This window comes from Hibiscus syriacus, unplaced genomic scaffold, assembly GCF_006381635.1.
Source record: "Hibiscus syriacus cultivar Baekdansim isolate YM2019G1 unplaced genomic scaffold, ASM638163v2 tig00117048_pilon, whole genome shotgun sequence".
NCBI lineage: Eukaryota > Viridiplantae > Streptophyta > Magnoliopsida > Malvales > Malvaceae > Hibiscus > Hibiscus syriacus.
This window is the reverse complement of record NW_024063538.1, coordinates 4243678-4304625: the sequence shown is the minus strand read 5'-3', so window position 1 is coordinate 4304625 and position 60948 is coordinate 4243678. Positions and strand designations below refer to the sequence as shown.

Genomic DNA, 60948 nt, shown 5'->3' with positions numbered 1-60948 from the left:
TTCAAAGGCAAAGCTCATGTAAACTGTGGGAGTAAGTCTCTGTTTATTTTAACTTTCCTTTTGGGTGCAAAAATAGAAACGATGAATTTTGCTCGTTGTGGGTATTTACAAATTTTTGAGACATCAGTTTTTGCATTTAGAGTTAAAACAATTGTCTGAATGTGGATGTTTGATATGGCTTGAAAATTCGAAAACTTGAACTTTTAAGCTTGATTTAAAATCGACTCGAGTTTATAGAACTTCGAACTCAAAATAATTTCAAATTTAACTTGATAAAGAAGCTTGAATTTGAACTCGAGTATGAACCTCAAGTACATGAAGATATTATCTTATATTTAAAAAACAACATATAAATGCTAATATTATTAATAATATTATTAAAAATGTAAAAGTTTAACATATTATTTTTTGAATTGCAAAATTGAGATTTTTTAGAATGAACTTATTTTTGACTAACAAACCCCTTATTTTGACAGTGAGGCTCGAACGGCTAGGAGGCAAAGCGGGATGAACTACAACTAAGGTAAACGTTTAAGCTATCTCCTTAATGCCTTTGACTTGGTTTAGATTCAAAACGTTTAAGCGAACCATCTTCTTGTTGCCGCACCATGTAAATGTTACAACTCTTTTACTTGATAAATTGGCTGAAGCTGCAATGATTGTTTTGTTGACAGGTTGTACTAGACAAATTGGTTAAACCATCAAACCCCATCACTGATTATAACACAAGGTAAATGTTATTTTAACTGTTGAAGTTGGGTCTTAATATATTTTGTTCTTGAATTGCAGACTTGATGAGAAGCTTTAATTGGATACTGATGAAGGCATTTTAATTTGCACATTTTATTTTTCCAGATGCATGAAGATTATGTTTCTTTTATCTACAATCTCTTAGTGCCATGTTATTGGTATAAATATTAGTTGGTCAAGAGTATGCTGGTTATTTTTTGTGTAAAATTTTCTCATGTTTCAAATTATGCCCGAATTTGGATCAGAAGATTTGATATCTTCTGTCCCAACTCGGAGATCTTTCTCCCTCTCTCTCTACACACACACCCTTTTTATTATCTCCTTTCGATAGGCCTCTTCATAATTTTCTATATTGGTCACGCAGGTTTAGTGGAATAACATATGAGATGTTGAGTGGAGTTACTTCGACTCTTCATTCATTGTCCTTCATTGACCATCACTAATCAGTAATTTACTGCAATAGTGTAATATCATGTTTCATTAAAAGTTATTTCATATATAAATTATTGATAGTTGCTTCTCATCTTCAGACCGGACATGATAGCATCGAAGATGCAAGAGCTGCTATGGATTTGTCTCTGTTAAAGATTAGAAATGGCAAGTAATTATTTTCTATGCATTCACACATTTCAACATCTCGAGATAAAATTTGATATTTTACGGGAGTCAAGGTATTTAGCATCTAGGAATATGTACACTATGTTCTTTTACATCAAGAACTCAAATATAACTTATAGCGGAAGGTTCATCATATGGTTATTTTTTTGTCTTGATGTATAAACTTGCATATAATTTCTTGTAATGTCTTTGCTTCTTGTGTTAGGACCTGATTTTGGTTCGCCACCATTCTTTATGCGCAGAAAGCTCCTTACTCTTTTGGGTGAGTGTGGCAAGACCTCCTCTTTCATTGATGATATTTCCATAGTCAAGCGATATGCTTCCGAGTCATCCCATGCAATCCCGGTTTGCTCTGATGATGAAGCACTTTTAAAGGCTAGAAAAGAGGTAAGGCTTATTGCTTTTCTGGTATACCTTTATCTATCCCGTCTGGCTTATCAGCTTATATTATGTGTTCTGCTAGGTCAAGAACGATCGTGTACACTTTGTCTGGACACAGTTTTCCGAACTGAACTCCTATTTCAGAAAGCAAGTCGAGGATGATTTTAGAAAACTTCAAATCTTATATTAATTATCCTAAATTTCTTGTAATTGTATTTTTATTTTTTTAGATTTTTTATAGTTCATACATTCATATTATAATATATTGGTGATGGTTGATTAAAGGAAAAATTATTTATATAATTTAAATGTTATATAAAAATTTTGTAGGTTAAAATTCGAGTTTGAGTCCGAGCTTAAATCGAGCTCAAAATCGAGCTTGAATAGAGCTCAAAATCGAGCTCGAGTCTCGAGCTCGAGCTCGAATCGAGCTCCTGAAATTTTTTTGAGTTTGAGTCTTTTCGAATTCGAGTCGAGTTTCAATATTATATTTCGAGTTCAAGTTGAGCTTGATAATTTTTAACTCGCGAGTTTTCGAGTCGAGTCGAGCCTGCCTATAAAGTTTTTGAGTTCGAGTCGAGCTCAACAATACTCAAACTCGACTCGACTCGACTCGACTCGTTTACAACCCTACACAACACATTGTGTCATTTTAAGTAGAAGAAAAGAATCAGTTAACGTCCGTCGTCGCCCAGAAAAGCAAAACGGCTCATTTTATCAACAAATTCTTCTCTAGCTCGAACTGAAAATACCAAAAGACTGAACTATCCTTGTTTAATATCATTTATTACGCCATTTTCTTTGTTCCTGATATTGATGACTATAATATGGAGGAGAAGTATAACGTGGTTATCGAGGGAAGCTGAAGCTGAAGCTGTATTTTGGTTTTGTGAGATTTTGTGGTGCTTTTGATGGGTTTGTTCTAATACTCACTCTTCTTCTTTTTCAAGATTTTCTATTGAATTTTTTTAGACAATAAAAGTTGGAACTTTCCGTCTGGGTTCCTTCACCAATTTCATTTCTACTGTGGGTTTCATTTTTATTTGAATCTTCTTCAATTTTCGATTCCAATTCCTTAGATTTCTTATTCAAAGAAGGGGTTTCGATTTGGTCATTGGGGTAAGGTTTAATGGTTGAAGTTTACTAGATTCTTTATGGACTTCGGTTCCAGGAAGTGTTTTTTTTTAGTTCTTTAAATGGTTTTTTTTTTTTCATTTTTGGGGGATTAATCTTGTGAGAAGGATTAAAAATGTCTGGTGGGACACCAGTTGCTGGTGGATATATGAGGCAAAGGCATAGTCAAGGATATGGATCAGGCAATGAGGACCTTGAAGATGATGCATGTTCTAGGTTACAGCCTCTGTCACCGGAAACTCTGAGAAATAGAACTTGGACTGAGATTCTGGAGAATGTGCTCTGGATTGCTTCAGCAATCTTCATAATCTACTTTGGTGAAAGACACTCCAATTTGATATATCTGTTGTGGCACGATGAGCGAATCAGAAGGTAACTGAGTGGATCCAATTTTGACTTGGTGTGGCTTAGAGCAGTCATATATTGTATTTGTAGTGTGATTTGTAAGAGATATTGGTGTCAGTTAAGTGCTCGTGATGCTTGAATGTTGTTATTTGGCTGTTGGATAAATGCTAATTTCCTGTTCTATGACTTCTGAAAACTTACAATGCCCTTTCACAAGGGTCATTGTTATTTTTGTTTTGGTTGCTTCAATGTCAAAGTTCCTGGAGCTATTTAAAACTAGAATTAAATTCAGTTAAATTAGTTAAATATAAAACAACAATTAAGGGTTCCTCTGATTGTCGCTTCAGTTGGTTCAAAAGTTTAAGTTCTCTGGATTCATTTGATATTTTAGCTGAAATGGGAGAACTGATTGAATCACTAAATCGGTGGACTTAAAAGTAGAACTAAATTTGCTGTTGCAGAGCTCAAGTATCCATCTTAATTGATGCTTTGCACTTTGTTCCTATGTCTAATCCGGCTAACATGATGTCAGGGCTATGTAAAGGTACATAAAATGCATGATTCAGAGTGATTTTATGTGTTAACGTTATTATATATTAACACTCTTAGCTATGTCTTCTGGATGATGATTTTTGTTTGACATTATATGATGAATTGTTGATATCGAAACACCATATGTTCATTGTGTGTGCTTGTTTTTCTGTTATTTGTTATAACCCATGTGCTTTTCTTTGATGTGGTAAGGCACTTCTAACCAGGGACTTCATAATGGATATGATACCAGACACTTGTGGCAAATATGTTTTATTTAGCTAGTTTTCATGTTCTGCTCAGTTGAATTTTATTAGCATCACTTTGTAAGTTGTGCTGCTTGTATCATACTGCACAATCTTTTATGATGCAGGATCGGAATATAGATTATGATATAAATAGCTTTTTAACTGTTGAGATTAGATATCCAAATGTAAGTTCATTGAAATCACTAGGAATCATGCATTTTGTGTACCTTTACATAGCATTGACATCATGTTAGCCGGATTATGGACATGTTGAACAATTGTTACTTGCTAGAAAAGTGAAGTTCATCCTTTAAAGTAACCAACAGTCTACCTGTGAGAACCTTTGCATTTAAAATGCAGTTGTCCTGAGTGGTGTCAATAGCCTTGTAAAAGTTACGGCTGAGTCCTCATTCAGTTGTACTATCAAGTAAGTGATACCGTGATACTGATCGTTTTCTTATGTAATGGTGTATTGGTGTTGATGGGCTTTGTTAGGAAATGGGATCTAAAAATATTGAACTTTTTGCAAGAAATGCAGTTTACTTTTCCGTATGATTTCTTGTATGATGTTATTGCCAGTGGAAAATTTACTGGTAGTATTTTTTCCCTGTTTGAATTAGAATAGTTTTCCATTTATTCTTTCTTTTTCCTGGAACTTTTATGTAAAATTGGAAAGTTTGTATATTGGTTGACTCTGGTATATATTTCATGTTATACTTTTGAATAACAAACCTTAAATTATCTATGTCTTGAGAATTTGTGTGATGACATTGTGGTTTCTCCCGAGGCCTGTTCCGTGCTCTTGATTTTTCCAGATATCTGCTGTGGCGGTGAATCAAACCTGACTGTTTTGAGGGTCCTTCCAATTTATCTAACGCGCATTGGATAAATTGCCTCTGTAATATATCAGTGAAACTTTTATTTTTTTCCTGTAAATTTTTTATAAAAATATTTTCATTATTCATTCACTAATTGATTAGTTTAACTTTTGAATAGCCCTAATACTGCTTTTAGTTATGAGGTGCAACATTTGCTTCATTTTCCGTTTTTCGTTGCTCCATATCGAGATACTGTTCATGGGTGTGATTCAGCTTATATAAAAGATAATCATGTCATTTAATTCCTGTGCAGAATGCCTTTGTACCTTGGCTTAATTGGAATTGGATTGGATGTTGCCCTCTTCTTTTATACAAGTATGTTATTGTGGAGTGTAAGAAGGTTCGACGAAAAGTGGGAATTCTTATGCATCATTGCTTTGCCATTTCTTACCTTGCTCGGACTTGTCTCGTTTTGCTTGCAAGGAAAACGGTCATGTTATTTCTTCATTGATTCATTGTTGCATCTATGAATTCATTCAAATTTTTCTAACCTTTTTTTCACACAGGCTTTGCTTTGCGTTGTGGCCTATTTGGGGTTTCTTGACCCTTCCTCTTATGGTACAGTTCATGGCATTTATTTTGTTGTTTTCACTTTACCGATGTAAGACCTTTGGAAACAGTTTAATGTTCCTTTCTTTTTCTCGTATAGTCCACACTCGTTATGGCTGGCCTAGTTCTATACCCTCATATCATGATCGAGACATTGAGGCCACAAAACGATTCTTTCCGTGTAGACTAAGCATTCCGGTACAAAAACACAGTACTGACATACATGAAGATAGAATCTAAACAGATAGTTGGAAGCATCAGGCATTGGCTGGGAAGTGTTTATTTTTTTAGGATTCTGCCTTAGCTTCTCTTGACAGTTTCTCCCCGTTGGTGTGCCGATGAACGATGTTGCATACGTGTATATAAATATGTACATGTATTGAAAAAACAGTGATGGGTTGACAGTTTATTTACCTGTTTCTTTTATACATTATCATTATTTATTATAATTATTGTTACTAATATCTTTTCTGTGTTTCATTTATTTTAAAAATGAGACGTCATATGTTTTAAATAAGTTGTCAATTATGTTAGAATTATGGGAGTGTTTTAACCTTTTTTCAAGCATAGAATCTTGAATCCAATTTCGACTCTACTATTGTCTTTTTTAAAATAGATCTTCAAAAATCTTGAATCCAATTATAGACGATCCATCATATCTAGTTTAATATGAAGAATGTGGATTTCAGATTTTGAAAACGACTCAAGGAAATAAGCTTTTATATACGATTAATTCTTATATTAATATATTGTACGAGTTTTGTCTCCTTTAAGTGAGAATAAGCATTATACCTTCATGAGGTGAATTTTCGTAAAAGATTCGAGGCTATGTCATAGAGAGGTACAAGCATAGAAAAATGTCCTCTTGTATTGAACTTGTTCATATGAGCATGTGATGAGTGGGGATGGGACAATTTGAGTATATTTCTCATTAGAATCCAATCACATACAGCGAGTGAACTTCTGATTTTTGTTCATCTTTGCTTTTCTATTTTATGCCAAGCATGATTCCATATTGGGTTGTACATGTAAGATTTGTTTACACATTTCATTGTTGCTCTTCTTTCCTTTGCATATGCATTATTCCATTTCTTTTACGTAAAGGAAAAAAGTATAGATTTGGAGTCGGTCACTAGAAAAAATGGAAGTTCATGATCGGAAAGGATCTTATAATCCAAGGATGAGTGGAATTCAACAGCTGATGGGATCTTATGATGAAAAGCAACTTTAAGTCGAAGGATTTCTCTAATCCAACATTTTTGCAGTTCTACATTCGGACGTTCAACATTGCATTCTTATTACAGTATCATTCACTTTCAGGATCCGAGTCCTGGAAAACAAGTTCAGGATGGAGTGTGCCATTGAAATTGACGGGGTCGTTTATTTACGAAGTGGTATTAATGGTGTTTTCTGTTTCAATATGCAACGTGGAGTCGATTACCAGCTAACAAAACACCTTTGATCCAATCTGTTAACTGCGGTGAAATCCGAAGTGATCATGAAAGACGGAAGGATATATCTAGTATGGTCACCTGAAATTGCTCTATTCTTCCAATCTGTTAAACCTTACAAGTCACAGAGAGAATATATTATACAAGATCACTAGCACAGAAGGAATCGAAATGCTCGACATATAAAGCTATGACGTATAGAAGTCGACTACTCATGGGAAACGCTAAGAATCTTATGCTCTTCAGTGAGATTTTGCAAGGGAATCTCCTTCTGCTTCTTGTATTCATTGTACCGTGAGAAGAAATACTCGATATAATCGAAATCGATCGGAGACATCCTTGCCTATTATTAGAAGGGGGAAAAATGACTCAAGAAGAATGTCATGGTTTCTGGGGAATGAGAAGAACAGGCATAGTTGGGGAATGAAGATACCTGGATTATCGCCCATAATGGCCAAAATATATGTGAAGCTAACATGAATGTATTTGCCTCCACATAGAGAGCTTCAAGATCGTTTTCTGATACCTGTTGTTAATAGAAGGAGCTTTAGTGTATAGATTTTTCAAATTCGAAACATAAAATACAACAAGTTATAAAATCTAACTATATCCGTAAGTACGAAAGACTCTTTAAAGGAAAATACGTAAACAAGATCGATTTATAGCAATATTCAATTTGTGTTTCATAGTTTGAAGTCTTAAATCACAAACACGAAGTTATCTGCACGCTTTCTGATAACAAAGTTACTATGGTTCTAAGACCTTTCTAATATAATAAAGAATATTCTAACAGAACACGCACAACAAAGAAAACATGTAAAAATAACTAAGAGATAGTGAGATACCCTTATCTCGTATGGTTTTTCAGGTTGCAAGTAATGACTGAAAATTTGACATTGTTCATCTTTACTGGGATACCTGTGCATTGACGCCACATTCGATAATCAGTAGGTAAGCGCCAATCTATTCAAGAATTCATCATTGTTGCACAAGAAAACATGGAGAATCGCAGTGCACAAAATATAGAAGAAACATACAAGCTATAGTCACAGTCATAGCCTGCATATTCATTGAAGTAATTTCCGATGTCAAACCCTCTGTAGTTGTAAGACCCGTACTCAAAGTCTATGATGTAGGGCTTTTCTGCACATCAACAACACTAATAATTAAGTCAGCACACAAAAATTGAAACAATATTCTTAAGTTCCATCCAATAGTTAGGCACCAACTCAATACCACATTCTTCCGTCTTAGGTTACTGGTTTCGTGAGACGTCCTGTTCCTATTTGTTTATCATGGTGACAACCCAGTGTTTCTAACTTTCTGGTAAGCAATAACATTAATAATAAACTTCTTACGGGGATAAAGGTATGGTCAAATAGTACATCCTTGAATGTGTGCCATACCACACATTACTTTGCACTTGTTTTGAGGGTGTATTTCGTATTAGATAAAAATAGACTATTTCTTGGATGCTGACTAGTGCACAACTGATGCAGTTTCAAGTAATAAGATATGAAAATGCCCACCCATGGATGAATTTCTTTCTCTTCATTTTTTTTCTCCCCCTTCGATTCTTGCATGCTCTGAAGAATGTGGCAAACATATCCGAGGCATATTACACATACTTATGTTGATCCATAGGCCTTATCTTTAAGAAAAATCTGGTAAAACCTATTATTACATTTTTGCAGGATTTAGTGATTTACACATTGCTAACAGCCTAAATACCCACTAGATCTCGTACTGGCATTGGAATATTCTCAATTCTTCATGCATTGGTGTTTTGTTTTTTAAGAACTACTATGCAATAGTTTACAGATATTCTTATTCCTTCATATGTCTAACCAGCAGTGTTGGTTCAGTTTTCATTACATATATTCTCTCTAGAGTGACACAATCAAACCCAATATCAACAACTGGAAATTTCTTTGGATAAAGACATTGCACTGCACCCATATTGACATCCATGACAATGCCAACCAAGATTCCCGTTTACAACTTGACATTGTCATATCTACCACCCCATAATGTTCTATCTTTAAGAACCATTATGCTATAGTTTGTAGATATCGTTTATGTTATGCCTAACCAGCAGTGTTGGTTCACTTGTTGCTACTGATAATATGCTTATCTATTGATTGTACAAAGAGCAAAAACTAAACCCAATATTAACAATATGGAAATATGCTAGGATAAGGACACTGGACTCATCTTGAACTATGAGTGCAAAAGTGTGCATGTGCATGTGCATGTGCCACCAACATCAGCCTACGCATGTCATGAGATAGATAGGGGAGAGAGTTCAGCACATATAGAATGCAAATTGTGTCTACTGCAAATAGATACAACCTAAACATGAATATCACATATGGACCTTCTTTGAGTATGAACAGGACGAGAAGAAAGATGCCAGGCTGGAAGAGTGAACAAACTCAAAATTGTAAGCTCGGGCACACCTTGTTCATCATTTAGCATCAAATTCTGAGAAAGTAAATCATTGTGAGCAAACACCACTGGAGCATTGAGAAGGCCAGTCAATTCCTGGTCCATCATCAAGAGACACTCATAAACAGATAAACTTGTTGAGGTTGAATCAAAACATATAATCAGAGATAAATAGCACCTTCCCTTCGTCAGCAACAGATGAATCAACCAACCATAAAAAGAGATCTTACCTTAAGCTGTGTAGCTTCCCTATGCACTTCCTTGAACGAAATTGTCTCGTATATCTTCTGTTTATCAGTATCTTCAAACTGGAGAGAACATGCTGCAAAGGAAGGCTTCATGGGTTAGATATTCATATTCTTCGAATGCTGCTAGGTAATAATCTTAAGAGAAACTAAATGAGCCCAGCCCCAACGTTGCTAATGACAATTGGCAAAAGCAGACATAAGCAATCAAAACTCCAGACAAGATATGCTCTCCAAAAAGCCAAAAGTTGAAGATAAACAAAACAAAGAAGACAAATATCGGAGCCACTGCAACCAGAAGACTGTCCATTTTCATTTTTTTTATGGAAATATGTAAAAGAAGTCAGTTCTCAAACCTTTCTCAAAGAACTTAACGAGATCAACCCATAGTTGAGGTTCTTTAAAACCTGCAATTTCCACTTGATGGAATCTTCAAAGTTGCTTAGCAATTTCAGAAGCCAGCTTTGGCTTTGGCTTTCTCATGTCTGGCAAGGGGGAAAATAGGTAAAAAGTATATTAGTACACAGCTAGCAGGCCCAACAATAACACTGGCAGTTCAAGTACAACAACTGTCAGTATTAATGGAAGAAATTAGTTGCCACAGAAGTCACTGCCTCATAAACTAATTAATTGTGGCATCTAGGCCAAAGATTGATGATAGTCATGAAATAAATAGGACCATAAAAGGTTCAAGAGGCAGATAACTTTGTTACTGATGTTGCCAGCATAGAACATGAAACCAAGATGCTTACAGGCATAAACCCTCCCCAATAACCGATGTCTAAAGAACACAACTTCATGTGCAATGCCTACTCCCATAGTAGACCTCTCATGCTTACCTGATGGAGTTAAGGTACGTGCATTTATAAAAGATTGAACCATCCCATTTCCAAATATCCCAAGCAATTTGGCACCAAATTTAGAATGAAATGAAAAGGTCATCAAACAGAAAGGCATCGATGGCACCAAAAAAAAAAAGAGGCTGGATGAACCATCATAACTAGCAATAATTTAGTTCGAAGAACACCAAAAGACGTACAACCATCTTTTGAATTCCCATTGTACCTGAAATTGTTAGCATATCCCTGGTGGCCCACCCTACTAAATGCATGCAAGCAAGATATATCAAAAAAACTCACAAATAAACAATTCCTTTGCTAGAACAGACTACATATCCATGAAGTCATTGACACCTTAGTTCACCAAAACACTTCCAGAGAAGATTCAGAGTTTAGAGCTAGGAAACACAACACTGACAAGTTTCGCGTAAATTTTTAAGCAATGTTTTAGCACTTTATATTATACCTACCAAAATCCATGAACTAAAATTGCAATGCTCTAAAAGGAAAATTTTATACAAATAATAAGTAACAAAAAGCATCGGAAAATACTGTCAACTCACGTTCCCGGTTGATGACATAATCTGTGTTAGGTCCATATAATCAACTGTTACAGGCATATTTTCTTTATTTTCTTCCTTCACAGAACCTTTAGCTCTGCATTAAATTGTTCATGATTAGTGAATCATCAGCCACAAAATGGATCAAAAAACAGCAAACCGAACAAGAAACTATAAATGTAAAAAATAAACACAAAAGGCAACCAAACTCTGGTTTTGCAGATCGGAAAACGGACCATTCTTTTTTCCTTTTTTTCCAATTTAAAACGCAAGAACTGTAAATTAAGTATGAAAATCCGATCCAATAAATATGAGTACTACAAATCAACTTAGCTCGCTAATCCAGAGAGAGCAAAAGTTTCCATAAAACAATATAACAAACATCAAAAAGCAAAGTGCTCACGAAGATTCGTGATGCCGCCTGATACAGTTTCGAAGGAGAAGCAGGACTCGTTATAATTCGCCCATTTCGGAAACAGATCCTTACACAACGCGCTGCAAAGACGTATAAACCGAGAAAAATGTAAAAAAGAAAAAATGGAATTTCCGGGGCGTTTGAGCTGCTGGTAATTAACTTAAACATAACGAAGCAAATATCGAAGATCCGATGTTTTCAAATGAGAATCAAAGCCTATAACAAGCTAAGCGGTCGAAACGAGAGAGAAAAAAAAAAACAAGAAACAAAGAAGAGAAAAGAAAGACGAACATGACGCGAGGGACCATGAGGGGAAAAGAAAGAGCGGCATCAACCGAGAGATTAGAGTGAGGGATTCAATCGTCGATGGTTGAAACGCCGTTGACGCTTTGCTTGGCTCGGTTTGGTTCCATGGCGGTCCAGATGTTGTCGGTTGCTCCCATTGGCGTGCAATGCTTAGAGCATATATCAAACAAGTTTGGACAGAACTCGAAAGCGACGAGACTTTCGGGGAAGGATATTTTAATATAGGGTAAAGTGGGAATAATTTTTGAAATTTTGGAAAATGATGGAATTCAAGGGAAAAGACGAGTATGGTCCTCCTATAATTGTAATTGGCTTAATTTAATAATAGGTACTTAAAGTATTTAATTTTCCACCTAAGTACATAAATTATTATTTTATAAAAGTAAACACCTAACATTGTCATATTTTTCATCTAGATATATGAAGTCTTTTTTGTTAAAATAAGTAACTAAAATATATCATATTTTTCATCTAAATTCCTAAAAATTGACACGTGTTATTAATTAAAAATACTTTAGATATCCAGATAAAAAATATGATTTACTTTAGATACATATTTTAACAAAAATATTTATACATCTTCGAACCATGGAATTCACTATGTCCTTGGGTTGGAGTCTACGGAAAATCTTTTTCATTAGAGAGTTAGTTGGCTAGACTGATGTGGATATTAGATGAATCTCTGTATGTATGATTAGGGGTGTTTAAACTTCGGTTAAAATCGATTTAATTGATCAAATCAAAGTTTTTTTGTTTAATCAGTCGATTAATTTTAGAATCGTCGGTTAACAATTATTGATTGTTTTAAACTTCGATTATCAGTTAATTCGATTTGAAATTATTTGGTTAATCGAATTAATCAAAATTATTAAATATTAATATATATATATATATATATATATATATATATATATATTATTTATATATTACTTAGTCTTAAGAGTGTTTAAACTTCGATTTTAACCGAATTAATCAAAAATATAAAATGTTTAATATATAACATATATATATATATATATATATATTTATAAATTTTGGTTAATTCGAGTAACTGATTAATTAACTAAAATTTATTCTATTCGATTAATTATTTTTGAAAAAAGTTTGATTAGTTAACGTTATAGAGAAAAAAATCCGATTAATGAAATTTTAGAAAAAACTTGGATTTGATCGATGTGGGTTACTAAAGATAACCCCTTTTAGGGGTGTTATGGAAGAGATAGAGAACTTGTTTGTTGAAGTGAAAAGTTATTTTATGTTGAGTTCTAGTGCCTCATTAAATTCGAGTGTTTTGTCCCGAAACCTTCACACTTTTTAAATCCACGTCAAGGTAGATATTTGTTAGAGTTTAATTTGAATTAAAAGTAACACGAATTAATTAATATTTAATTTAAGAAAGTAATAATCATAGTTTGATGTAAAGTAGATAACTTTATTAAAGTATATTTCTACTTTATTTATTTTTCTTTTGTAATCAAGTATTTATTTAAATAAATAGATAATAAGAGTCAATGGTTAGATATCATGCTTTTCTTTCTCTAATATTCTCCTGTATTTTTTCTTCTTTTATATTAATGGAATTCTTCTCAATTGCTATTGATTTTTTCTTTTTGAGTTTTCCACATAAAATTTGATATTTTTTTATTTTTTGATCATGTTTATTTATCCGTCGATAATCATTTCGATATTAAAACACTTTGAATATATAAGATGCAATTTACCAAAAAAAAAAGTTTTACATTTGATCACCTCGATAGGACAAGCCCCCTCTAAAATCATCCAAATTTGAGCAATTCGATAGGGAAGCTGGACAGTTTTGGCAATTCACTAAAGTGAATCCATCGGCTATTGAAAGTTTGTGTAGGAAGCAGTCGCTTTAGTCATGTTGTCATCATCGATGAATCTCAAAAATCCAAAACCAAAGACAAGATAAGATTAATAAAATAATACGAATTTTACGTGTTTCTCCATTATATGATACTTACACGTGTTTTTTTCCCAAATTATAAAACTAATTATTCCCTCAAAAATAAAATAAAAGACTCTAAATGAAAATACATTTTTGTTTGGAACCCAGATTAAAAAAAAAAGTAAAAAGAAAAGAGGTCTTTATTGACAATATCCAACCATTAAAATCCTTGTCGCATGCCATGGGATCACACGTGTCCAGTTGTAACATGTGTTTGGGAACATATCTAACAAGGAAATCCCCGAAGGAGCTTTTGCCTTTTGTTACCTCAAAGGTATAATAGTAACTTCTTCCCTAAAATACGATAGTTAATAGGGTAAACTACACATATAACACTTAAATTATATTTTTTAATTTAGTTCTAGTACCTAAACTTCTTTTAACCATACTTAATGTTTAATTTTAATTTTAATTTAATATCTTGTAGTTAAAAAATTAACAAAATTACTGATATGATTTTTTTTAATGATGGTGTGACATAATCTTACAGTAACTAAGCCATCCCAAAAAGATGTGGAGGCCATGTATTATTTTTTAAAATGAGGTCTAAAATATTTCATAATAAAACGAAATTATAAAATATAAGAATTTATCATATTACTATTGTTTCTTATAAAATAAAAAAAATTAAACATGAAACTAAGATAATATCACAAAATAACTCTATAATCGTGATATTTTATTTAAAAAATAGCATCCTCCAAACACTCAAGCAAAATCGTCAACCAAATCTTCATAGTCAATTTTCTCCAAAATATTACTCTCAGTTGCTATCAATGCTAACCTATTAAGCCTTTCAATTTGGAAAAACTTCTTTTTGCAGATACAACTGTTATAGGAGAGAGAGGGGGAAAGTGGAGAATAAAGAAGAATGAGGAATTTGGGGGTGTTATGGGAGCTTAAATATAAGAATCAAAACTACGTCGTTTTGGCTCCCTTATTCTCGTGTTTTCAAGCCAAAGTGGGGTAATGTCAAGTTTAGTCATCCCCATCTTGTAATCTCACACGCGTGTCCCACATTTTTTGGAATAATTATGAGTTTGGTCCCCCTTATGTTTTATACATTTTATTTTGCCCCTGAAATTCTTTCTTTCTTCGATTTACAATGAAATTGACCCTCAAATTTGATTTTATTTCAATTTAGTCCCTTTTATTATTACTATATATTTTTATTTTTTATTTTTTAGCATTATTATTATTATTCATTTATCTTATTTATTTTATTTTATTTTATTTTATTTCATCGGTTTATTTTTATTTTTTTCTCTCTATTTTTCTATTTATTTTTTTGATTTAATGATTATTTTTTTATTATTATCTCTACATTTTTCTTTGATTTATTTAACATTTATTATTCATTGACTAACATTTTCGATCCCTTTTTAGAGAAATTCCCAACCAATCCAAGGTAAGTTAATTCGAATCGAATATTTTAAATTTAAATTTAAATTTAAATTTTCGCAATTAAAGACGACCGATAAATTAATTGGTACCGAAAGGGCAGTTCAAGGGTGCTAATCCTTCCTTGACTGTAACCGACTCTTGAACCCGACACATTTTCGGTAATACGTGGATAAGGTAAGATGGTGTCCGATCAGCCTAAATATTTTTTTAAAATGATCGGTGGCGACTCTTAAGGCATTTAATCCAAGTCGAAGCCCAATTCAGGGGCCCAACCGAAAGACGGTTCCGACAGACACCTTCAATAAAATAAACAACTAATATAAATAAATTCTTATTTTAAGATGGACACGTGTCTACCTTAGGATGTACATGCATCTGCAGTGTGAATGTTGAAAAATAAAGGATAAAATATACCTCAAACCATTTTATCATTAGTTTAATTATAAACAAAACATGGACATGTCAAATAATCTCGGAGGTTAAAAGAATTATTATTTTCTTTAAAAATCATGAGTTTAAGTTGTTGTATTTTAGATTGTGTATTGTCAATAATTAAAATAAATTTAAACAGATATTATCTTAATCATCATAGACTATTTCAAGTAATAATAATAATAATAATAATAATAATAAACGAGACATTTTCTAAAAATTAAAGGTTAATCAACAAATTAAAATATTGTTATATACGAATAATTAATTGTTAAATATTAGATTAAAATAATAATGTGATATGATATAATAATAATTTAATTTATAAAATTTATATATTTTCTCAACTTAATTCCAATTTAATAATTTTAATTCTTTATACTTAAAAATTTTATCTGTTTAATCTTTATTCTCTTAAATTGCGTGTTATTATTCTCAAGTTGTTAAATTACTTTCTTATTATTTTTCTAGTAGAAAAATATTTTACAATAATTTGTTGCTATATTTTAATAATAAAAACCGATTAAATGATAAAAAATTTAAATACAAATGATTAAATCTACTAAATTATTTTGAAATAGAACCAAAATAATATAATATATAAGTTTTAAGGATTAAAACAATTATTATACTAGATAAAATAGATGTTCATTCCAATTTTAACTATAAAATAATTCATTTATTATATTATTTTAATTAAATAATTAAATTGTAATGTTTAGGAAATAAAATCTATTTATAATCAAATTAATAATTGAGTAACCTAAACCCCCGAAGGGTATTTGATGCAAAAAAATAATATTAAAAGAACCTAAAATGTATTAACAACTAATTGGTCTAGTAGAATGAGGCAATATATACTTTAAGTAAGATTAGAAGTTCGAACTCTTTGCGAATAGAGTGAAATGGGTTGGGAGGGTTGCCATCGTCTTTGCAATACTCAATCTAAATTAGTTGATCAATAGATCAAATTCCTGTGATTAATTAAAAAAAAAAAACTAAAATGGAATGAAGTGAACTGGGTTAAGAAACTAATGCAACGCTAGAAGACGTTGGAAACCGAGCTCGGCGACAAGCTCTACTTCGGGGGCAATTATAGAAATAATTGCACAAGGTGCTAAAAATCTATAAGTACAGACCCCTTGCTCGAAGGAATCCGGCTTTTCGAGCATATCGATAATGGAGTTTCTTCGCTCTCCTCTGATAATATCCTCTTGCATGCCTCATAGCACATGAATGAAATCCCAGCTGCAGGGACCAATTTCATGCCAGCTTGGACCCAAGCCTCTATAAAGCCCTGTGATTCCCTCTTTCTTGACTATGCTCGTCAAAGCATCGATCATGTTGCGGCAATGCCTTCCGTTAATAGCGCCAGCCTGCATCTCTGCTTCCGAGCCGCCTCGAGCGGGAAAGTTGCGGTACTCGAGATCGCACCGGCTGCTGATCCTATTAAAAGTGTCATAACATTCCCAATCTCCTCTTTCTTAAAAGCTCTCTTGTAAGCGTTTCTTAATGTATCATAAGCGAAATAATTAGAGGCAGCATAAGGAACCACTCCGATCAGACTCGGAGTAAGGCCTCTGTAGAGTCCTCCAGGCCCTTCCGCTCGAACGGTTTTTACGATGGCGTCGAGTAGTTTGTTGTAATCTTCCTGAAATCAGAACAAAGCTTACATCACATGAAATTAAGCTCATTAGCGGGTTATCAAATAGCGTTCCGAAAATGTGATAGCGACCGTTCGAAACCGATTTTTATAGTGGGTCACGGATTCATATTAATTTCGGTCGATTGCACCTGCAATTTAATGAGAATTAGACGATTACGCTGATAACAGAATGCAACAACCGTTATTCAACCGTGACGTATTTTTTTTCAGACAATGATGGGGAAGGAGAAAGGGAGAGGCAGAAGGCCAGAACTATTTTTGTTTCAGACAATGATGGAGAAGGAGGAAGGAGGAGGAATGGGAGGAGGGGAGAGGGAAAAACTTACCTTTGACTACTTGCTCTTTGTTCAATCTGGAGAATCTCAAAAAATGAAAATTAAGCTTGGAAATAAAAAAAAAAACAAAACAGATCCAAAAAACTGAAGAAAAGAAAAGAAGAAGTGAACAGTGTCAATGATTTTTGTTTGCGTTAATGTTCGAAGCCGACAACAACCCTTGATAGAACTAGAAAAATCGGGGGAGAGGAGGGAGAAAGGTTGGGAAAAAGGAGATTTATTTATTTTTAATAATTTTTAAAATATAATTTTAAAGGATATTTTAATTTGAGATCCTCTCATTTTTTGAATTTATAATTTAATCCTTAGTTTAAATGTAAAATTTAATTTTTATTTAATTTAGTCTTAATTTCAGTAATTTAAATTTATACAATTTAAATTTTATAATTTTATTTTAATTATATTTAATTTAGTCATTTTAGGGTAAGTTGTACGATATTAAAAAAAATCATGACCGTGATATCCATAATGATCGTAATGATATCTGTTATATCCGCAATCGTGATAAAAACGATGCGACCGAAATATGACCGCAAACACTATTAAAACCCTGCTCATTAGCTCTTTCTTCACCCAAAGTTCATGCTTACATTGACGGTTAAACGAGTTTTGAGCATCTCCAGAGGGTATGTCAACAACATCGAGCTAACTCCGGCAGCCGCACCGGCGATGAACGACGCGGGAAGAGGGAGTTTGGGCTGTTCCCTGTGTTCAGGTGTCAACTTTTTTTTTTTACCGTCTCGTATTCGAACAACTGCGAAAACGATTCGATTCAAGCTAAGAGTTCATACAAAGACAACAGAAGCAATTCACTGCCATGGTGAACAATTTAACAGAGTCCTTAAGCATAAGAAATGAAAGTGGCTAAACCAAAGACCTCAATCGCCTTGCTCGGAGCCACACGAATGACATTGACAAAATTGCCTCTAAACTGGCCTTTCCAACCCTCTGCCATGGTGATCTTATCAAACACTTGGGCCATAGAATTCGCAGAATTCCCCACCATCAAATGAGTCTTTATGGTCTCCAATGGGGCCACTGCGGTCCTTGAAACCGCACCGGCAACAGCACCACTCAGTAGCCGCCTTAGTAACTCGTTCTCAATCTTAATCCTCAACTTAAACCCACCCTTCTTCTTCTTCTTCTTCCTCTCTCTCTCCTTCCTTTCTTCCACTAACCTCTCGGCAACTTCAAATTCATCATCCAACACCAGATGTGGAACGAATCGTGCATGGAAACTTGCATAGTGAAGCTTCGCAGTGCTCAATTGGAGGGCTTGGTGAGATAACAAACCCAATCCCAGCTTCATTCACACTTGCAAAACACCCTTGTGGTTTGAAAGAAACCATTTTATTTGGAAAACAACATTCGATCTTTATACCCGAACCGATAAAAACCACATCTTTTTTGCCAACAACCGGTGAACTTTGTTCAGACATTTTAGTGTTTAGCTTCAAAGTTCAAACAAAGCAACGGACTCTCTCGTTGAAAAACACTGATATCATGAACTTAAAGGAAGAGAATTCAGAGGAATAGAAGAAAGAAGAGGAGAATGAACAAAAGGGTAATTTGGATTCTCTCTTCTCTTCTTCTCTCTGTGTTCCTCCAATGGAAAAAATGGAGGAGAGGATAGGAGAAGACAGAGAGGTCTGTGGCTATGGAGATCTGGTGATGAATGAAGACTGAAGGGCCAGTGTCGACTTAACTGTGAAAAAGGATGTTCCTTTGCTGCAAAGCGGAAGGAACGGTTACAATTTCACGAGGGTTGGCAGTTGTTCAATCAGGGCGGTCCAATCAATTTTAATGTTATAGGCGAAATAATAATTTTATATTCTTATACTTGTACCGTATAATAGATAAAATATAAATCATTTTTTTAAACAAAAATGTAATAGAAATTATAATCAAACAATATCAATACTAATTTACCTTTCGACTTCAGTGACAAATTTAATTTACCCAAAAAATTATTATAAAACCTAAATATACTAAACCTAAATATAACAGTAAAAAAATGGAGACATGTAAATATGTACTAAATATAATGATTTTCATTTACACAAAAAGAGAAGAGATTGGGGAAGACAGCCTAAAAGCAACAAAATTGGTTTTGTATTAGACACTACTTGATAACATTTGCATGGATGATTGACGCATCTGTAACCAGAATCATCGGCCAAATAAGCCCCATAGCTTCCTACAGACGCTGCAACTAAATATACTAAACCTAAATTAAACTCGCCCCTCTCCCTTCTCTCCACTCACTTCGTCTTCCCCGATCGAACGCCTTAAGGGCTTCAACTCACGCCTTAAGGGCTTTAACTCACGCCAGCCTCTTGAAAGAAATCCAAAGCTTCGGTCTTGGACTCCAATGACTGAAATAACCTCGGTAAACATCTAACACTATTTTACTTTTTTATTTTGATTCGAAAACAATAAAAAACAGAAAATGGTTGCATGGTATTATTTAAGGAAAATCCATACCTTTGTAAATGATCTTTTATTTTTATTGTTTAAGGAAAATCCATACTTTTGTAAATGATCTTTTATTTTTATTGTTGAATTCTCGCAAATACAACTGCGTTTTTTATTGTTACCAAACGTTTTTCATTCGAAAAGAAGCCCCCTAATATTACAATTGTTTTCCTTTCAAAGAAAAAATAAACCCTCCCCTCTCTGTTACTAGTGTTTCGAATAGGATGAGGATTTTTAATCGAATGGTTGCCTTTGCTCACTCCCTTTTTGTGTATTTCGCTTGCTAATGGTCCGAATGGTTTTTTCAAATCCTCTTTCTTCCCCCTTTTTTGTGCTCGAAATGATTCCCCTTTTCTATTTTTTCCATCGAATCATGCTTGTCCTCTTGTTGATTTTTCTTCGTTATTTGGTGAATTGAAATCCCAAAAATTTAGGGATTTAGGTTGTATTTTCTTTCTTAACTTTGGGGATGCTTTGGTAGATATTGAATTTTGATGATTTGGGTTACTGCTTGCAAATTTAGTGATGACGACAGGCTTGGCTTGAGCTGGTGTGCGGCGCTGGCAACTTGCTTCACAGGGCTTTGGGCTAATTTTTTTTGGATCAAATATATATATACACTATAAGTGCTTATAAATTGATGCCCCTCAAACATGTTGCCCTGGGCTAGGGGTACACAAAAAATCCGAATATCCGATTTTGCGAAAAAAATATCCGAAACCGGATTTGGGAAAAACCGATTTTTTTTAACCGGATCGGATTTTTTTAAACCGGTTATTTTAACCGGTTTGGAGAAAAAAACCTCGACCGATTTTTTTACCGGATAAAAAACCGGTTTGAAAAAAATCGATTAAAAAACCGGTTTTTATCCGGAAAAAAAAAAACCGGTCTGAGTTTAAAAAACTAGCCGTTAATATAGCCGTTGGGGGGGATTTTGTGACCGTTTTTGACCGTTTTTTTCTTTAAAAAATTACCATTTTACCACCCTAAACATGTATAAATAGGTTGGGGATGTATTTGGTTGATTACAAATTTCTCAAATCTTATTACACAACACTTAAACATCTCTCAAATCTTATTTTGTAATTTTTTGTTCATCATGAGTAACACGGCTGAATCTTCCGTCGGGGGAAACCTTGAAGTCGTGAGAGTGATCGAACACACTCGAAACAAAGACATTTGGGATCACTACGATTTATGTGAGATGTCAAATGGCTCGAGGAGGGCGCGTTGTAAACTTTGTCTAAAGTTTCTTACATCGGAAGGAAACACAACGTTGAAGAACCATTTGACAAAATCATGCAAGACACTTCGCTCAAGATCGGATCCTAGTCAATCGAATCTTACACCGCAAGGTGGTGTTTTTGTTTACGACAACGAAAAATTACGAGAAGCGTTTACAAAGTTCGTGATTACAAAAGCATTGCCGTTCGACCACTTTGATGATGAAGATTTCATGACAACAATTCAACAACTAATGCAACCACGTTATACTCAAGTAATTCGTACTACCCTTAGAAGAGATGATATAAAAATGTGGCGTACGGCGAGGGAAAAAATGATTTTAGGATTCCAAGAACACTGTTATGGTGTGTCGCTTACATGTGACGTTTGGAGTTCCCCTCATAATACCGAAAATTCTTTTTTAGCCGTTACGTCACATTGGTTAGATCAAGATAATTGGCAAATGATGAAAAGAACAATCGCGTTTGAATTATTCGGTGAGCCGCATACCGGTGCTAATTTATTTACACTTTTAAAAAGGGTAATTTGTCTTTATAAATTAGAAAATAAAGTTTTTTCTATATCCTTTGATAATGCATCGAATAATACAAACACAGTTCCAAGATTGAAAATATTACTTTCACCGATTTTAGACGGTGCGTTTTTCCATACCCGTTGCGTTGCACACATAATTAATTTATCCGTGCAAGCCGGTTTGGAGGTTATTGAGCCGATTAGATTAGAATTTAAAACAATGATAAAATCGGTTCTTTGTAACAACAACAAAAGACTAAATGATTATAAACGATTTTGTAAGTCCGTTAATAAAAAAGCTTTGGGTCCTAATTTGGATTGTCCAACTCGTTGGAACTCAACTTGGATGATGATGCATACTGCCTTAAGGCAAAGGGAAACATTGCAAACATTTCACGATCGGCTTTTCGAGAGGGGTCATGTCCCAAACATTTATCCGGATTCGAGTTGGGAAACTATAGCCAAAATAACCGATTTGCTTGAGGTTTTTAAAAATGCAACAACTTTTTTATCCGGTGTTTATTACCCTACTAGCCCGTTGGTTCTTAATCAAATATTTTTGTTGGCTACCCGACTAAATGACTTTGAATTTGAAACCGAAGTTTTTCAAGAAATTGGCTTTGCAATGAAGGAAAAACTTTTAAAATATTTTAAGGAGATTCCCCCCATTTTTACTTGTGCCGCCGCTTTAAACCCAACGTTAAATGTTGGTGGGGTTGAAACACTAATTGAACAAATTGTGTTTGCTTTTAATCTAACCGATGATGAACCCAACTTTGTCCAAAACCAAATAAATTATTTTAACAAATGTTTTCGAGACATGTTTGCAATTTATTTAACTAAATACGGATCAAGTAGTGTAATACACGATCAAATGAGAATGAATGCGGAATCATCTAGTAGACGTCCAAGTAACATAAATTTGAATCTTTTTAACACTCTTGTAAATTCCCAATCCAAACGATCACGTACTACCACCCCAAGTAGCGAGTTGGGAAATTACATGTCATGCGATTTTCTATCAAAAATGACATTTGAAGAGTTTGAAAGTTTGGATATTTTGGCTTGGTGGAAAGAAAAGGAAGCACAATTTCCGATTCTAGCCGCCATGGCCCGTGATTTACTAACCGTCCAAGCTTCTACGGTAGCTTCGGAATCCGCTTTTTCTGTTAGTGGCAGGGTTATATCGTAACGGAGATCAAGACTAAGTCCCGAGTCGGTGGAAGTATGCATTTGTTTAAAGGATTATTTGGATGGAGCGGCTCGTAAGCAACATATCACCACCCTAGAAGATGCAATTGATGCCGATTTGGAAGCAAACTTACACATTGAAGAAGTCGAACTTGGAATATCCCCTCCAAACGAAGAAGGCGAAGATGATGAAGAAGAGATGGCAATGTAGTTTATTTTATAACTTTATTTCAATTATCGTAAACTTTGTTTCAATTATCGAACTTGAATTTTTTAAGTATTTGAATTTATCGAACTTGGAAGTTTTTAAGTATTTGAATTTATCAAACTTGGAAGTATTTAAGTATTTCAATTATGTTGAGTTAATTAAGTATTTCAATTAAGTATTTGAATTTATCGAACTTGAGGTTTGATGCTTTCTCTTTGATTCTCTCTTGATTCTAGTTGCTTGATGTTTCTTGTCTTTGATCAATGGCTTCTAAGCTTGCTTAAATACACCTTGAATCACTTCTAAACGTTAGTGATAATTAATGAAGATAATATAGCCGTTTAAGTGTGAAAACATTTAATAAAAATGCTTGGAGCGTGGGGGAATCGGTACCCTCTCATAGGGAATCGGTTTCCTCTCATAGGGAATCGGTTTCCTCTCATAGGGAATCGGTTCTCTAAGTGTAAAATTCAAATATTTCGACCGTTGAATAGGGGGGAATCGGTACCCCCTATGGGAGAATCGGTTCCCTCCGAGCATTCTGGAAATCTCGGAGCCAAACCATTCAGTGAGGAATCGGTACCCCCTTGGGGGGAATCGGTTCCCTATGAGCAATCTGGAATATTAAAATCGGTTTTTTTAAAACCGGTTTTTTAAAAAAACCGGTTTTTTTAAAACCGAAACCGGTTACACCGGTTATGATATCCGGCCCTCCAAACCGGTTAGAAACCGAACCGGTTATTTTATAAACCGGTTTTTTTTCTATGGGAAAAAACCGGATCGGATAAAAACCGATCCGGATCGGATTGAAATCCGACAAATGTGCACATCTACCCTGGGCTAAGGCTCATCTGACACATGTATTGGGCTGGCCCTAGTTCAACCTCAATGTTACAAACAAAATATCTGCTTGAAAAGTACTACTAAATACGTAAAATAAAAAAAAAGTTTAAATATTTTAGGAAAAAAGTAAATTAGAAAGGCCGATTCAAGTGATTATTGTAATTATTAAAAATTATAAAATAATTATTATAAGGTGATTATTATGATATTATAATAATTGTAGAACTTTAATAAATTTAATGATATTTTAACAACACTATAATAAAATTTAGTGACTATCTTATAATAGCTTAGTAAAATTTAATGATGATTTTATAATAGTTTACTTTATAGTTTCTAAAAAGTTATCGACCAAAACGATCATTTGAATATAATAATCTCCAATGTATTTAATTTTTTTAATAAAAGAATAAATATTGTTGAACTATATTTTGATATAACAATTAAAGCAAAATATTTTTGGACTTGAATTGAATTTATTCAAAGTTTTCAAAAATAATTCAAAGTCCATTTAAAAGTGGAATTGAGCACAAAACGTTTTTCTGGACAAGTAGTATCAATATTGTTCTTACAGTATTGATACCTCATGAACAATACTGATACTGTTCATATGGTACTGATACCAAAAGTAAGAGAAGTATCGATACTCACTAGGTAGTACCGATACTACCAACATTGCTCAAATTCCATAATGCAAAAATGGTACAGATACCCAAAGGGTACCGTTACTACTCTACATAGTAGTATCGATACCATGAGCATAGTATCGATACCATCAGGCCCCAATGGCAAGTAACGACTAGTTGATTTAAATATAACAAAGGTAGTATCGATACTCCCTTTAGGAGTACTGATACCCTTTGTTTTGGGCATTTTTATTTTGCACGAAAATTGATCCCTAACGACACCAAAAACACCTCCAACGGCTAGAAACGGTCACAACAACATTCCAACATATAAAAAAAAGTTGAGGACACTTGAAGAAGGGTTAGAAACACCTATCCAAGCAATCAAACACAAGAGAAGAGTTTTTCATTCATATTTTCATTTCTCTTGTAAATATTGTGTTTGTGTGAGCTAAATTTGTGAGAGGTTTTATTGTTTACTTTTTTTATCTTTCATAAAAGGGGATTGGTTCTATCTTATCCAATTAAAATGATAGAGAGTTGTAAAGGTTATCTCTTTATCCTTGAAAAAGAAATAACAAATTAGTGAATTTGTTAGAAAATCCTTAGTGAGGAGCTAAGGTAGTGGATGTAGACTTGGTTGATTTGTCGAACCACTTTAAATCCTTTTGCCAAATTATTCTATCTTTTGCTCTCCTTACTCCCTAAATTCAATTTTATCTATTCACCCCCTTTACAACTCTTTCGGTTGTTCAAATTAAGCCTCTTCAAATCCTAACAATTGGTATCAGAGTTTGACTCATTAGAAGGTTTAACCACCTTGAGACAATCCTCGAAGAAGCTCTACTAATTCCTGACGCAACCGACAAAGAAATAGTTTCAACCTCCGGTGCCTACTACATTAAAGATTCACAACCGGTCAACAAACCACCATACTTCAATGGAGCAAATTATGCCTATTGGAAGAATATGATGATGCTCTTTATTCAAGCTAACGATCTAGGAGTCTGGAACTCTATCATGAAAGGCTACACCATTCCAATCAGCGAGATGGATGATTGGAGTGATAAAGAGAAGAACAAGTTCCAACTCAATGCTAAGGCTATGCACATTCTCTATTGTACATTAGGCCTATATGAATAGGGAAGAGTCTCCTCTTGTTCCAATACCAAGGAGATATGAGATAAGCTCCAAGTCACTCATGAAGGAACCGATGAAGTGAGGGAAACCAAGATAAGTCTTCTCAACCATAGCTACGAGAATTTCAAGATTAAACCCGATGAAGACATCAAAGTTATGATGGATAGATTTTATGTGATTGTCAATGGTCTCAAGGGATTTGGAGAAATAATCTCCAATGAGAAGCTTGTGAGGAATATGATCTACTCTCTTCTAAAGTCTTGGCAATTGAAGAAGACGACAAGGATTGAAGCTAGAGACCTAAAGTCTTTCACTCTCGACGAGCTGATTGGTTCTCTTATTGCTCATGAGTTGATGGTGAAGGAAGGGGAATAAGATGAAATGAAGCAAAACAATAAGAATGAGGTAGGCATTGCCTTCAAGTCTACCAATGAGAGCTATCAAGATTCTAGTGAAGAGATGGATGAAGACGATAAAGAAGAATAGATGGCCAAGCTCTTCAAAAAGTTTAAGAGATTCATGTCTTCCAAGGAAGTGAAGCATGAATAAGCCAAGAAGAATGGTAATCTGGTGTGCTTCAATTGTCAAAGAACGGGGCATGTCAAGTATGAATGCCCTCTCCTAAAGAAGAAGGGATTATCAAAGAAAAAGGCATTATCAAAGAAAAAGGCATTTGTGGCGGCTTGGAGTGATGAAGATGACTCCAATGATGAAGATGAAGTAGCCAACCTATGCTTCATGGCCATCGAAGGAGATTCAATGGTATCTTCTAACTCAAATAATTTAAATTCACATTCTTTTGGTGAGTTACAAGATGCTTATAATGAGTTTTATTTGGAATTTGAGACCATGAATTCCAAATATAAGAAATTAATTTCAAAACTTAAAGTTGAAAATGATTTGGTTTTGAAAACTAAAATTGATTTTGAAAATCAAATGAAATTTTGAAAATATGATGTAGAGTTTTCAAAAGTCAAAATCAATGATTTAGAAAAGGGAAATTTTGATTTAAAAGTTAAGCATGAGAGCTTAACAAAAGAAAAAGAATTAATTTCTCAAAACAACTCAATTTATTTAAAATTGACAAAATGCTCACATTGTCATTTTTATGGTCATTTGGAACATACTTGTCCCATAAAGAAAAGAAATTTTTTTAAAATTAGACAAGTATGGGTTTCAAAGGGAACAAGGGACATTGAAACTAATATTCAAGGATCTAAAGTAATTTGGATACCAAAATCTACTTAAATGTCTCTTGTAGGTGTGTGGGAGCAATTGTGATCAAAGTGAAGATATTCAAATGCTCTAGCCATACTTGAAAAGGAATTGAGAACCTCTAAGCTTAAATGCTTTTGATTTTGATTATTTGGTTGCTCATTTAGTTTTAAGCATGCATGAGTTGATCTTAAATGACTATGTTTTGTTTTCATCTCATGTATGTTGAAAAAGTTTTATGATGAGCATTTTAAAATTTTAATGATTTTTCTTAATTTTTAGTTCATCATAATGAATTTTGGTCAAAATTGATTTTCAATATAAATGATATCTCTCTAACAGTTGATATCAACTTTTCAAATGCTTTGTTTTTATAAATTTTAAATTTTTTGACATAAATTTAAATGTTTATGCATGTGTTTTAAATGTTAAAGATATCTCTCTAACAATTGATATCAAATTCTTCAAATACATAACATTTTTTAAAACTTTATGCACATGTACTTAATTTCAATAATTGATATTGCATAAATTATTTTAGACTTGGATAAATTGAATTTCATTTGCTACTAACATGTTTGTTATTCTTTGTTAAAATTCAATTTTGTTTAAGTGTCAAGCTTTTAAAGCTAATTTTTGTTTGGAATGCACATTTTGAGGGGGAGCTTTGATTTTTCAAATGGTTTTTAATGTAAAATTACTACTTACTCTCCAAAGTTATTTTTGAACTTTAAAGTTGCATTCCTTTTTGATCTAACAAAAAGGGGGAGAAGTATGGTTTGAAAAATTCAATTTCATAATGAAAAAAGGGGAGCTGAATATTTTCACATATTTTTAACAATTGATATCTTTTTCATTAAACATTTTATTAAGTGGGAGTTTTGCCAAAAACAATTTTTCAAATGTTTTGTTATATCAAAAAGGGGAAGATTGTTGAACTATATTTTGATATAACAATTAAGACAAATTGTTTTTGGACTTGAATTGAATTTATTCAAAGTTTTTCAAAGTTTTCAAAAATAATTCAAAGTCCATTTAAAAGTGGAATTGAGCACAAAACGTTTTTCTGGACAAGTAGTACCGATACTGTTCTTACAGTATCGATACCTCATGAACAGTACCAATACTGTTCATATGGAACCAATACCAAAGGTAAGGGAAATATCGATACTCTCTAGGTAGTACCGATATTACTAGCATTGCTCAAATTCCAGATTGCAAAATGGTACCAATACCCAAAGGGGTACCGATTCTACTCTACATAGTAGTATCAATACCATGAACATAGTATCGATACCATCAGGCTCCAACGGTTAGTAACATCTAGTTTATTTAAATATAACAAAGGTAGTATCGATACTCCCTTTAGGAGTATTGATACCCTCTGTTCTAGGCAGCTTTATTTTGCACGAAAATTGATCCCCCAACGGCTCCAAAACACCTCCAACAACTAGAAACGACCACAACAACATTCCAACATATAAAAACAAGTTGAGGACACTTGAAGAATGGTTAGAAACACCTATGCAAGCAATCAAACACAAGAGAAGAGTTTTTCATTCATATTTTCATTTTTCTTGTAAATATTGTGTTTGTGTGAGCTAAATTTGTAAACACCCTACCTTTGAGAGGTTTTATTGTTTAATTCTTTTTATCTTTTGTAAAAGGGGATTGGTTCTATCTTAGCCAATTAAAAAGATAGGGAGTTGTAAATGTTATCTCTTTATCCTTGAAAAAGAAATAACAAATTAGTGAATTTGTTAGAAAATCCTTAGTGAGGAGCTACGGTAGTGGATGTAGACTTGGTTGATAAGTCTAACCACTTTAAATCATTGTGCCAAATTTTTCTATCTTTTTCTCTCCTTACTCCCTAAATTCAATTTTATCTATTCACCCCTCTGCAACTCTTTCGGTTGTTCAAATTGAACCTCTTCAAGTCCTAACAAAGTTGTCCAAAGTTGATCTTGAGATCTAATGTCAGTTAATACCTCTTATCAATTTAATAAATGATGCTCTCTTCATCTAATTAAAATGTCACAAATGTCGTTCTTATCAAATATTTAGAATTTTGATCATAATTATTTTAAATAATTAAATTTTATAAAAAAATATTTACAATTTACTTGATTAAAACTTTTTAAATACATTTTTTATCAATAATAAGTTTTACATAATAAAAAATAAAAATTTAATACTTAAAGATAAAAGAAATGACAATTTAAACGAAACGGAGGAAATAGATAACACAAATATTATACAATATAAAATATGTATAATGCAAGGTATTGTAATTTATATAATACGAATATGCATTATTAATATATAAGAATTTACTAAATATATAATATTTTAAATATAAATGGAAATGAAATTCTTGTTATATTAGATCAAACACTCAAATCTAATGTGTTGAGCTTGTAAGATTAAGTTTTAATCCTCTCACTATCACTCTTGGTGGGTAATCTGTAAATTCTTATATAAATCGCAATTAAACCTTAGACGGGAGAGCTAAACTTTTTTTGGACCAAGAAAAACACTCAAATCTAAATTAATCAATCAAGAGTCAAATATCCAATATTATATCAATAATAATAGTTTTCCTTTTCACTTTTTCACATCTGTTCCGTCCAAGTGTAGTTTAGTCTCATTTTCATTATTTCTAATCAAAACTTTTATGACCAATCGTTTATAATTTGAGAATTGAGCAGTAATTCGTCTATTTTCTACTTAGATTCTGAGAAGAGGAAATGCCGCATTTGTTGCCACAAGATTCGGAAAATCTTCAAAACTTGAATCCCTGGGATTTCCACAATCGTTTCGAATTGGACTGGTAACATCTGGACCTTGATCTGATAGAAGCACAGCACATATAACGTAAAGACTTAAACCTGTTCTTGGTACATTGTTAACAAAATTTTGACAGAAACACTAACCAAAATCTCTCTACAAGCTTTTACCAAAATGTTCCAACAACTAATAATATACTTTGCCTTCCCTTTCTTCGATGGCCCGGAGCCTTTCTTTGCAGCCTTCTTATGAAGCTGTTTTTCGGTTTCAACTTGTTCGAGGCTGATGATGACTTCCCTTCTTGATTCTTTCTATTCCTTGCTTTCTTCTCTTTTCTCACATTATGCATTGCAACAGCCTGATTTCAAAACACTATGGTTCAGATCACATCAACAAATTTACCAAGGGACGGATCAAGCTGAACGGCTCGAACTTACCTTGTCGACATTGAGTATCTCATGGGAATGCTTAGAGATCAGCTTGTTTAGGACATTCTCGGTTTGCTCCTTCTCTCGTGAGCCTATCCCTGATCCTTCGACGACTGGTAAGAACTGAAGAGAAGCAGAGGAAATATCGTGGCATGCCATTATAATTTAAGAGGAGATTTTAGATTGAAACAAAGGTTAAGACGTCCAAGAGTTCAAACCTTGCGATGCTTTCCTTGCTTTTAAGGAGGCTTTTCTCCAGCCAACTTCCTATCGAATTTCCCACTACTGGCCGTTGATGTAGCAGCCATCCCAGCTACGTTCCCCAATTCATCTTTAGTAACTTTCTTAGGTGGAGCCTGGGTTCCTGTTATGGGCAGAGCCGTTGCAGCAAGCTGAACATGGCTGCAGTGAAACCATTTAACGTTATATCAACTTAACAGAAAAATAACAAATAGCCAAGCTCTTTAAACCAGCAACACAAAAAGAGCGCAAGGATTCTGGAAACAAACAAAAGTGTATCCTCTCGGAAGTTACAAAAAGTGGGCGACGAGATTTAAAACTCAATCAAAGGTCTAGTTTATTAAACGCAAGCTGATATGACGTCAGTTTGGACGAAAAATTGTGCCTACAGAAAAGAGATTGTAGTTAACTTCCGGCAACTCGGTGACACCAATAACAAATTGCCATACGCATCATGGTCTGTAAAATTGTAGGCTTCTCCTTGCAATGCTAAAACGATTCGGACATTAAGGTACAAGGGAATGCTGGCCACGAATGGGAGTTACAGGCAGGAGTACTAATGTTACATGAAGAATAAGGTAAGCAGAGGCTTACTTCTATTAAATCGGAGGGTTAAAATCTCTACTTCTAAAATAACAATGACAATTTCTACACTTATATAAAGGATGTGGAAAAGACCTTGGCAAAGCACCAAGTTTTGCAGCTTGCTTCAGGTTTTGGAGGCGATTCTTCTCTTGCTTCTCGACTCGTTTCTTCTTATCATCTTGTCTTTTAGCAAAAGGATCCACTCCCGGCTCCGCGGAAAGCAAAAATCACGGTAAACAAGAATCAAACTCATCCATTATTTCCTCTTTGATACCTGTAAACTTACAAAGCAAAGAATAGAAGTAGTAATTAAAAAGTCAAATATAGGTAACATTGTACTCTAAGGCAACAATCCATTTGATATTCACCATCACTCATCTTGGCCTCGATCATGGGTACATCTCTATCATCATTGACACGATCGTAACCAAAGCGACGCTTCCATGTACCCGTCTGTTCATCCCAAACGACTTTGTCCTTCTTACGTTTCTTTATACCTACAAGATATTTCAAAAGAAGAACAAAGCAAAAGTAGAGAACCTTCAGACAATGAAAAATGAAATTTCACTCCAAACAAGCCATAGAAGTTTCAAATGATAGGAAAAAATGAAATACCTTTCTTTTTAGCAAACTCCTCCCATTTCGTAGGAGGTTTAGGCTTCAGAAGCTGAAAACACAACCAAACAAAGCAGTTCAGTTCTCATGGCATGTTATCGACTAGATATTAGAGAAAGCAAACTGTTGTACCCCGCTAAAATACCATCCGCTTATCAACTCCATACCAAAGAGTTTTTGGAGGACTTCGAAGCATCTCAGAATCTTACACACTTAAGGACCTCTGGAAGACATAAAGGCAACGTCTCCTGAGGAAAGATCTCGAAGATCTAAATCTCGAGAAGCCACAACCTATTGACATGACTTTCAACAAGCCCACGTGACCTATCAGAACCAAATCTATTGTCACCTGTTTATATCCATTTAGCCTGTTAGCCTATGAGAAGCTATTATGATTCTACGACTAAACCGCGCTAAAAGCCACTATAAAATCCATCGAGCATGACTGAGTGACGAAATGCGACCTCAATCAAACCACCTCACCCTTATTCTCCTATACTCTACCTCCTTATGGAGACAAAGTTCATTGACACCAGCCAATAGCCGATTACCCATCATTCTCTACCCAAACTAGAAGGTGTGAACCACCAATATTCGCCACAACCCATTTGATCCCATGTACACAAACATTCAATTCGTTTTCTAGAAGCCGCTAGTCTAAAAGGCATTGCTTATTTCACTAGCATAATACTATAACTAAATAAAAGGGAAGGCTTACATGCTTCTCGCTTGGAAGTTTTGTTGTTGGAGGAGGCAGCTTAACAAGGGGTCCATCAACATCTTCGGTTGAAGGTAAATTCAAGAGTATCTGCAACTGCTTGAATTAACTTGGTACCCCCATCTAAACATTCCTTAACTAGCTCATCCCTACAAACGATCAAGCAACACTCAAAATTTCAATTATTTACAGATCAAATAAGCAAAAATATACAAAGGGAAGTCCAGAAAAGACTAGCTCAAACAAGTTTGAAGAAAACGCGTATGGATTAAATTAACAGCTTCAGCTCTCCTTCGACCCAGGAAATTTCTCATGATTCCAATAAAAACATATCCAAAAGAGAAAAACGAGAAAAAGAAATAGCAGAACAACCCAGAAATCAAAACAAAGGAGGCTTCTTTGAGGTAAACTGCAACAACAAAAAGTAAGTAATAGATTAAAAAAAGAAGAGAGAACCTCGAAGTGGGGAGGGAGAGGAAGTTGTGAAAAAGGTTAAAAGCGAGGAGATTTCCAACGTCAACTTGAAAGGGCGTCTGCCTCTCCATCTTCATGTTCACCTGGTGCCGTCTTGTTGACGGCAAATAGGCAGGTCGGTGCGAATACCCTTTTCATCTTCATATCTACTTAATATTTTTAAATCTAATATTTCTTAATTTTTTAAATTCACATCCGTCTAAATGAGTACATTTTTAAATCTATCCATACACCCACTACTCAACTGGAGACGCACTCAGTTAGACCTGTCTGACAGTAACATTAAATTATACATAACTAACAAACATAAAACAAACACGTCCATTAAAAAATATAAAAAAATAAACAAATGATAATCTGAGTTAAATGTTAACATAGATCTTAAAATACATAAAACACCATAATAAAATATATAATTAAAGCCTAGAAACTAGAGATGGCAAACGGATGGGTCAGGTACGGATACCCCCTCTCCCATCCCAATACCAACCTAATATTTTTCAATCTACCACCCGCCCACCACCCATGATGGGTACAAATTTTCAAATCCACACCCTCTCATGCGGGTACATTTTCAAATCAATCCCCACACCTACTACCCACTAGCGACATACCCATCTAGACCCTCCTGACAGCAAACTAATGGGATGTTGGAGTTGGTTCCCAGACAGTTCGTGATGGGGTAACAGTGCATGCTTCAATTTGTCAGAGGAGTAGCTCTACGAATATTATGGAGACAGATTGTAGGGAGCCTGTAGTCGCAGAGCTGGATTGTTGTGTTACTTTCGATGTTAATGCTCATAGTGCACCTAATATGGGTTTTGAAGGACTAAAGAACATGGAAACTGTTGCTTTTGATGTTAATATTTATAGTACGGTTAATTTGTGTTTGGATGGGCAACATGGGCTAAAGAACATGGAAAGTGACGTGGTTAGTGAGATTATGAGTTTAATCAAAGAGCCGAATATTTCCCTAATTAAAAACCAGATTAAAGACTAAATATCCTTAATATTTGGATAAATTATATGTTATATATTATACAATATTAAAATTTATAAATTAATCTCTAAAATTACACCTAAATTCATAATGGTCCAAAATTTAATAGATATTTAGCTGGGTGGGCAGATGCGGGGCGGGCGGATGCGGGGCGGGTAATGTCTCAAAACCATTACCCGCCCACCACCCACGACGGGTACAACTTTATAAATCCACACCCGCCCACTACCCGCTAAAATTATACCCATCCCCGCTCTAATTGGAGCGGATGCGATACGAAATCCACGAAACTGTACCCGTTTGCCATCCCTACTAGAAACATAAATGACACACATAATATTTTTGTTCTATGACACACATAAATGACAAACCCTAAAATTATACATAAATTTATAATTACCAAAATTTAATGGGTATTTAGTGGACGGACGGATGCGGGTAAGGTCTCAAATCCATCACCCGCCCACTACCCGCGACGGATACCACTTTCTAAATCCACACCCGCCCATTACCCACTAAAATTATACCTATCCCTGCCCTAATTTAAGCGAGTACGGTGCGTAATCCACGAAATTGTATCCGTTTGCCATCCATAGTACCGCCTGCTAACCTAAAAACTCAGCTTCTAAAAACCTAACAAAGCCAATCGAGCAATTGCGTTTTTACGTTTATAAAATTTATAATGCCAAAATTAACATTAATGTTTGTAAAAATGGTCACTTTCATCCTCTTTTTTATTTGGGTAAATTACGTATATGGTATTAAATTATTAATTTTAATCCGTTTTAACACTTAAATTTTAAATTTTTTTAAAATTATATCTAACGTTTAGCTTTTGATTATTTTTGTACTCGCCGTTAAAAACTTAACGGACAGGCTGACGGGGCATAGCTATGGTGGACGGATGACCAATCTAAACAGTGGATCACAAGAGAATGACGAATAGACCAACATAGTCCGGTTTTAGGTCCATTAGATGGTTAACGACGGAGATCGGAGGATGAAGAAGTTGAAGAGTCCATAATCGATTTGGGGGAGGTTGAGGCATTTTTCGATGAAATGGAGGCCACATTCAGGGGGTCGAAAAAGGTGCGGGCTAGAAAGTTTGGGCTTCATTGGTCGATACCGACGGCAGTAGACGCGACGACCAATGAGCTTGTCCGTTAAATTTTTAACGTCGGGGTACCAAAATGAAACAAAAGCTAAACATTAGATATGTTTTTTTAAAAAGCGAGTTTAGGTACTAAAACGGATCAAAATTGATAGTTTAGGTACTAAATGTATAATTTATTATTTTTCTTTTTGAAACATTTTAACCTTAGTATTTCAATTTTTTATCGAAATACCTATGTTATAAAGAACGATCAACACATATTACCCATGCCACTTTCTCGATCAAAGATCAACTCTTTTCCTTACTTCCTGTACAGCAAAGCAGAGTCTTGCTCCATTTCTTTTCACAGGCCAGTACTGAACCAGAGGCTCTGACTCGGTCTCAGGCTCAGGCTCAGATTCAGCCGTATGAGCTGTGCTCTTTCTCTTTTCCTTTTCAGCATCTTTAATTTTTCTCCTTCTAGAACAGAGAAGGGGCCATAGACTTTGGATCCAAAGCCCCTCTCTCTCTCTGCTTTTGGATCTAAATAGCGTCTCTTCTCTTCGAACACACTTCTAAACTGGACTCGATTTCATCGGCACACCTGAGAACTTATCTTAATTCTCTTGGATTTCCCGGATCTGTAGAAGAATTTGCGGGTTCCCCTTGCTTTCAGATTTTCATCTTCAACTTCAACACCAGAGAGTTTGTGTTCTGAACAGCTACCGTTAAAAGAACTGAAAGAAAGACGTTTTTGCTCATCTTCACTCTCTTACACAGGAAAGTTCACTTCTTCTTCGCTTTACTTCACTTATTTCTCCATATTTGATCTGTTCTATAATTTCTAGTTATTTCTTGTCAGTTCAATTTATTTTTTTTGTGGATTTCTAGATCTGGGTTTTCTGTGTCTGATTTGGAATAAGTTCTTTAAAAGAAGTCATTTTTATTGAGGTAATTTGATTATTAGATTTCTAGAATTTTCAGTTTAATTTTTTACGATCTTGTAGTATTTGCATGATTCTAATATTTTCTAAAATTATCGTTTAATGTTTTGGAGCCAAGAAAAATAGTTTTGATTGTTAATTCAAATATTTTCTGAAATTCGTTTCTCAATCCATTGACGTTCGTACATCTGTTTACGCAATTTACCTTATAATTGTTAATAAACTTACTTATTATTATTATTAACCTAATTACACAATTTATCTTATAATTGTTAATAAACTTACTAGCAATAAATTAAAATCGTACTTAGTAACCAACTAGGCTTTTTAGTACCCTTCAATTCTCTAGCGTTTTCTGGTGCATCTTCTGTCTTCTTTGGATTCATTTTCCATAGTTTCTCATAGCTTCGACTATAGATGATTACTTGAGGTCTTGTCTTTCTTTTAGAGCCCATGGGACGTATAGGGGGAGGGCTCAACATAGTGGTGACAAGGAGACTAGACTTAGAGTTTGCTCGTTGAATGTAGGCACATTAAATGCTAGGCTGCTGGAGCTGACCGACGTACTTAATAATAGGAAAATAGATTTTGCATGTATTCAGGAGACTAGGTGGAAAGGGGCTCGCGCTAGAGAGTGTAATGGGTACAAGTTGTGGTATTCAGGCGTAGATAAAGCTAGAAATGGGGTGGGTATCTTGGTATCCTCTAGGCTCAAGGAAAATGTAGTTGAGGTTTGTAGATACTGGGATAGGATCATGATGATTAAGGTTATTATAGAAGAGGAAGTGGTGAATGTCCTTTCAGTGTACGCCCTACACGTTGGCTTAGGGGAGGGGGAGAAACGTTGCTTCTGGGAACAGTTAGATGATGTACTTAGGAACATTCCGGAGGACCAAAGAGTTTTCATAGGGGGAGACTTAAATGGCCATATAGGTAGTGTAACCGACGGGTTTGACGGTGTTCATGGGGCTTTCGGTTATGGTAGCAGGAACGATGAGGGACGTACGTTGCTTGAATTTGCTACTGCACACGATTTAGTGGTCACTAACTCCTTATTTAATAAGAGAGATGCGAACTTGATTACGTTTCATAGCGGGGGGCATTGTACCCAAATCGACTACATCCTGGCTCGAAATCGGGATCGATGGGCTTGCATTGACTGTAAGGTGTACCCTAAAGAGGCATATGCATCACAACACAAATTGTTGGTTTTGGTGTTCCGCGTACCGCACGGGCGGAGCACTCATAGGAGAGCTAAACTGGGTAAACTTAGGATCTTTTGGAAGAAGTTACATGGAGCGACAGCTGATGACTTTAAGAGTAAGGTTTTGTCTAATACAGGTTTTGGAACTACAATCTCAAATAATGCAGATTTGTTATGGAAAAATATGGCAAATTCCATCAGAGAGATGGGCAAAAACACCCTGGGGTTGTCGACGGGGAAGGCCAAGGAACATAAAGAATCGTGGTGGTGGAACGACGAAGTCCAAACTAAGGTGAAGACAAAGCAAACTTGCTTCAAGGAGTTTCTACAATGCAATGACGACGAAGAAAGGTCGAGAGCTAAACAAAGATACAAGGAGGTAAAGCGGGAAGCCAAGAAAACGGTGGCTAAAGCAAAGGATAAGGCATACGAGGAAATGTACAAGATATTAGACACCAAGGAAGGACAAAACGGCATCTTCAGGCTTGCAAAATCTAGGGAGAATAGGAAAAAGGATCTAGGTAGCATTAGGTTTATTAAGGACAATAATGGTGTTCTTCTAGCGAAAGATCAAGATATTAAGAGGGTTTGGGGTAGTTACTTCTTTGGCTTATTTAATGAGGGTGTCTCTCCCTGTAGAGATAGTATCGTTGATGGGTCAGCCGACCATCATACTACGGCCAATGACTGCCCTACAAGTAGGATTGGGTTTGAGGAAGTCAAAATGGCTCTTAGAAAGATGGGAAGGGACAAAGCTGTCGGTCCTGATCAAATTCCTATCACTGTGTGGTTGGCCCTAGGAGAAGAGGGAGTTAAGTGGTTGACCAATATCTTTAATATTATTTTAGAGACTGCCAAAATGCCAGAGGAGTGGAGAGAGTCAACGGTGATACCAATCTATAAGAATAAAGGAGATCCCCAACGTTGTGGTAACTACAGAGGTATTAAACTACTCAGTCATACCATGAAGCTATGGGAAAGGGTGATAGAGGCTAGGTTGAGACAAGTTACTAGGGTTTAGGAAAACCAATTTGGATTTATGCCAGGCAGGTCTACCACGGAGGCGATTCATCTACTTCGACGACTTATGGAGAAATATAGGGAAAAGTCTAGAGATCTTCACATGGCGTTCATTGACCTTAAGAAGGCGTATGATAGCGTTCCCCGAGATACGATTTGGAAGACTTTGGAAACGAGACAGATCCCAACTGCTTATATCCGTGCGATTCGTGATATGTATTGTAGATCTACTACACACGTCAGGACTACAGTTGGCGACACCGAGGCATTCCCGGTGGAAATCGGACTCCACCAGGGGTCGGCTCTTAGTCCTTACATCTTCGCCTTGATTATGGACGACATCTATTGTGCGACACCAGACGGTGTACCATAGTGTATGCTTTTCGCTGACGACATTGTCCTAGTTGCTGAAACAAAATCTGAGTTGAATAATAGACTAACTACCTGGAAGACTGCTTTGGAAGAAAAAGGTCTAAGGATCAATATTGAAAAGACAGAGTATTTATGTTCAAACTTCAGTGGGGACCAAAACGATGAAGATGTAGAAGCATGCATAGAAGGACACGTTCTCCCCTCAAAGGATTGTTTAAAGTACCTAGGGTCTATGATACATAAAGATGGGGGTGTAGATGATGATGTAACACACCATATAAAGGCGGGATGGCTAAAGTGGAGGGCTGCTACTGGAGTTTTGTGTGACAAGAAGATGCCTCTAAAACTTAAGGGAAAATTTTATAGAATGGCAATAAGACCAGCATTGTTGTATGGATCAGAATGTTGGGCAACCAAGAAGGATCATGTAAGGAAAATAGAGGCTGCAGAAATGAGAATGCTTCGATGGACATGCGGTAGGACTTTGTGGGATATGACAACAAACTCTACTATTAGGATGTCCTTGGGGGTGGTGCCTGTTTCTGAAAAATTGAGGGAGGGAAGACTACGGTTGTTTGGGCATGTCCTTAGGCGACTACCGTCGGATGCGGTCAGGAGGGTAGAGTCGATTACAGTCGACGGTGCCAAAAGGAGAGGACGACCAAGGCGGAATTGGGAAGACTGCTTGAGATCTGATTTGATGGATTTAGCCCTTACCGAGGACATGACCTCTGATAGGAAAGTATAGAGACTAAAGACTAGGATAGTCGAGTAGTGTGGGTCACATCTCTAGGGTGTATCATCTCTGTCTTCTTTTAATGCCTTTGTAGTAATTTCCATGAATTCTACTTTTTATACGTTTCTGTTATTGGTATTTATGAAGGCTTAGAACTGGGCTTGCTAACGTGGATTTCTGTGTAATATTCTCTTCACTTTTAAATTTAGTCGGGTCTTACGTTTCTGTCTATATGCAGATATTTTTTCGCAGGGATCTATTTGCAGGGATTACTTCCCATTTCAAACGCACATATGATATTAATGATATTTATGACTGCATATGAATACTGTTCAACTATGTATTTATGTATTTATTTATACATGCTTTGCATTTTATCTATATTTTTAATTTTCTGACTGCCGGAGGTCTTTCACGGAAGCTACTCTCAACCTGACGTTGGGGGCAGCCTACTACCCTACCTCCCCTTACCCCATTGCATATGAGAATTGGGTTTTGTTGTTGTTATTGTTGTTGTTAATATTTTTTTAAAAGAAAGTTGATTATATTACAATTTAGATTCGAAAAATATGAGTCCAAGAATGTTGGAGTCTAAAAATTTGTGTCAAAGACTAATGTGGTTCGAATATCAATACCATCCTGTTCAAAATCTAAAAAGGTCCTAATTCACAGCTGAACAAGCATGCATTAACATATTCTATTAGATTATTTTTACACACTTCAATCGGGAGTTATAGGCTAATATAACGCTGAGAATATGCGCGATCTAAAATATTATAAACAATATAATATTTTAGGTTACGTGTAATTTAAAATATTATATTTTCGTTATTTTTTTCGAGTACAAACTTTCTTCGTAACATTTTATGTTGGAACAAAAAATATTACATTTTTCTTAATATTTTCGGTTGAACAAAAAATATTAAAAGCATAACATTATAGGTTGTGCGCAACCTAAAATATTATGTTGTTTATATATTTTAGATCTCGTATTTCCTTAGTCTTACTTTAAGCTGTCTCGCCCTAAAATCAATTCAATAGTTTTTTATATTGTTACTATTGTAAAAGTCTCATCTTTTTATTTCATATTGTTCGACTCGTTGTTTGCTAAGGACGCTATAATTTGCTTGTTAAGAAAATTTATTGCTCGACTCATTGCTCGTTAAGTTCATTAAGATCATTGCTTGTCTCATTGCACGTTAAGCTCAATGAAATTTTATTTTATTTTTTAACCATTAGTAAAATTTACTTATACTATATAAAACTTAATATAAATATAAATTAATAAATTAAACCAAAAAATAATCGAAAGATTATAAAAAAATTGAAAGTCTAAACACAAAAAATAAAAATCCATAAATCCATTAAAATAATAATTAGTGTTTATTTTTGGGTGAACTAAAATAATAATTGTTAATCAATAACTTAACATTTTTATTTATTTATTAGAAAAATTAATAGATTAGTAATTTATCATATTTTTATTATCTATTAGTAAATTAATAATTTTTTTAAATGAAATAATTTTTTAAGATAACTACTAAAAAGTTATAGAAAAATTAACGAATTGCTCGCGAACTTATCGAGTCGAGTTGGACTTTGCTCGACTCAGATAGTTAAGATTTCAAGTCGAGTCAATACAAGTCGAGCTTTTACCGAGTTTTGACTAAATCGAATTCGAAATGCTCAATTCATTAAGCACCCCTAGTATGTAATTGTCAATAACTAAGAAAATTTTGAACATATACTACATTGTAATCATTCGTAATATTAAAAAAAATGATAGCATAAGGTTATACAAAGAAGGGTGTAACTGGATTTTGAACATATACCGTAGTGTTCAAAGCAGATGAGTTTTTTGTGTATTTATTGTTTGTTCTTGTCAACAATTCAAGACTTGAGAAAATGAAAGCTCATAGTTTTCAACTTAACCATTTTCTCCAATGTTAAAAACCTGAGAGCCTTTGAATGGACAAAATATGTTGGGAAAGGTATTTTTGTAGATAGTGCACAGCCCCAAAGAAATATTCCTTTTGAGAGTAAAGAGACCTTGTGGATCATTTTCACCAATAGTCTCTACAGGAACATCTTCCATTCCTAAATTGATGGAATCTCCTCACATCTCTTAGTATAATTTCCCTATTTGTTATAATTGATATATATTTAGCAGCCTCATGGCAATCATTACAAACCCTAAGGTTCTTTGCAACTCTAATGGTGGTACCTGGAGGGGTGTTGAGAATGCCAAAAGCTATTGCCAGTTTCTCACTATGCCCACAAAGCAGAGTTTCTTTCTCCTCCTCATCAACATTATGTAGTACACAAGAAGTATCAGGCACATACCCTTCCTTTCTCATCTTTTCCGAGAGGGTTTCAAGAAATCCGTATAGTTGTCCGCTTTGTGGGTGTGATGCGTCACCGGCTATAAACTTATGAACCTCATCGTCCAACTCAATCCAGCTACACCCTGGTTCTTTCTTTACCCCCATTTCTTTCATCTTTTTCCGAATCTCCGTCGCCTTGTCCCATAGTTGACCTGATGAGTATATATTGGAGAGTAAAACATAGTGGCTTGCCACATCGGGTTCCAGACGGAAGAGATTCCTAGCTGCGATTTCCCCGATTTCAACTTTTTGGTGGATCCGGCAGGAACCGAGCAAACTGCTCCAAGCACTAGTCTTGTCCAGTTCGGAAGACATGTCATTGATCAAGTGATATGCTTCCTCAACTCGACCTGCTCGACCAAGCATATCCACAATGCAAGCATAGTGATCCGGCGAAGGTTCGACCCCGTGCTCAGCCTTCATCTTATAAAACAAGTTTAGGCCATCAGTTGCCATCCCTGAGTGACTACATGCTGCAAATATAGCAATAAAAGTTACGTTATTAGGCTTCACTTCCTTGACCATACGGTTGAACAACTCCAAGGCTTCTTCTCCCTTGCCATGCATGCCATAGGCCATGACCATGACATTCCAGGTAATTACGTTTCGAGAGGGAATGATATCGAACACTTTTCTAGATATGTTCAAGCAGCCACATTTTGCGTACATGTCTACCAATGCACTTCCGACCCCAACATCGGATGCCAACATGTTTCTTACAGCATACGCATGGATCTCTTTTCCCTTTTCTAATGCGACCAGGGTGGCACAACCAGGAAGGACTGTCATAAGAGTTATAGAATTAGGTTTAAGGGGATTTCTTTTCTCATGCTCATAAGAACTTCCGTTCTTCAATTGTTCAACTCTTTGCATTTCATGTAGCAGACGAAGTGCATTATCATGTTGCCCGCAAAATACGAATCCGGCTATCATCGTATTCCAAGACACGATATCTCGAACATCCATGCCGTCAAATATAGCCTTTGAAATTTGTATCTTCCCCATCCTAGAGTATAAATCCATAAGTGCATTTTGCACATAGTGATCGGTTCCCAAACCTCTCTTCAGTACATATCCATGAATTCCTAGTTTGTGAACAAATGCCTCACTGCGCACACATGCAGGCACAATGCTGGCCATTGTGGTAGCATTGGGACAGAGCCCAGCAGCTGCTTCCATTTCAATGAAAAGCGTCAAGGCTTCCTCATTGTGCTCATTTTGTGCATACCCGGTGATCATAGCATTCCAAAGAGCGATTGATTTCGCCATGGTTGAATAAAAAACTCGACGACCACTTTGAACTTTTCTGCAATTGCAGTACATATCAACCAAAGCACTAGCAACAAAAGAATTGTTGATCAGAATGTAATGTCTCAAGGCATACGCATGAAGCTGTTTGCCGATTTCTAACAGCTCCAAGTGAGAGCAAGCAGGAAGAACAGTTGCAATTGTGACACCGTCAGGTTCGAAACCTTCAACAACCATGCCGCGTAATATCAGTAATGCTTCTAGAAACATATCACTTTGGGATAAGGAGCTCAACATGGTGTTCCAAGTTACTAAATCACGCTCCTCGAACAACTCGAATAACAACTTGGCGTCATCGAGGTGTCCTAGTTTCGAGTACATAGCCATCAATGCGTTATTAGTAAACGTCTTGATATCGCCCATTCTCAAGCTGAATCCATGAAGCTGCTTTCCTAGTCGTAACCCATGATGCCTTGGCAAATTCGAACAAGCATGTGCAATGCTGACCAACGTAAACGAGCTAGGCTCCACGTTATCCAACAACATTAACCTGAACGCCTCTAACGAAGTCTCCCAGTCATCAGCCCGACACAACGCAGAGATGAAGGAGTTCCACGAAACGGTATCTCTATGGGGAATTCTATCGAACACCTTGTAGACGTCCCAAATGTCCCCACATTTACCGTACACATTGAGCAGGGAATTGGCGACGGGGACGGAAGACGCTCCGTAGCCGAATTTAAGAACGTGAGCGTGAACCTGCTTTGCCAAGGCCACGTTTTGAAGAGCCGCCACGGCCTTGAGGATGGCGGGGAAAGCAAAGTGATCGGGCGGGACGCCGAAGGAAGTCATGTCGACGTAAGTTGAAATGGCTTGGTGGAAGTGGTTGGACTGGATATCGGCTCTGAGGGATTGGGTCCATGAATCCCGATAAAAAGTTGTAGTGGGGATGGATTGGTGGGTTGGAGCAGCAGATACAGATAGTAAAAGAGAGGACATTTCTGAATACACAGACGTGGTTTTTACCACCTTCTTCTTCTTCAAGAAACAAAGAGTAAGAGAATGAACAATTTATAAGCTCTGATTACATTCATCAAACAAAGAAATTACTTCTTCTTTGATAAAGAGATTGAAAATATGTTAAATGGAAACAGCAGCGGTTCCAGGATAGAGATGAGAAGAAATGGAAATCGCCAAAGCTATAAAAGCTGTGGCTCAGCATCAACAACGTCGTGGGGGAGATGGAACTGCTAAATCAACATTGACACACACTGGAACACCAAAAAGCCCAACCAAAATCCATATCTATGCTTGTATTGGTTTACTGATCGTTGCTTATGGGCTTACCCAACAAATTGGCGGCTCAGAGTCCACACTCGCACGCTGTTTTTCTTTTTAACAATTTTTAATATACTTCTCCGTAATGTAAAAAAATATTTTGAATGTTTGATTTGATAATTATTTTTTTTTTATTTTTTTTAGAGTATTTTAGTTTTTAATGTTTTATTTTGGTGAAAAAAGATTATTATATGAAATCATTAGTTAATAAATAATTAACACTTTAAAATAAATATTTTTTATCTTAAAATTAAACATTGATGATCAAAATACTCCAAAAAATAATAATAACTAAAGTGACTATTCGTCAAATATTAAAAACTTTTTTCTCCTCAAATGAAACATTAGTAGTCAAAATACTCTAAAAATGAATGTGAATCAAAATGACTATTTTAATACACATTGGGCACTAATTTTAGCATTATGCATATTGACATTCGAAAATGTTTATCGCAATTAGGCTTATATTACAATAAGTATATGAAGTATTTCACTTTTTATCTAAATACTTAAAATATTTTTTTGTCAAAATAAGTATTTAAAGTTTTCTTTTCTGTCAAAATAGGTACCTAAAGTATTTTTTGATCAAAAGTATTCAAATTTTCCATTTAAGTACCTAAAATTTTCTTTAATTAATGCCACATGCCAACTTTTCAGAACAAGATTAAATACTTTATATACCTATTTTGACAAAAATACTTTAGGTACTTATTTTGATCAAAAATATAACTTTAGGTATTTATTTTGGTCAAAAATAGTTTAGGTACTTAAATGGAAAAAATGATATACTTTAAATACTTATTTGTGATATAAACCTTGAAATTATGGTCTAGAGAAAACTACACCACGCTACCCCTTAATTATAGGTGGATTTTATTTTGACTATCAATTTTATAATTTTGTCAATCTAACCACTTAGCTATTTAAGTGTTGTCAATCAAGCCACTAATAATTAATATTTAATTGTAACATATAGAGTCGACTATTAGGGGGAGCAGGGGGAGCAATTGCTCAGGGCCGACATTTTTATAGGCTCCATAATTTTTGTAATCTCACTTTTTTACCTTTATAACTTAAGCTCTTAATTTTTTTCAATCCCATACTTTATATTTATAATTGAGACCATAATTTTTCAATCTCACTTTTTACCTTTATAATTAAGGCCCTAATTTTTTCAATCTCGCTTTCTACTTTTATAATTGAAGCCCCTAATATTTTTAAGTTCACTTTTTACCTTTATAATTGAGACCTCTAATTTTTTAATCCTACTTTTTACCTTTATAATTGAGGCTCCTAATGTTTTCAATCACCCTTTTTACATTTATAATTGAAACCTCTAATTTCTTTCAATCCAACTTTTACTTTTATAATTAAGTCCCCTAATTTTTTCAATCTCACTTTCTACCTCTATAATTGAATCTTCTAATTTTTTCGATCCCACTTTTTGTTTTTATAATTAAAGCCCTTTTTTTAATCTCACATTTTACATTTTTAATTAAGGTCCCTAATTTTTTCAATCTCATTTTTTTCTTTTATAATTTAGGTCTCTAATTTTTTCAATCTCACGTTCTTCTACCTTTATAATTAAGGCTCCTAATATTTTCAATCTAACTTTTTATTTTTATAATTTATGCCCATAATTTAATCATTTTTCTAAGATTTATTAATGGGATATTAAATTAATTATTCAAAGTACTAGAATATACTTTCATTCTGTAAGAGTCACACTTTTCATGATCCTTCTTCTTCACCAAATATTTTCTTCCACAAATTATCTTTCTTCTGAGCCATGGCCACCTAAACCCTCCGCCAGGATGTGTAACAACAGTTGGGGGAGCACCAGGGGCGAAGCTGAGCAAGCGCATAGTGCATGACGGTGCAGGGCCTCAAAAAACAGGGCCCCCCAAATAGAGTATATCTATCAGTTGTTGCCATTAAGAAGTAAAAAAATAGATATAGATATATCTATCAGTTGTTGCCATTAAGAAGTAAAAAAATAGATATAGAGTGGTGGTTAGATCATTGGGCCCATGACTTTGTTGATCTTAAGTTCAAATCTCGTTAACAATCAAATTTATTTTTTGGGAAAAACAAGTTCAAATTTGCACAGGCCCCCTGAAATAGAGTATATCTATCATTTTTTAAGTTAATGAAATTAGTCATTTATTATTTCAGGAAAATAAGATCGAGATTTAAGTGCCCCTTTACAAGAATTTGCACAGGGCCTCCAACAACCTAGCCACGGCCCTTGGGAGCACAATCGTGTAACATCGATGATCGCAGCTAACGATATCTCATCTTCTCTTGGTTTCCAACGCTCTATATATCTTTGAAAGTACTTGAAACTGTCACGCTTTCATAGTAGAGTTACCAAAAGTACCTTCAAGTTCCTCATCGATTAAATCCGTAAGAAGCTTGGCAGTTGGACGACGAAGAAATGAAAATATATAGAAAAAACAGTTCTCTTCTTTATATTATATTAGTCTTTCTATTATATTATTATTTTATATTCTATTTTTTCTATTCTATTAGTATTAGCTAGTGATCCTGGCTCACTGAGTCCCCTCAGAGGGGAGGGTGACTCTTGCTCGATCGACTCTTCTTACGATCCCTAATTATTTTATATAAACGGTGGCTATTCCTAAGGGTGTGTGCAACTAAATTGAGTAGATTGTAAGGCGGTTCATTTAGGGTGGTATGGGTGACTCTCCAAAAGCCTCTCTTGTTAAGTGAGAGACGTGTTGCCAACCCATATGTCATGGTGGATTGGGTCTCCGCCCTTTTTGACCACAAAATGATATGTTTTTAATCAATTTGGGGTTCAATATTCTCATGAGAACATATACCCTTTGGGTGCGAATCATACGATCCAAGTATAAAATGACGGAAGCGGTGCCCACTCTAATTGATGGAAAAATGGATCATTTATCTCGAAGTCATTTTCCTCTCATTCCTAGGCTACAAAGATTGTTTATGTGCTCCAAGACTGCTGAATCTATGAAGTGGCATCATGATGTCAAAATCGATGATGGATTATTACGGCATCCTGCGGATTCTTTAGCTTGAAAGTCATTTGACAACAAGTATCCAATTTTTATGAGAGATCCTCGAAATGTCAGGCTCGGTCTTGCAACTGATGGGTTTAATCCATTCAAAATCTTGAGTATTTCTTATAGTACTTGGCATGTTATACTTGTTCCATACAATTTGCCTCTGTGGATTTGCATGAAACAATCATCTTTCATCTTATCCATGATAATCCCTGGCGAGAAAGGCCCCGGAAATGATATTGATATTTACATGCAGCCGCTAATTGCAGAGTTGAAAAAGTTATGGGAAGGGGTCGAAAGATATGTTGTGTTTAAGAAGAACTTCAATTTACGCGCGACTTTATTATGGACAATTAATGATTTTCCTGCGTATGCAAATTTATCTGGTTGGAGTACCAAAGGTCATTATGCTTGTCCTTGTTGTGCTGCACAAACATGTTCGAAGTGGTTGGTTAATGGAAAGAAGTTCTCTTATATGGGACATCGTCGGTGGTTACCTGATAATAATAGATTTAGATGTCAAAAGAATATGTTTGATGGTGATGAAGAGTTTCGAAATGCTCCTGACCAAACAACCGGGTCTGAAATATTCTCCATGTTAAAAAATATCAATTTTACTTATGGAAAGATGAATCAACCAAGTAGTGCCCGATCAAAGAAAAAGGCAAAACATGTTAATGAAGAGCTTGAAGTTGACCAACAGAGTGATGATGAGTCTGATGAAGAGGATGATCCAAATGAGGTAGACTTGTGGAAAAGGATGAGTATATTCTTCCAGTTGCCTTATTGGAAGAATCAGATTTTGATACATAATCTGGATGTAATGCATATTGAGAAGAATATTTATGAGAATATTTTCAGAACCATTCTGAATGATGGCAGAAAATCTAAAGATAATCTCAAGAGTCGATTTGACATAGTCGACATGGGAATTCGACATGATCTTTATCCGCAATTACATCCTAATGGAAAATATTTCTCGCAGTCTTCTATTTTTTCTCTTTCGAAGAAAGAAAAAGAAGTGTTTTCCAAGGTCTTGAAGGATATAAAAGTCACAGATGGGTATGCATCAAATTTATCTCAATGTGCCAGTGTTAAAGACCGAAGACTTTATTCTTTAAAGTCACATGATTATCACATATTAATGCAAGATTTACTGCCAGTAGCTATACGCGATTGCATGTCGAGTAAGGTGACGTCTTGTATCATTGAACTTTCCAATATAATGAAAGCCATATTTGGGAAAGTTCTGATGGTTGAAGAACTTGATAAACTACAAGATCGAGCTGCCTTGACTTTATGCAACTTGGGGATGATATTTCTGCCTTCATTCTTCACAATTATGGTGCATCTACTAATTCATCTTCCTCACGAAGCAAGAGTTTGTGGACCGATTTTCTATTGATGGATGTACCCTATAGAGAGGTGCTAGTTGAATTATACGTTTCAAATGACTACAGATTATACCTTTTAATTAAATATATTTATATTGTACGTTGTTTTCTGTATAGGTTCTTGGGCAAGTTGAAGTCTTACTGTCGTAATAAGCGTTATCCGGAAGGATCAATTGCTTAAGGGTATTTGGTAGAGAAATGTATGACATTTTGCTCTAGATATTTGGATGATGTTGAAATAAGATAGAATATACCAAATAGAAATAATGCGTTCAGTACTAATGACTTAACTCAACATTATTTGTTTGGAAGTTATGGTCAACCAGTAGGGAAAGTTGAAATTGCACACTTAGATGACACTTATTGGGTACAAGCACACCAATATGTTCTTTTCCATCACAATTCAATAGATCCCTTTCGCACGTATGTCTTTCAGACTTAATACTAATGAAATTTCTTAATCTTTTATATTTATCATTCTTTAACAACATAATATACTTTATAGTGAGTTTAAAGAAGTCTTGAGATCTCGTGCGCGCTCTAGAAGATTACATCAGCTAGAGATACATAAGTTATTCACAGAAACTTTTCAAGAATGGTTAGGCCATACGGTAAGCAACTAAATCATTCCACATACTTATAAATAATATATGTCTTGCTTTTTTATATCGAAATCAACCCTTATATATGCACCATTCATGTGTAATAGGTTTGGAGTGGGAGAGAAGTTAGTGAAGATGTTAAATGACTTTCTCAAGGTCTGAATAGAATATTTAAAAGATATAATGCCTTCCTCATTAATGGGTTCAGGTTCCACACGAAATCTCGTGAAAGATTAAGGAGGACACAAAATTATGGAATCGTAGTTACTTCTTCAACTACCAGTTATGCTAGTGTTAGGGATAATAATCCATAGGAGGGAGATATTGATTATTATGGAATTCTTACGGACATTATTGAGTTAGATTAGTATGAAAAATGAAAGGTTGTGTTGTTTGAGTGTGACTGGGTTGATGTAAACAAAGGCATAAAAAGAGATAAATTCAGGTTTACAATGGTGAATTTCTCTCGATTAATTCACACTGGTCAACGATTGATGGATGAACTATATGTATTTTCTTCTCAATTGAAACAAGTATCTTACTGCCACGATCCAATGGATGACTGTCCGCTATTTGTGAGTACTATAACTGGGTGCGGATATATGTGCAAGTATACACAATTGAACAAGTAATACAGTAATAAGTGAGTATCGTCTCCATAGGGATTGGAGGAAATTTAACAAGTTCTATAAAAGTGCTTTACTTTGTCACCTAAGTAAAGTTAGTGATGGAATGTACAAATGATAATGCTGTGGAAAAATGAGATGAATGTTGTGGAAATGGAATGGTGGTGGTATGCTAGCAAATGGATATGTCGTGGAAAAGCGGATGGAAATGTCGTGGAAAATTAAATTGTGTTGAGTGAAAACAAATGAAAATGTCAAGGCAAAATAAAGTGTAAATACTGGATTTAATTTATATGACTTTGTCTTTCTCACACGACAAGCTACTATGGGAATGAGTGATAGGAGTCACTAAGGAAAACCTAAGTCTACTTCTCAGAATGGTCTTACTTCTATGCCTTGTCTACCCGACAGAGTCTATTAGGGTGCCCTATGCTATCTCTAGTAAGGGACTCGACAGATTGAAGATGCCCTGGCAAAACTGGTTGGTATAAACTCATGCAGTGATCCTATTGGTCCAGATAACAGGATATGTCTCGATAATACCTTTTTGCGGCAATATTAACATCTAACCTATCACTCATGCACAACTCCTTTTAGTCGAATAAAATCCTAGCCTTATCTCTAAGGTGGATTAGGCCTAGTTACTATTTAGAACCCCTTGCTTATGTGGTTCCTCCCTAGTTTCTCTCGAACACTAAGGATGTGTTACCTAGGTATTCTCTCGAACCCTAAGAATCTTCTAAGGAAATGCTACTCTCATAGCTCCTACAACCTTAAAGCACTAAGCTTCATAAACAAATGATATTATAATATAGAAAAATAACCATTCATTGAAGTAAAACATAAATATCCAAAATGAACTCCCACCAAATAGGATTAGTTCTTGGTGGGGTTCAAAATAAGCAAGCACAAAGCAAGTTTATCCGTTCCTTACAACCCAAATGATAAAATATGAAAGCAAAGAGCAAAGGGAAAGAGGAAAAGCCTTTGACGTGCACTACCGGAGCTTCCCTCTGCCACCACGAACTGCCCCCAACGAACTAGCTCCTCTCGGACGCCTAGAACGCCACTCCCTCAGGCTTGTCACGGATAAATGCCATGGCAACTAGGATTGACAGAGAAAAGGAGAGACCTTTTTCTCTCTCTATTTAAGCTCAAAACGACGTAGAACCAAAGTCTTCTTTATTGTGGCTTCATCCTCTATTTATAGGGGAAAATTAACCCTATGAGTAGGTGTTGAAATTCCTAGGATACCCCAAACCATGCTTAATTAACGTGAGAATTGGGCAGAGCTGGCAGTGATCCAACCTGGGTTACTGGTAGAGTGCCCGGCATAATCCCGTTGCAGAAGCTCAAGGACAGACATGATCTGCAACAGGCGCCGAGGTCAGCAGGATCAGCTATAGCAGCACTGATCCCTCCAGGCGGATCCTCGAAGCGTATTTCACGGTTAGAGGTCACGTGAACATAGGGGACAACTGGCTTAAAAATTATCTTTTTTTCTCATTTTGTTCGTTCTCGAAATGCCAATCCAACTTGGCATTTTCATTATGCTCAGCAATTTCTTTATGTCACGACATTTCCTTTTTTCTTTTCATTGCTCTCAATTCCTGTACATCACCAAACAAATACCTTCCCCATAAAGTAGCACCACTTACAAAATAGAATGCCACGATAAACCTAATTCTACCACATGCAACTATATGCTCCTAATGAGCTTTTAGACATCCAATAAATTAAGTGAAAAGGTCAAAAAATTGTGACCTTTTTACAGAGTTATCACACCCCAAACTTAAGCTATTTCTTATCCTCAAGCAATGTATAGTATTAAGCAAAACAAAAATACCATGGCAATTTCAGAAGCAGAATAGTTATATGGGATAAAATTTCAGCCCTCAGCATTTGGCTTCAACATGCTAGGCTTAGTTTGAGAAATCAAGTATTATCCCCTAGGGCAAGATTCTTTGTGTGTGTGTGTGTGTGTTTATATCCAGTCCATGCTTAACAAACCTAAAAATTTTCTAAGCAAGCTTTCTTAATTTGCCACGACATCAAAAATTTTTACTCTCACCTTGTATTGTTTTCTTTAATTAATTATGCTACGAGGGGAGTCACCCTATCACACATATCATCCCACACTCCAGGTCAAAGGGAGCACACCTTCCACCCCCAAGCTAGTCAGGTAGAGTAATCCCGTGACTACTTTCATTCACTCATATGCCATGGCATAACGGAGTGTCCCTTTACAGATATGCCGATATATTTATTCATGAATTCATTCATTTTTCATTTTTTTTTGTTTTTTATATATGTATGTGGGGCTTTAATCATTCAAAGTTTTATGCCACGACATTTAAGAATTCTCTTATAAAAAATTTCTAAGTTTCTCAAGCATGGAGAACATACAATCATGTATTCAAGGGTTTCAAAGAAGCAAATCCTAAAGTTGGTTTTATCATCCTTAACCAGTCATGTACATTCTATCATAGCCATCAAGAATTCATCATCATTGGGCATCCTTAATTAATTCCAAAAAACTATTCAAACACTTACTAATGTCATGGCATTTTTATTTTACTCATATTATCATGCAATGATTTGAGACCCTACCTCCCCCAAACTTGAGAGAAGCATTGTCCTCAATGCTTACTAAAACTAAGCAAAATAAAACCACATGCAATGAAATGCAATGCAATGTAAGGTTCCTTGACTTCATGCGGGTGGTGGTACGACGGTCGTGTGACGGGTGTGCTTACGTAGTTTCGTAGGGTGAAGTGTTCAGAGTCAGAGGCTGGTTCAGTAGGAGGAGTACTGGGACCTTCTGGGACGGTTGAGAGCTGGGGCTCCTTGCACTTAGATGCCTTCTTCAGTCGGCGACGGCTCCTTCGTAAAGGAACTTTCCATGTCATATCAGATTGTTCCTCCTCATGGACTCAGTGGGCTGTGGTATTTCAGGGGGCTCCTCCTCCATTGATGCGGTAGGCTGTGGCATGTCAGGATGTTTCGCCGCCAGTGGTTCAACAAATAGCGGGGGTTCTAGAACATGTACAAGTTGGAGGTTGGTGTAACATCCTCAATACCGGGTTAGTGACCAAATTATAATATTTCAGGATTCAGTGATTAAAATGTAATAGTTGAAAAGTTCAATGATTTTTTGGAAATATTACCTTAAAGATGCTAGTAATTATAAAAGGTATTAAAGGGCAAAAGGGTCATTTGACCAAGAAATGAATTAAAAAAAGGATATGGTAAAGATATATACACGTGGGAAAGGAGAGATTTCTCTAGAGCTTTCTTCTTTTTTCTTCTTCTTCATACGTGAAAGAGAGCCAAGCAAAGGTAAGCTTTCTGATCTGTTGATTATTTGTTAATTTAAAGTTTGGGTTTTGATCGTTAGATGATAACTAAGCTTAAACAAAGCTTAAGTTATCATAAAATCAAAAGATAAAAGAGTTAGGGAAGATTAAAGATTTTGAGTTCTTGAATGAAATTTTGATTTAGAGTTGATAATTAGAATTGGAAGTTGGATTTGACTTGTCATCAATCTAGTTAAGACATATGAAGTGTTAGAAGTTGAATTATATCATGTTGCAAAGTTGTATAATTCTTGAATCTCATAAGGAGGATAGGATTTTGGGGCTTAAGATGAAATAAATGAGTATAGATTAGTTTAAATAGGTGTATAAGAGTTAAGAATAGAAAAAGGGATGAAATATGAAGAGTTGAGAGAATAAAGAAGGGATTTTCGTGCTCAAAGTATCATTTCTGGGTTACGTGCATCGATGCATCTTTAATGTACATAGATGCACTCTCAAATAAATGAACATCGAATGCAATTAGTGCATCGATGTATAAGGAGTGCATCGATGCACTTGCTTAAAATACAAATATCAAATAGGATTTATGCACCGATGCATGGATAGTGCATTGATACACCTGTCAAGGGATGCATCGATACATGGTGTAGTGCATCGATGCATGCCTTCATTAAAAGTTGAAAATGGCTTTCTTCTAGCCTATGAAGTGATAGCTTAGAATATATCAAGTAGTGTATTGATATGAATCAATGTGTTATTATTATGTAGATATAGAATGAAAGCTTGTTCCGGAAAAATTGAAGAATTAGAATCAAATCAAAGCAAGCAAGGCTAAGGTGAGTGTAATTTCATTGTACTTATGTTATAGAATAAGCATTGGCTTGCGACGAGCCAGTGACGGAGTTACTATGGTAATAAGTAACTTGTAAAATGTTATTTGATTTTCGAATTCTATGTATGCATGAGTATATGCAACATGATTTATATGATTCATATGATATGTGATACTAAACTACATGAATATATGAGAATATTATATCAGTGGTGTGATAGGTTTGACATGTTATTTTATGTGATACGTGTTTACATGATCACAAGACATTAGTTATATGAAAGAGAAAGTATATGTGATACGTGAAAGTGAATCATATGTTTATATGAAAAGTGACATGAATTACATGAAAGTAAACTATGTGACTATATACACATGTGATATGTGACAGAAGTAAAGTAATATGTGATCATAAGAGCAATGAAAGTGTCTAAGTGAAAATGCCCATGTTATGTGTATTGAGAGCTAGAGGTATAGTTGGCATGCCAAGAATCGAGGGTTTACCTATGTTCTAAGGAACATATGGACAATTTACCTAGGTTATTTGGGACCTATGGACAGTTACCGAGGATCTTTATGACCTCTGAATAGTTACCGATGATCTTTATGACATTTGGATGGTTACCGAGGATCTTTATGACCTCTAGATAGGTCCTTCAGGACATTTATACGAGTTGTGGTGACAGTATAGTGGTGCACAACCTCAATAGACTCACGTATCTACAGTTCTCACATGTGTACCATGGGCTAATAAAGAGATAATATTAATAAATTGGATATGATGATATGTTTGTTTCCTTATGAAATGTTATGTGTGATATATGATGGTACAAATGGTAATTATAAGATTATATGATAAAAGGAATAAATAATAGTGATAAGAATGAAGATGATGATATAGTTGCTTGTGTGTATTTGATATATGATATGATATATGTTTTACATGACACGATATATATATGTTATATGGTATACGTGAGTACATGTTAAGGTATATATGAATGAGTATAATTGATTGACATAATGATATAATAACAAATCTATAAGATATATGATATGAATATAAAATATCATAGGAATAGGAGATAAGAGATATGAATGATAATGACATATATGTATGTATGTACTTGTTATATGTAAAAGTATGTGAGTTGTGTGAAATGATAGTAGTAATTATTTATGTATAATTACTAGTTAAAGTTACATTATATGTTTATTGCCTCACTAAGTCTGTGACTTAGCGTGTAAGTGATTTACACGTAGGTACCAAGAATCGGGAAGAACAGAAATAGGAGTGGCAAGAACAGCAGCACTGCTAGAAGATCATATCAGAAGTAACTGTTAAAGTATATATTTTGATGGTGTATAGTGTGTTGGCATGTAAGAAAAGTGTTAGTTACAAATGCTCTGATCAATTTTGTCTTGTTTTGGTTAACTCGTGTATAATAACAATGTTATTTTAATAAAGTTTTAAATTTCATTGGTTTTCGTTAAAAGTTAAAGTTTGAAAACTCAATGTGACACCTCAGACTTGTATCCGGGTCGGATACGGGTTGAGAGTGTTACATTTAATGGTATCAGAGCTATGGTTTAATCGATTCTCGGCATAAACCGAAGTCTAGAGTGTCTTATAAAGTATACATGCCAACAAAATAGTGAAAACTTATGATATGATATAATAGTAAGTGTGTTGTTTTGATGATAGAATGATATGTGTATGTTTTTATAGATGTCCGAACATGATAGTTCTCGAAGTCAAGCGGGAGATGATCGGCCCGCTGAAAGTAGTAATTCACCTGCCCTGGCCCGGCAAGGTGAAGAACATGCACCTTCTGGAGTGCCTATAGCTGATCAAGATGTGTTCTTTAGAACATTAGATGCAGTATTGATGCGTTTCCAACCTCCTGATACTTCAACTCCAAGAATGAATGTTGCAAAGGAGTTGAAGGGTTTGGGAGCTCCAGAGTTTAGGGGTGAAGCCGAATAAGGTCATGTTACCGCAGACCTTTGGCTTAATGATGTAAAGGTTATGTTAGAAGGACTTCACCGTTCTAATATGGAGAAATTAGATGGAGTGGTCTCCTTGCTTCGTGGGCAAGCTAGAATTTGGTTGACGAATATTACTCTGAGACTGACAAGTGATCAAGTGACCTGGTCTTTATTCTTAGAAGAATTTAAGTACAAGTATATAGGAGACCAATTTTTTCGAAAAATGAAGCAAGAATTCTTGAATCTGAAATAGATGAATCGCAAAATGTATGAGTACGAGTGCGAGTTTAATAAGTTAATTCGTTTTGCGGCTGAGTTGGTCCCAACAGAAAAGTATGAGTGTGAGTGGTTTGTAGAGGGTTTACGCCCGAGGTTGAAAGAAATGTTAATAGTGTTGAACTTGTCTTTGTTTCAAGAAATAGTAAATCATGCTAAAGCTCTAGAGAGAGCTCAGAATGAAAGGTTTGGGGATCAAAGAATCTAACCCTCTAAAAGAACAAGGGTTTCACGAGTTCTGCACCACCCAAGAGAGGTAGAGATTCTGGTTTTCAGTCTCAGGCAAGGACTGGATCGGTGGTATCCTCCGTTGGAGAATCAAATCAGACAAGAACTAGACAGACCCAATCAGTAGGGTCTGGTGATGGAAGAGCACAACAGAGACATTGTTAGACTTGTGGAAGATATCACGGTAGGATGTGTAGAGTTAAATCTGGATCTTGTTTCCGATGTGGAGAACCAGGACATTTCATTAGAGATTGTCCATTGGGGACAGAAGAGCATGCACAGTTGGATCGATATGCTTCTATGTCTCAAAGAGGAAGGGGTAGAGGAAGAGACAGAAGTCAACATGAATCCTCTACTCAATAGGAAATATGTTCCACTGCTCGAATGTATAATATTAATACCAAGGAAGATTTTGATGATCCAGAGATAATAGCAGGTATTTTTCTATTTTACAGTAAATGCATTTTGATATTAGTTGATCCGAGTTGTATTTATATACATGAGTAGTGAATGGGTGAGAGAATTGAGAAATATGGATAAAAGTCATTTGCAGTAATATTAAAGTGACAAATTTAGTAAGGCACAGTGCTCAAGTAAATTAGATATGTTAGAGATGTTCCATTCAGATTTAGGGAATTGAATTCTTTGTTAACCTAATGGAGTTATTCTTTAAGGGATTAGAAGTAATATTGGAGATGGACTAGTTATATAGTTAGTATGAAAATGATAATTGTAAATTAGAAAGAGGTACAATTAATCAGCTTAGACGGAGTGGAAATGTCAGTGTTGAAGGATATATATTATGAGGAAAAATATTAAAAGAGAAGTGATAGGAGTATGTTTTGGAAGAGTTTGGGGAATACATATATATATATATATATATATATATATATATATATATATATATATATATATATATATATATATATATATCTGTGATCAGTTTATAAGACAAAGATAAATGAAATGTTTAAATTTGAATCAAGAAAAAGAAAAAAAGAAAGAAGGTTTAATAAGTTAAGGAAATAAAGGATGAGTTATTTTGATTAGAAAGAACATATATGTGGATGATTTGACGAAGGTTTACATTTTTCTTTAGAGAAGTGGGTTGAATAACAAAGTAATGTGAGAATGAATGTATTAAAGTTAAAGGATTTATATGTTTGATGGAGTTTAAAGATTTAACAGAAAAGTTTGAGATGAAAAGGGATAAATATATTTTGATTGAATAAGAATTTTACAAGGAATAAGGTTGTGCAAGTATTGTTAAATATCATAATTATGGAAATACAATATGGAAGGTTATTTAAAGATAAATATAAGTGTTATGAAAGGATTATAAAAGCATAAAGAAAAAGGATATGATCTATGAGACAAGAAGATGGTGATTTATGAAGAATTAATTTGATATAGAGAAATTAATTGGAATAAGAATTTGGTTATGTATAAGAAGATCTTGATTATAACAGGATAAGCGGATAAAGAAATGAAAAGAATTGAGTTTAAAGGATCAGATAAGAGAGAGTATATGGAAGGGTAGATGATAAGTTCGATATAGAAGTGAAGGAAAATGTGCAAGGTGATATGAAAAGATTGTTTGATTTTGTAAAATATATGTTTAATCACATTTAAAGAAGATTCAAGATTATATTCTTGGTTAAATGATAATGAAATAATAGTTTGGTTACTATATACGGGATGAGTAACATTACATGGATTTTATGAAGGTCAAAAGAAAATGTAAAAATTGAAAGAGTGGAAAAGATAGATAAAGATTGGATTCTTTGGAAATTAAAGGCAAATCAATGATTATAAATTACGAAGGAATAAGTTGAAAAGAACAACAACATGAGAACATTAGAAGATATGTTCTTATCAAGATGTACAGTGAAAAATCCGAGGACAAATTTTCTTTAAAGGAGGGGAGATTTGTAACATCCTCAATTCCGAGTTAGTGACCAAATTGTAATATTTCAGGATTTGGTGATTAAAATAGAATAGTTGAAAAGTTCAATAATTTATTTGGAAATATTATCTTAAAGATGCTAGTAATTATAAAAGGTATTAAAGGGCAAAAGGGTCATTTGACCAAGAAATGAATTAAAAAATAGGATATGGTAAGGATATATACACGTGGGAAAGGAGAGATTTCTCCAGAGTTTTCTTCTTTCTTCTTCTTCTTCATACGTGAAAGAGAGCCAAGCAAAGGTAAGCTTTCTGATCTGTTGATTATTTGTTAATTTAAAGTTTGGGTTTTGATCGTTAGATGATAACTAAGCTTAAAGAAAGATTAAGTTATCCTAAAATCAAAAGATAAAAGAGTTAGGGAAGATTAAAGATTTTGAGTTCTTGAATGAAATTTTGATATAGAGTTGATAATTAGAATTGGAAGTTGGATTTGACTTGTTATCAATCTAGTTAAGACATATGAAGTGTTAGAAGTGGAATTAAATCATGTTGCAAAGTTATATAATTCTTGAATCTCATAAGGAGGATAGGATTTTGGGGCTTAAGATGAAATAAATGAGTATAGATTAGTTTAAATAGGTGTATGAGAGTTAAGAATAGAAAAAGGGATGAAATATGAAGAGTTGAGAGAATAAAGAAGGGATTTTTGTGCTCAAAGTATCATTTTAGGGTTGTGTGCATCGATGCATCTTCAATGTGCATCGATGCACTCTCAAATAAATGAACATCGAATGCAATTAGTGCATCGATGCATAAGGAGTGCATCGATGTACCTGCTTAAAATACAAACATCGAATAGGATTTATGCACCGATGCATGGATAGTGCATCGATGCACCTGTCAAGGGATGCATCGATACATGGTGTAGTGCATCGATGCATGCCTTCATTAAAAGTTGAAAATGGATTTCTTCTAGCCTATTAAGTGATAGCTTAGAATATATCAATTAGTATATTGATATGTATCAATGTGTTATTATTATGTAGATATAGAATGAAAGCTTGTTCTGGAACAATTGAAGAATTAGAATCAAATCAAAGCAAGCAAGGCTAAGGTGAGTGCAATTTCATTGTACTTATGTTATAGAATAAGCATTGGCTTGCGATGAGCCTGTGAAGGAATTACTATGGTAATAAGTAACTTGTAAAATGTTATTGGATTTGTGAATTCTATGTATGCATGAGTATATGTAACATGATTTATATGATTCATATGATATGTTATACTGAACTACATGAATATATGTGAATATTATATAAGTGGTGTGATAGGTTTGACATGTTATTTTATGTGATACGTGTTTACATGATCACAAGACATGAGTTATATGAAAGAGAAAGTATATGTGATACGTGAAAGTGAATCATATGTTTATATGAAAAGTGACATGAATTACATGAAAGTAAACTATGTGACTATATGCACATGTGATATGTGACAGAAGTAAAGTAATATGTGATCATAAGAGCAATGAAAGTGTCTAAGTGAAAATGCCCATGTTATGTGTATTGAGAGCTAGAGGTATAGTTGGCATGCCAAGAGTCGAGGGTTTACCTATGTTCTAAGGAACATATGGACAATTTACCTAGGTTCTTTGGGACCTATGGGCAGTTACCGAGGATCTTTATGACCTCTGAATAGTTACCGAGGATCTTTATGACATTTGGATAGTTACCGAGGATCTTTATGACCTCTGGATAGGTCCTTCGGGACATTTATACGAGCTGTGGTGATAGTATAGTGGTGCACAACCTCAATAGACTCACGTATCTACAGTTCTCACATGTGTACCATGGGCTAATAAAGAGATAATATTAATAAATTGGATATGATGATATGTTTGTTTCCTTATGAAATGTTATGTGTGATATATGATGGTACAAATGGTAATTATAAGATTATATGATAAAAGGAATAAATAATAGTAATAAGAATGAAGATGATAATATAGTTGCTTGTGTGTATTTGATTTACGATAGGATATATGTTTTACATGACATGATATATATATGTTATATGGTATACGTGAGTACATGTTAAGGTATATATGAATGAGTATAATTGATTGACATAATGATATAATAACAAATCTATAAGATATATGATATGGATATAAAAGATCATAAGAATAGGAGATAAGAGATATGAATCATAATGACATATATGTATGTATGTACTTGTTATATGTAAAAGTATGTGAGTTGTGTGAAATGATGGTAGTAATTATTTACGTATGATTACTAGTTAAAGTTACATTATATGTTTATTGTCTCACTAAGTCTGTGACTTAGCGTGTAAGTGATTTACAGGTAGTTACCAAGAATCGGGAAGAACAGAAATAGGAGTGGCAACAACAGCAGCACTGCTAGAAGATCATATCAGAAGTAATTGTTAAAGTATGTATTTTGATGGTGTATAGTGTGTTGGCATGTAAGAAAAGTGTTAGTTACAAATGCTCTGATCAGTTTTGTCTTGTTTTGGTTAACTCGTGTACAATAACAATGTTATTTTAATAAAGTT

At 34.8% G+C, this 60948-nt stretch overlaps 5 protein-coding genes and 3 pseudogenes across 6 annotated transcripts; 2 read left to right on the top strand and 6 right to left on the bottom strand.

The window, feature by feature from the left end:
- Positions 1 to 547: 547 nt before the first annotated feature.
- Positions 548 to 1939, top strand: LOC120197569 (small RNA degrading nuclease 5-like). The gene is made up of 4 exons (XM_039199058.1): positions 548 to 674; positions 1264 to 1347; positions 1574 to 1755; positions 1832 to 1939. Exons 1-4 carry the CDS (start codon positions 548 to 550, stop codon positions 1937 to 1939), a joined length of 501 nt encoding a protein of 166 aa, XP_039054989.1.
- Positions 1940 to 2445: 506 nt separating this feature from the next.
- Positions 2446 to 5826, top strand: LOC120197741. Of its 2 annotated transcripts, none has more exons than XM_039199156.1 (5): positions 2446 to 2664; positions 2991 to 3255; positions 5139 to 5315; positions 5392 to 5443; positions 5535 to 5826. In XM_039199156.1, exons 1-5 carry the CDS (start codon positions 2661 to 2663, stop codon positions 5622 to 5624), a joined length of 588 nt encoding a protein of 195 aa, XP_039055087.1. In that variant the 5' UTR covers positions 2446 to 2660; the 3' UTR covers positions 5625 to 5826. The 2 variants fall into 2 exon arrangements, with proteins under 2 accessions (XP_039055087.1, XP_039055088.1); XM_039199157.1 differs by having other exon boundaries at positions 2453 to 2664; positions 5139 to 5200; positions 5535 to 5621.
- Positions 5827 to 6959: 1133 nt separating this feature from the next.
- On the bottom strand, positions 6960 to 10957 carry LOC120197740 (annotated as a pseudogene).
- A 23-nt stretch (positions 10958 to 10980) lies between these two features.
- Positions 10981 to 12336, bottom strand: LOC120197568. The gene is made up of 4 exons (XM_039199057.1): positions 12276 to 12336; positions 11684 to 11896; positions 11381 to 11472; positions 10981 to 11074 (listed from the first exon to the last, which is right to left on the bottom strand). The coding sequence occupies exons 1-4, from the start codon at positions 12334 to 12336 to the stop codon at positions 11069 to 11071; spliced, it is 372 nt and encodes a 123-aa protein (XP_039054988.1). The 3' UTR covers positions 10981 to 11068.
- Positions 12337 to 16620: 4284 nt separating this feature from the next.
- LOC120197567 lies at positions 16621 to 18323 on the bottom strand (annotated as a pseudogene).
- Positions 18286 to 18813, bottom strand: LOC120197566 (adenine nucleotide transporter BT1, chloroplastic/mitochondrial-like). The gene has a single exon (XM_039199056.1). It carries the CDS (start codon positions 18811 to 18813, stop codon positions 18346 to 18348), a length of 468 nt encoding a protein of 155 aa, XP_039054987.1. The 3' UTR covers positions 18286 to 18345.
- Positions 18814 to 29668: 10855 nt separating this feature from the next.
- On the bottom strand, positions 29669 to 32898 carry LOC120197382 (annotated as a pseudogene).
- Positions 32899 to 41201: 8303 nt separating this feature from the next.
- Positions 41202 to 43968, bottom strand: LOC120197398 (pentatricopeptide repeat-containing protein At3g57430, chloroplastic-like). Its single transcript, XM_039198940.1, has one exon. It carries the CDS (start codon positions 43805 to 43807, stop codon positions 41240 to 41242), a length of 2568 nt encoding a protein of 855 aa, XP_039054871.1. The 5' UTR covers positions 43808 to 43968; the 3' UTR covers positions 41202 to 41239.
- Positions 43969 to 60948: the final 16980 nt, after the last annotated feature.

Coding starts and splice junctions, on each gene's coding strand:
- LOC120197566 (XM_039199056.1), bottom strand. CDS start 18,813: ATGAAGCTGGGATTGGGTTTGTTATCTCACCAAGCCCTCCAATTGAGC.
- LOC120197568 (XM_039199057.1), bottom strand. CDS start 12,336: ATGAAAAAGATTTTCCGTAGACTCCAACCCAAGGACATAGTGAATTCC. Junction 11,897..12,275: donor GAATTCCATGGTTCGAAGAT/GTATAAATATTT, acceptor CTTCCCCGAAAG/TCTCGTCGCTTTCGAGTTCT. Junction 11,473..11,683: donor CTCATGGTCCCTCGCGTCAT/GTTCGTCTTTCT, acceptor ACGTCTTTGCAG/CGCGTTGTGTAAGGATCTGT.
- LOC120197569 (XM_039199058.1), top strand. CDS start 548: ATGCCTTTGACTTGGTTTAGATTCAAAACGTTTAAGCGAACCATCTTC. Junction 675..1,263: donor AATGATTGTTTTGTTGACAG/GTTGTACTAGAC, acceptor AATTATTGATAG/TTGCTTCTCATCTTCAGACC. Junction 1,348..1,573: donor TCTGTTAAAGATTAGAAATG/GCAAGTAATTAT, acceptor TTCTTGTGTTAG/GACCTGATTTTGGTTCGCCA.
- LOC120197741 (XM_039199156.1), top strand. Junction 3,256..5,138: donor CACGATGAGCGAATCAGAAG/GTAACTGAGTGG, acceptor ATTCCTGTGCAG/AATGCCTTTGTACCTTGGCT. Junction 5,316..5,391: donor TTTTGCTTGCAAGGAAAACG/GTCATGTTATTT, acceptor TTTTTCACACAG/GCTTTGCTTTGCGTTGTGGC.
- LOC120197398 (XM_039198940.1), bottom strand. CDS start 43,807: ATGTCCTCTCTTTTACTATCTGTATCTGCTGCTCCAACCCACCAATCC.